The 72,089-nt window shown below is 40.8% G+C and overlaps 1 protein-coding gene across 3 annotated transcripts; it reads right to left on the minus strand.

Annotated features, from left to right (window-relative positions):
* Positions 1-8,150: 8,150 nt before the first annotated feature.
* Positions 8,151-55,597, minus strand: BTC (betacellulin). Of its 3 annotated transcripts, XM_037035503.1 has the most exons (6): positions 55,016-55,594; positions 30,561-30,659; positions 21,324-21,441; positions 13,195-13,341; positions 11,156-11,251; positions 8,151-9,748 (listed from the first exon to the last, which is right to left on the minus strand). In XM_037035503.1, exons 1-5 carry the CDS (start codon positions 55,071-55,073, stop codon positions 11,158-11,160), a joined length of 516 nt encoding a protein of 171 aa, XP_036891398.1. In that variant the 5' UTR covers positions 55,074-55,594; the 3' UTR covers positions 8,151-9,748; positions 11,156-11,157. The 3 variants fall into 3 exon arrangements, with proteins under 3 accessions (XP_036891398.1, XP_036891400.1, XP_036891399.1); XM_037035505.1 differs by lacking the exon at positions 30,561-30,659 and having other exon boundaries at positions 55,016-55,597; XM_037035504.1 differs by lacking the exon at positions 8,151-9,748 and having other exon boundaries at positions 11,162-11,283; positions 55,016-55,597.
* Positions 55,598-72,089: the final 16,492 nt, after the last annotated feature.

A 72,089-nucleotide genomic window follows, 5' to 3' on the forward strand; every position in this document is an offset into this window, starting at 1 on the left:
ATCTTAACTTAGAAGTCCCATCGGCAGGCTGAAACTCAGCGCATGCATGGTGGAACCTGCCTCGTCTCCCTAAGGTCAGCTCCCCTCTCACCCGGCTCTTGCTGTCACGACCATGGCATTTCTGTGTTCTAGTCTTTTTTGCTCACAGAATCAAAGGTACCTATGTCTCTTCCCTTCCTCATTTATTTCCACCAATACCAGCTAGTTTTTCTTTGAAGTGGATCTAGGGTTTACTCCTGTCTCTCCAATCCGCCGTGTATGTTAGTATTGCACAGGAAGGCAGTGCAAGTCAGGAGACAGCTTCTCCTCACGACCTCAGGCTCTGGGCCCTTAGTCCATGGCCCGTAGTCTTGGTGATTCCTTTTAACGGTGTGATCTCATGGTGTTTGTCCCTGCTCAGGGCTCTTCTTTTCTTGACCTGGACTTATCTTGAACTCCAGGTGTACATTCCCCCCAGTTGCTTGCTGAATCCTCTGCAAAAGGAGGCTGAGGCTTGATCAGGAAAGAGAAACTGGATCCCAGAAAGCAGGGAGGGCCAGGGTACTTGAAGGGAGAACAGTGTGAGGGAGGAAGTAGAGGGAAGAGGCTTAGGGCCTAGGAGTCCCACTGAGGGCCTGAGATGATCCTGATGGGGTCCAAATTTCTCCTTACCTGTTCTTAACTTGAACACTTTAGGAACAACCCCTGAAACGTTTCCAGAGATGAAATGGGTATGCTACGGAAGTGTCTGGTAAAGATTCACTTTTAGGAAAAGTAGGAGAGGCAGCATCTGAACCAGGAAGAAATTATTATACCCTTTTTTCCTGGCCACAGCCTGACCCGATGGGCTACATCTTCAAGGTGGGCTACTGCGGTTACTAGAAGAATCTCTACAGAGACAGTGATTCAGTGGGAAAAGGGTTAGTTTGACGTCAGCTTGAGCCTTGGAATGTCTTGCAAGTACTCGCCTATCACATCCTTCTCATTCTTCCAGGCCTAGATAAATGCCACCTCTTCTGAGAAGTCCTCTGCAATCCCTTCGATCCCTAGTCCATACTAACAAGGCATTGTTTGTACATGTAAACGCTCATCTTCTTTACTAAACAACAAGTTGGGGGGGGGCATGGACTAAGTCTAATTTAGTCTGTAATCCTCAGTTCTTGGCACTATGCTATGCATGTAGTAAAGACCGAATGTGCGTTGGGTGAATGAATGAACTTACGATACTTTTTATTACAACTATTGTTACAACTATATGTCGTTTTTCTTACTTGAAATAATTCACTGTCTTCTATTTTTCTCTTTACCTCCTGTACTTTAAACACTATTGTGTGCTGCTCATTGTCAGATTTTGGAAATACTTAGTAGGTTGAATGTGGAATCTGAAGGTAGTTTACAAAAATGATGAGTTGATTTCAAACACGAAGCTGAAGTCCCATGAGGTGATAAATCACAAGAAAGGTGCTGCTTGTGTAGTGTAATTTTCAGAATATTGAGGTTTTTGATATTGACATCCTCCCATGATTTTAAAAAATATACTATTTTTTAGTTAATGAAGGTAAACATGTGCCTAGTCCATTCCTGAATCATGACAAACTGTAGGTTGGTAGGATTTATGTTAACAAAATTCCCTTGAATTTAAGAGACTCAAGTAATGAGTAGTTAATTTTGGTTATCAGAAAAATATTTTTTAAATGATATCAATTTGTATAAAACTTTATTACTTGTAAAAGCTTCAGGAAGAACCAAACTGTTACCTCTTCATATCCTTTGTGGTTGGAAAATTATTTGGGTCTCGCCAAATTAAATAATGTCCAATAAGAGCATGATATTAAGTTAGTGTGCACGCCATATTGCTCACTCAATATATGTTTTATTTAATGTCTTATTCTCCTATTTTCAGATATTTGAACTTAAGAAAAAACAGCTAAGCCTGTTAAATTAGGCTGAAAGATTGAATTATAAAAACAATTAAACAGAACACTAATCAACTGGTTCCTACGAAATCCTGTTACTTTTTAAAAACCTTTTAAAACGTTTCAAAGCTTTGGCAACCATACAGTCTTAGCTGTCATTTATTTAGCCGATTGGCAGAATCCAGAACAACACATTTCCATTTCCTTCCATTTGGAAAGTGGATAATTTCAGTGCCCTTTTATTTCGAAGCCTGAAATACCAAAGTTAAGAAGCACATGACAATGATTTACTAGTGATTTAAAAACCTAAGCTTCCTGAGCTTAAGGTTTTTCATCGAGTAAATGGGTGTGATAATTCTTACTGCCCAAGCACGTTGTGCATAACAAATAGGAGAGGTTACTCCTGATTCCTGGCCAAAGCTATTTTTAACACAACCAATGATGTTGAGGCTACAAGTGAAGTCAGGCTCCACCTCCCAAAATAGCTACTTTATCTCAACATAATTTAAAACTGACTAGGCCTTTATTCATTTTTGATAGCAATGTAATAACTCTTTCTTAATTTTCTCATTGGATACTTTCAAGGGGGCAGCTTGGAAGGGAGAAAGAACGAATATAGGGAGAGAAATGAGGCAGTTTTATTGGGCCTGTCACTGTGTGGGAATTCATCACCTAACCTTGGCTGTTCAGGCAAGAGTAGGAAGACATTCTTTCCACGGAGATCATGAATGTTTGAAAACACAGTGATGTTTCACTGTATTTGTGCAGTGACTTAGCTCAGAATAGAATTCCTTGTTTTCAGTTAAGACTTATTAGTCTTATTAGCACTATCACCATCATCATCACTCTTATCATGGATCATACTAATAAAAACTAACACTAATTGAAACCTTATGCAGAGAGTGTGCTTCAAGCATTCCAGGTGCTGTAATTACCTCACCTAATCCACCCAGCCCACACTATTTAGTATTTATTTCCACCTTGTTGGTGAGAACAGGAGAGGGTTCAGTAACTTGCCCAGGGCCTCACAATAAATGACAGACCTGGGACCGAAGCCCAGACCTGTGTGAATAAAGATTCTGTGCCCATTTAGCCTGTGCACTGTAATAGCTCAGTGGCAAGTTCCTCCCATCCCCACGCCATCTACAGAATGATCAGGAGCCCTGGTTTGGTTGAGAGTTCAGATACTGCCGGGCATCTAAAGTCAGGAAGCCATGGGGTGGTGGCAAGTACCCCAGACTAGATTAACGTTAGGAATAAAGCCAGCCAGCAAACAAAACACACTGTGTAAGTAATTTTTTTAGAATTGCTAGTTCCAGTTCATTGAGTAAACAAATGCTCCTAGGTTGTTAAAATATATACTGGAAANGCCTCACAGTAAATGACAGACCTGGGACCGAAGCCCAGACCTGTGTGAATAAAGATTCTGTGCCCATTTAGCCTGTGCATTGTAATAGCTCAGTGGCAAGTTCCTCCCATCCCCATGCCATCTACAGAATGATCAGGAGCACTGGTTTGGTTGAGAGTTCAGATACTGCCGAGCGTCTAAAGTCAGGAAGCCATGGGGTGGTGGCAAGTACCCCAGACTAGATTAACGTTAGGAATAAAGCCAGCCAGCAAACAAAACACACTGTGTAAGTAATTTTTTTAGAATTGCTAGTTCCAGTTCATTGAGTAAACAAATGCTCCTAGGTTGTTAAAATATATACTGGAAACAGTTTTATTAAAAATTGACATGTTGTAATATTTTAAAAAAGGTTTTACAGAGCAAATGTGATAAAAACTCTCTCACTTCTTACTAAAAGTGAGCATCTGACAAAGTGTTGTCTAGTTTGGATTGCAGTTTCAAAACATTTTATTATTCTGCGTACATCTGCTAAGAATAACTACATGTGTTACAAAAAGCAACCTTAAGAAGTTCTGTGTTTATGAAGAATTTTGTTTGACTTCTTTTATTTATTTTTATTTTTTATCTTCATCTGGAGATATATTTATTGATTTGAGAGAAAGAGAGAATGAGAGAGAGAGAAACATCCATGTGAGAAAAATTGATTGGTTGCCTCCCATATGTGCACTGCCTGGGGATGGAACCCTCAGCCGAGGGATGTGCCCTGGTGGGGAATCAAACTCACCTTTTGGGGGGTACAAAACAGTGCTCCAGCCCACTGAGCAATCTGACTTCTGACTTCTTTCAAATACACTGAAGAAAAACAAAGAAAATACCTCTTGAAGAGAGGTACCTCTTGAAGTATCTCTGATGTACATTTATTATTTTTTGTAACTTAAACTTGTAAGAATAAAAATACATGGAGGAAACAAAGCTTTAAAAAACATATTTACTCTGGCTGGTGTGGCTCAGTGGATTGAGCGCGGGCCTGTGAACCAGAGGATCACAGTTCGATTCCCGGTTGGGGCACATGCCTGTGTTGCAGGCCAGTCCCCAGCAGGGGAAGCAGTTCCTGGCAGGGGGCGCACAAGAGGCAACCATACATTGATATTTCTCTCCCTCTCCCCTTCCCCTCTAAAGATAAATAAATAAAATCTTTAAAAAACATATTTTATTAACATTTCTTATACTTGTGCTGACAGTAAGTGTAAAATACACATACCCAGATATCTATATTTTGAAATTGTCAATAGCAGAAACATTCCTAACAATTTATCTCTTTGACATAATTGCTGAAGTTGTTTGGGGGGGTATATAGTTTATTTAGCTGTTAATATAGAATTTCAGACTGCTTCAACCACCGATGGCTGACAGGTCCTGGGGAAGAGTGAGTTCGTAGACCTGCTAACTGGATGGCATTATAAGACACACATTCCCAGGAACATTAGCAAACAGGAACACTAGCAGACAGGCAAGAATAGCCTACTGCACGTTATGTTCTGGCATTGACTAACACTCAGCTGCCAAAGCTGATCACATGGACCAGGTTCCTTTGCAGAAAAATGCTTTGAAGCTTGAAAGATTTGCTGAAGAAGAACAGATGCCCAAATGCAATACCCATTTACAGCAAGAAGGAAAAAATGTACAAACCAAGATTTTTACCCCAAAGAAACACAGTTAGTCTTTTTTGCTCTTGAGAGTCATTACTAAAATACCCGCATGTAAATTATTTGGGGGCCAGGGAAACCTGCTTCTCCCACCACATACTGAGTTCTCCTGTGAGTGCCCACATGGAGTCCCACTCTCCAAGACAGCGGGATGGGTCCCAAGTCGGGTGACAAAGTCCTCTGGGGAGCATGACTTCTTGGACAAGCCTGGCTTAAATTCCATGCTACGAAAAATTATATCCACTAGAACATGAGCTGCGTGAGGTGACAGATTTTGTTTTGCCTTTTTTCCTTTTTTTATCTCTCTTTTTTATTGTTGTTCAAGTACAGGTGTCTCTACTCCCCCCCCCCCACTCCCCACCCCAGCCATCTCAACCTCTTACCCTTGATCCTACCACCCTTTGGCTTTGTCCGTGTGTCCTTTATATGTATTCCATGACAACCCTTCCCCCATTTCCTCTGTTATCACCTCCCACCTCCTTTCTGGTTACTGTCAGTTTATCCTTTTTTTCAATGTCTCTGGTTATGTTTTGTTTGCTTTTTTTTATTAGGTTCCACTTATAGGTGAGATCATATGGTATTTGTCTTTTACTGCCTGGCTTATTTCACTTAGAATAATGCTATCCAGATCCATCCATGCTGTTGTAAAGGGTAGGAGTTCCTTCCTTCTTTCTGCTGTGTAGTATTTCACTGTGTGAATGTACCATAGTTTTTTGATCCATTCATTTACTGATACTTAGGTTGTTTCCAACACTTGGCTATTGTAAATTGTGCTGCTATGAACATTGGGGTACATTAATTCTTTTGGATTGGTGTTTCAGGGTTCTTAGGGTATAATCCCAACAGTGGAATTGCTGGGTAAAAAGGCAGTTCCATCTTTAGTTTTCTTAGAAAATTCCGTACTGTTTTCCACAGTGGCAGCACCAGTCTGCATTCTCACCAACAGTGCATAAGGGTTTCCTTTTCTCCACAATCTTGCCAGCACTTGTTTTTTGTTGCTTTGTTTGTGATGGCCATTCTGACTAGTGTGAAGTGGTATCTGACTATGGCTTTAATTTGCATCTCTCTGATGTCTAGTGAGGCTGAGCATCCTTTCGTATGTGTCTGACCCTCTGTATGTCCTCCTTGGAGAAGTGTCTGTTCAAGTCCTTTGCCCATTTTTAATTGGATTGTTTGTCTTCCTGGAGCAGAGTCATAAGAGTTCTTAATGTATTTTGGAGATCAGACCCTTGAGGTGACAGATTTTTTTAACCATTTTGTTCACTGAAGTAACTTTGGCATGTAAGGTACTTGGCACTTAGTAGGTTCTTAATAAATAAATATTTTTGAATAAATTCATATCAAAGTATAAGCAGAATATACTCTAAAAAAGTTTTCTTTAATGTAATAGCTAGATCTTAAAGCCATGGGCACTGAAATATGTCCTGGACTTCCTTCACAGAATATTGCACAATCTGGGGTCTTATCAAAGTTATCTGACCCAGGACATTTTACTCCACTATCTATGTGACTTGCCTATGTCATGAGCAGTGACATGAAGCGGAAACTGCGAAAGGCCCAATAATCCACTTCAACAAAGAAATAAATAGCACTTCCCCATCTCGGCCCATCACTTAAAGATGTAGTAACATCATTGGAACCAGGAGCTGCTCACGTCCCAGTTGTCATGCCCATATCCATTACCTTGTCATGCCCAGGGTATTCTAGAACCGCATGTGAGACCTTGATTTCCTCTGTCCTTTTATTTCCTTGTAATAACATTGCTGGTCCCTCCCTGGTAAAATTTAAGAGAAATTCTGTAGAATTTGACAAGGATCCAAGAAATATCTGCCCTCACCCAGGATTTGGAGCAGAGACCTTTACATCCCAGAGCCGGTCCAGTTCAGATGTACTTTCCTTCAGGAGCCTTCCCTGTTTCTTCCAAACTCACTTGGCGTAGTCATTCTCCTCTTTGATCCCATCATACCTTCGGCCTCTTTTAGGGCAACAAGTTGAATGGAAGTGATCAGCGAGTAGCTGCTCCTCCCACTAAACTGTAAGCTTGCTAAGGGACCATGTCTTACTCCTCCTCAGCAATGTTATTGGGGGAAACACATTGCCTGCAGTACAACAGTGCTTGCTGAGCTCCCTGCTCCCTCTCCGTGCCCTCCTGTAGCGGTCATCTTTGACGGCTCTATGTGAAGACAGAGTATATGGAATGCCCCTCTGACACAGTTGAAGGCACTGTGTTAATTATCGGACATTCTCTTTAACAGAGGATGTTACATCTGCCTTAAGAAACTGTTGTCCACAATCTCATGATGCACTGAAATTAGGATCTTCATTCCAGGTTACAGAAACCCAAATAGAACTAGCTTAAGCCAAGTGAGGAATCTATTATAAAGATAGCATGTCTCCAAGAGACCACAGACAGAACAGAATGAGGCTAAACTTTGAGAATACATGGACTAGGGACTAGACTGTTGGGAAACTTGAGTCTCATCTCTGTTCTCTCTGATCAACTTTCTTTGCTTTTCTGATCCATGTAAAGAAAAATCTGACTCCCCTTAGCTTCAAAATGCAGTTTTATTGTACTCCAAGGACCCAGAAGAGACTAACTTCAGTTCGAGTTCCCCATCCTCCCAGGAATGACTCTAGTCGGCCCATGTGCATCAAGTGCTCGCCTTAGACCAGCCAAATGCATCTGGAAGTAGGGCTTAAAATGTGGCCAGCTTGTTGGGCAGACAATCCCATAAGTGTGTCCACCACACTTTCAACTTCTTTAGTTTCTAAGAAAAACATGTGGTCAGAATGGACTATTTCAAATGTATTAATGGTGGTCTCTATAACATATAAAGTTTTTCAAAGCACTAGTATTCAAATTTATTTCTCTTAATGCATGGCACCAATAGAAAATTTACAAGTATATATGTGTTCACTTTGTTTTAAAAATAAATTTATTTTATTATTTGATAATATTGACAGCTTATATATCCAGGGACATTTAATATATGCAAAACAATTATAAATACAGGTTGAAAAGATATGAAAGTCCTTATAATTCTTTATTGACATCAGACCTAGCAACTTTCAAAAGATAACATTAACAGTTCAGAGTCAAAACAAAATTCTCCAGTCTGAAATGACTTGAGAGATTCCACTGGTCAACCAACATGTTCAGGAAAGAGGAAACATTTACACTTTATTGTTTTTAAATGCTCAAACAAGCATTTGTGAGCATTCTTAGTGTCAAAGAAAGGGCATGAAATCAGCCCATAAGGAACCTTAAAAATAAAACATTCACAACATGAAGCAGTTGTATATAATCCTGTTGTAAGGATGGTTATTCAGTAAGGAGAAAAAACAGATATAGTACATTATCTGTTGTTTGACTTAGCTCTCATTGATATTGGAGCTCTGTCTGTGTAACACAGAGGCACAGCCTCAGTCTCATGTAAAACATGATGTGGGATAGAAGGTGATACACAGCTTCACCTTTTGTCTGAATTCTCCACTTCACTTTGTACATGAAGTCTACACTTAAAGGAAAATTTACAGAGATTCTGGAAAAGAAGCTGCTTGGCTGACAGGTGCAACAGCCAACGTACAAGAATTTGGGGACATCTTCCATCTGTTTTTGTAAAAGATCCACCCAGGCAATGTAGAAAGTTCCATATTCTAAATAGAGATTTTGCTTATTCAGTTTTTAAAAAGTCCTTCTTAAGTATACTAAGGAGTTAAAGGAGCGTTTGGCAAGATGGTCTCAAGTAACAGATGTAGAGACCTGATTTCATTGCAACAATTTTCACCCGAGAGTAAATACAGTTACTACTTATTGGAAGAACAGAAGTGAGGACGTGGTTATACCAGTCTCTGCCTGGGCTCTGCTGTGCTCTCATTGACCTTTATCCTGGTATCAACAGCATCTTCCAGTGATGCTGTCAGTACTTTAGTGAGCCTGAGTACTGCGGCTTAAAGACTGCCAGGCATTTCCTCTCCATACCTCTATTCATTACTTTGTCTAGGGGGCAAAACTCTGTTTGCTTTACTAAGATAAGAATTTATTCATGCCTCTGAGCATTTATAAGGGAGCAAAGAAACATAATACAAGTCAGTGATACAGAAAGCATGGTGGTTAACAGTAATGTATGCTCAGGACTCTGCATTCTCAGCTTCTGCAGGAAAATGATGGCAGCATCTCAGTCACAGCAACACCTAGTTCAGTGGAAAGTGTTGAGTTGATGTTAGTGAGTGAGGCTGCAGCAAGTCTGATGAACGAAAACGATGGTTCCGAGCACATACGTCGAATTGGGTAAACTTGGTTTCAGGTTCAGCTCTACCAATTCCTAACTCTGCAAATCCGTATGAAATTATTTCACTTCTTTGGGTCTGTTTCCATAGATGGGAAGTGAGGATCATAATAGATATCTCAGAAGTTCTTGAAAGGATTAAAGGAAATAATATATTTCAAACTCTCAGCACATGGTGTTGTATGAATGGGAGCTGTGTTGTTAACACAGTTTCTGAGATCTAAACTCCTTCCTACTTTTCCTTTTTGTTTAGTGATCCTCGTGACAAAACTTAAGTGGAAGTTTATAAATATATCTTGTATTAACTGGGTACTTTCCCCCAATTACTAAACAATAATACAATTTATTATTATTATAAGAACAATAGTAAACAGCACGATCTATCACAAACATAAATACATGACTTAAAATTCATTTTGTTAGCTTGTTTCCTGAGATACATTCTGTCCATTTTCAATTGAACAAGGCATTTTGTATCTTGCCACCAGCCTGAAGGCACCTTCATAGACTCTAGGAAAAAGAATAAAAGAGCAAGCTATTTAAAAGAAATGTACTACATATCCCCTAAAAAATCTGGAGCCAGTGTTTCTGTTTCCAATTCATTAGCGTAGGAGAACATTGTAATTTCCTGTGAAGCATTTACTATGCCCCATTAATCATCTGGGAGTTTCTGGGAGAGAAGATTCTTTGTAAAGCTGGGAGAGCTATGGAAAGTCACTGCCTCTCTCTGGTCAAATGTGAACGAGGAAGCATGTAGCCCAGATTACTATTGGCCTAACAGGAACTAGTCAAGGTTGAAGCCACCTCTTCAGACAGTGAGCAGATAGAGAGAACTCATGTTTTCCTGTGTGGAGGCCTCTGAGTTAACCAAACATGAAGACTACCTTTGCTTTGGATTGCCAGTTCACCTGCACCAAACACTTCCTTCATTTCAAATCAGTTTGGTTGTGTTTGATGCTATTACAGCCAACTTGACCATGGCTGGGTGTGCTCGCCGTGTTCACTTTGCTCCCTTGCAGCCCTTCTGTGCCCTACTGTGCCCTCCTTGGGTTTACTCTACAGACTACATTACAAGGGCTCCCTTGCATTCCTGGTTCTTGTTGGGTTTAGCCAGTGGGAGGCACCTGCTGAAGACCTGAAGGGAGAAAGAGAGAAAGTTTGGGGTATTTTCTCCATATCTTGCCTCCCTCTTTGTTCAGGCTCCAGCAGTAGTTACTTCCTTCCACAGCAACAGCTCCTGCCTGGTGAGCCCTCTAGCAGCCCACCTCTCAGTGCCGAGGGAACACAACTCCAGGCCTTGAGGGCATGGGAGGGGTGGAGCCTCCTGCCATGGTTGGGCTCCAGGAGCCTCTGTGTTCCTGTGGGTTTCCCCAACCCTACCCCTACTACCCCTATGCCCACCCCAGTCCCTCCATTGAAATCTGTTTGTTGGATTATCCCAGAGGATCTGTGATTCCTGCTGGGACATTAAATGATACAACATTTAACAACTGTAGGACAGTGTTTGGCGTATGGTAACTGCTTGATAAATGAAACTATTACTCTAACATTACTATTGTTATTTCCTTTCAATGGAGATGACTGAACTAAAATACCTGCTCTTTGTGCCCAAAAATGAGGAAGAAAAATATAAAATAACTATACAACCATGCAAATTTAGAAAACTGACTGATCTTGTACATTAAAGAAAGTATACAGAAGGCTTCTCTCCCACATGCATGCACTTCTGTGATAACATGCCAAAGAAATACATGGGAAAATTTTTATTTGAATGCAGAGTCTATGAAAAAAATCTATTTATTTTTAGATGTTTTTAAACATAAGCTCCAATCAATGATTTACTAGATGTAATTGAACCTCATTTCCCCAGAAATGTCACCCAAATAGTTTCCCATCTAACAAGTTTATCATACTCACCATTAAGCAATACTAGTCTCTTGAATATCTTCATTTACAGGATTTATATCTTTACCAAGATTTGTTATATCTTCTTTCTTTTTCCTTCGAAGAGGACTTGGAAAATGGTGTTAGAAATTAGCATGGGCCTGTTAGTTCATGTGAAGACAAAATTAATCATCAAGAGAGCAGCCTATGACTTTATTTCTAGACTGTTCAGAGTGCATAGGTTCCTTTTTTCTTCAATGTTCGAGATTTTCCATTAAACCATCTCTTTCCCCAGGCTGTTGATAGCTATAGTAAACAACAGTGGGATAGAGCACAGCTATATATATAAATAGAAAGAATATGGTACCAGAGTGTTGATGGAGCTTGGTTAGTACAAGAACATTTTTCAGAACAAGTCATTAAAAAAAACTGATAGGGCATCATCTAATGTGTAAACACAGTACAGTGCACATTGGAAATAGGCATAAGAAAACCAAGAGCACTTCTGGATATATTAGTTAAACTGCCAGATTCATTACAAAAGTTGGCCTGTAGTCCCATTTTCTTAAATCAAATTCAATACCTCCATGTTCATTGCAGTGTTATTTACAATAGCCAAGATTTGGAAGCAGCTGAAGTGCCTATCAAATGAGGGAATAAAACAACTATGGGACATTTACGCAACAGAACATACTCGGCTGTAAAAAAGGAGATACTTTTACCCTTTGCAACAGCATGGATGGACCTGGAGAACATTATGCCAAGTGAGATAAGCCAGTCAGAGAAAGACAGATATGATTTCACTCATCTGTGGAATCTAATGAACAAACTGAACCAACTGGGAAAACAGACACAGACTTATAGATGGAGAGCAGGCTGACAGCTCTAGGCAGGAAGCGAGCAGGTAGAGGAATCGAGCGAAAAAAGAAAAGAACTCAGGGACATAAACAACAGTGTGGTGATTGCGGGGGAGATGGGGTGGGCCAAGGGGGAAGAGGGAATAAATAGTAGTGGAAAAATACAATAAAAATGAACTATTAAAACTTTAAAAAAATCGATGTCATAAAATGGGCCATTTCCCACTCTGTCCAACAGCTGCCCTGCTCTAAACCTGTCAGTATCAAAACTCCCTTTTGCCATTAAGAAGGTAAAATCAAAAAATAGCTTTCAATTTTATAGCTGGAAGGAATCCTGCACATGATCTGGTTTCATCTTCTCCTTTTACAGAAATAAAACTAAAAGTTTAAGATGTTAAGAAATTTCTCCAAGGTCTCAAAGATACTCAACAGCAAGGACAAACATCAGCGCCTCCCAGGACCTCTGCTTGAACTTCCCCTTCCTGAAGGTTGGGAAGAAGGGAGCCGTGAGAGGCCTTTTTGGTCTGTGCCGTGGACCAGGAGAAGCTGCAGCTGTTCCGAGGGCACTGGCTTCTCCAGACAGGAAGATAGCTCCTGAAGGCTTTTCAGCCGAGTACCAGGGAGTCTGGCAAACAATTCGATGGGTTTCCAAAAGTACCTTAAGTTTTGTACCAGGCCACTCTCTCTCAAACAAAAGCAAAATGCTTCTTGAGTCCAAAAATTGTGGTATATAGTGACGAGTAACAGGAAAGAACAAGGGTGTAATTATCGTTTGTAAATTCAATTCATTATTTGGATGTGGCCCAGAAAAAAATTGTGTTTGTGTGTTCCCACCCTTCAAAATTAATTTGTCATGGTATAGCTTGAGAAAACCAAGTCTTATTTAGCCTGCTAATAAATTCACATAAAATATGATTAACTTTAGGACTAAATAATTGTTTTCCTTAAATTAGGAGATTTATACAAATTTCATTTTAAATTCTAATAATTGTGCTCAGTAAGATGACAAATATCATGCATCATGTGTTTTGTCATAAATAAATCCTTTAATATAAATAATGGCAAACCTGGGAAAGGGAGTTAATATTTAAATTTAAAAAAAGAAAAAAGAAAAGTTAGGAATAGGAGAGGAAAGGAAAGGAGAAAGAAAAGAACAGGTCAGCAGGATACCTACCATTTCTCAGGTTTACTTAGAATTAAACGGCAAACACTCACTGGCAGCACGTGCAGACACCAACCACCAGGATGATCAACGTCACCATAACCGCTGTCAGAGAAATCACCAAAATGTGTCCTGTGTCTCCTCGTAGGTAAAAAAAGTCAACTCTCTCACATCTTTCCCCAGCGTAGCCCTCATCGCAGCTGTAAAAGAACACGGCACAGCGAAAAATACGACTTTTAGGAATCTCTACTTCTTTTTAGAATAAACTGTTTTCATTAGTTGTAATTTATAAAGAGTACAATTGCTTTTAAAATGTTAAATAGCTGTATGTTATTGCGTTCATGAGTAATTCCTCTTTCTTTGGTGAAAATGTTATCACTTAACACTGTTAACAATATGTCTACTATAAATAAATAGGGATGTTGACAATTTTCTATAATTAGTTTGAAATTTTAGATTCTGAGCATTCAAGATCCCCAGAATTTCCCATTTCATCATAGAGCATATAAATAGTTTCAAGGCACCCAAGTTCTCTTAGTATAATTTATTTAAAAATTATACTGTTTTATATGATCAAACGTGGTAATGTGCATGAAAGTCCATAGACATCTGCCTATATATAGAAGTTTTGTCAGCATTATTCAACACGATCTCTCTCTCTCTCTCTCTCTCTCTGTGACTTGCATCCGTCAGTTCTAGTCCCACTGCTTGCAGGTGTCACAAGCAGGTCATGCTCTCCTGTTACTCTTCTAGTCGCCACCTCCCCAACTACATCCCCCCGAACACTGGTTTCTGGTTCCTTTATCTGATCCTCCAAGGTCGCATTGTTGGATCTGGACACCATTCCCTCTACTCTCTTCTAAATGGTCTCCCTGTGTCCATGATCCGATAAAGTGCAGTGACTAGAAGTCAACAAATGTCCCCACGAAGCTTTCCCTTTCCTCCTTTTCTCAACTCTCTGCCCATACAGTCTTAGAATTCACTTCAACTCAACTGATGCCCCAGGTCTGAGGTGACAGTTAAGGGTCTTTCTGACCAGTTAAGTCTTGTGTGAGCAATACTCAAGAAGCTCAAGGCTCAGTGACTTGGGGACTACCCACACTATTCTCTGAAGAAGTGTGTCATGTGCTTACAAGGAATGTAAGAAGTTTGAGGACATTTGAAGCCGAAAGTATTATTATAACATCAGTTAAAAGTATTTTTTGTTTTTTTCAAACTCATTAAAAACACAAAGATATTGGTCATATTATATACTGTATTTTGCTGTGCATTAACGTGCTTTTGTGTAATGTGTGCCCATGTTTTTGGCCCAGGCTTTCAGGAAAAAAAACTTTCCTTTTTAATTTTTTAATTCAATTATTTATTTATTTATATTTAGAAACAAGACTGGTTAACATGTTCCAGGGTATTCTTTTGCATACAGATATTATTATTGCTTTCTAGAGTTCAATAATTAACTTTTAATGCTTAAGCATAAATAAAAGAATTTAAAACACTGATAGATATGGAATTAGCACTACCCATGTATAATGTGCATCCTTATTTTTCCCTCATAAATTTGGGCAGAAAAGTGCACATTATACAAAGCAAAATATGGTGAGTCTGAAAAGGAAGAAATTGAGTTTCTTTTTAAAAAGATATTTTTAACTTTTATTACATTAATACAAGTTTTACATTCAGATATCCCTGACTTCTTTAAAAAGATAACTTCTGTGCAATCTTTGCTTTGTTTTGTTTTGTTTTACTTTTTGTTTTGTAAGAAAAGATTAGCTGCCAGGCTGTTCCCCACTGTATGTTTGACAAGGGCCAGAACAGTGAGTTCCCACAAAGCCTGCATTCACAAATAAGGAGATCCCTTGATGCCAATATTGCAGCTGATACAATGCTACAAAAAATAAACAAAATGAAACTAAAAACAAGCTCGGTCTCAACCATGGTTGAAAGGTGAGGTTTGATGCAGGCGCTGTAGAAAAGGCACCTAACGCCACCTACTGCCAAAGGGCCCCGGGATCTGTGATAGACAACTCTGCCTGCGAGGGAGCTAGGTATCATCACTGCAAGGTTAAAATAAGGGGAAAAGACTGAGAAGTATTTCAGAATATTAAAAACCTCTTGCACATGGGCCTGGCACCGGGGGAAAATCACTTTTAATAGCATATGCAGGATGAAGTTTTCTAGAGTCTTCTTTTTAAGGCCATAACTAAAATCTTATAGTGTTTTCCAATTGGCTTAAATGTTCCTCTAACAAGTTTACTAAATATGGCATTTTTAAACAATAATTTCGCCCATTGAATACACAGGAATTACTTGATGCTCTTTTAGAATGTTTTTCTAACTGTAAACTCTGGGTTCTGTGGCTTAATCACACTCTAACTCCATTTCCCAGTGAGCAGTACTTCCTGCAAGTTACAACCCATGAGCCGTGCTGGAGGGTGAAGTCTTACCAGTGACAGTGGCTCTCATGTTATTTTATTCTCATCAGACCTGTAATAACCTATGTGCTGATGGTTATTTCAATGGGAGAGAATGAGGCAAGGGTACAAGTTCCTAGTAGATGTTTACTAAATGCTGAATAAATGAGTTATTATAATGAAAATCAATCAAATAAAATCTAAAATAAATTTTAAAGATGCTCATTACCCTTATGGACTTTGCGAAATCAGACTTGGGATCACTGTTCTGAAATAATCAACAGACACTTTTCCAGGAGATTTATAAGTATTAATTCAATTGATTCTTAAAACAACCTTTGAGGCAGGTCTAATTATGAATCCATTTTACAGATGGAGAAGCTGAGTTATACAAATTGAGTGAGTGGGGCTGGGACTGAAATGCAGGAAGTTAACTCCCAAGTTCATGCCTCAGCCTACATCTATTACCGCTTAAGTAAAGTGTGCTGCATAAATAAATAAAAATCTTGTCTCTGGAATCAAATCACCTGCATTCCAAGAGAATACAGAAGAAGCTGATAGAGGATTAAAGGTACTTGAAACACACTCTGGTATTTGTCTAAAAACAAGAATCCACAAACTCCTGTGATTCCACACAAAAGGAGATACTTCCGGTCCCCACATAGAGCATCACCACAAGCAGGGCGGTTTTGCCTGAATCCACGCTGCTCCAAGTCACCTAGAAGATCAGGACTACCAGGTTCAATATCTCCCCCTCATCTCTCAATACAATTTACAGAACATTTACTCTGTGCTTGGTACCATAATAAGCAATTTTGCATAACATGTTTATTTTGAATATTTTTCAATACTTCAGAAGAAGATGTTATCAGTCCATTTTATACATGATAAAACTGAGGCTTGGGTCCAGCCAAGATGGAGGTATAGGTAGATACACTTTGCCTCCTCACACAACCAAAAGAAGAACAACAACCAATTCAAAAATGAAAACAACCAGAACTGCCAGAAAATCAAACTGTATGGATGTCTGACAACCAGGGAGTTAAAGAAGAAACATTCGTCCATACTGGTAGGAGGGGAGGAGATAGGCAGCCAGGGGCAGAGAGGACTGAGGCAAGGTGGTGGCTGGCTGACTAGGTGGTCCCACATTTGTGTGAGGATAAGTCAGGAAGAATAACTGGGGACTGAGATACACCATGAATCCCAGGGTTCCAGTGCTGGGAAATTAGGCTTCAAAATCCCTGGTTGTAAAAACCTGTGGAGGTTGCAGTGGTAGGAGAAATTCTCAGTCTCACATGAGGGTCCATTCGAAGGACCCACAGGGTCCTAAACTGTACACAAGCACACTCACCAGGGAATCAGCACTAGGAAGGTGCAATTTGTGTGTGGGTAGTGGGGGAAGTGGCTGAAAGTGGGGTGACAGCCAGGCAAGCAGCATTGTTCTCTCTCTGACCCCTCCCCCGCACACAGTGCTACAACACAGAGAAGTAGGTTGCCTCACCCTGGGGAATACCTAAGGCTCCACCTCTTACAACAGAGCAGGTGCACTGAGATAAAGAAATATAGTTCGAATGAAAGAACAGATCAAAGCTCCAGGAAAACAACTGAGCAATGGAGAATTAGCCAACCTATCATATTCAGAGTTCAAAACACTGGTAATCAGGATGCTCACAGAAATAATTGAGTACAGATGCAAAATAAAGAAAAAAAATAAAAACTATACAAAGTGAAATAAAGGAAAATATACAGGGAACCAAGAGTGAAGCGAAGAAAACTGGGACTCAAATCAATGATTTGGAACAGAAGAAAGAAATAAACATTTGACTGGAACAAAATGAAGAAACAAGAATTTTAAAAAATGAGAAGAGGCTTAGGAACCATTGGGACAACTTTGAACTTTGAATGTTCCAACATCTGAATCATAGGGGTGCCAGAAGGAAAAGAGGAAGAGCAAGAAATTAAAAACTTATTTGAAAAAATAACCCCAACCTGGTGAAGAAAATAGACTTCCAGGCAGTCTGGGAAGTTCAGAGAGTCCCAAAGAAGTTGGACCTAAGGAGGAATATACCAAGACACATCATAATTAAATTACCCAAGATTAAAGATAAGGAGAGACTCTTAAAAGCAGCAAGAGAAAAGGAGACAATTACCTACAAAGGAGTACCTACTACCAACTGATTTCTCAAAAGAAACCTTGTAGACAAGAAGGGGCTGGAAAGAAGTATTCAAAGTCATGAAGGGCAAGGACCTACATCCAAGATTACTCTATCCAACAAAGCTTTCATTTAGATTGGAAGGGCAGATAAAGTGCTTTCCAGATAAGGTAAAGTTAAAGGAGTTCACCATCACCAAGCCCTTATTATATGAAATGTTAAAGGGACTTATCTAAGAAAAAAGATCAAAGCTATGAACAGTAAAATGACAACAAATTCACAACAATCAACAACTGAACCTAAAATCAACAACAACAAAAAATTAAGCAAACAACTATAAGAGGAACAGAATCACAGAAATGGAGATTACATGGAGGATTATCAGTGGGGAGCGGGAAAGGGAAGAATGGGAGGAAAAATGCAGGGATTTAAAGTATAATTGGTAGGCATAAAATAGACAGGGGGAGGTTAAGAATAGTATTCGAAGCGGAAAAGCCAAAAAAATTATATGTATGACCCATGGACACAGACTAAGGAGGGGATGATGGATGGAAGGGGGGTACAGTGTGGAGGGGGATAAAGGGGGAAATGGGACAAATGTAATAGCATAATCAATAAAATATACTTTTTGAAAAGCTGAGGTTCAGGAAGAGTAACTGACTCATTGTTAACATTGGCCATTATTGGTGGAAACAAAATCCTAACTTAGATCTGACTCCAAAATCTGTGTACTGACCCCTGTGCTTTTCCACTTCCCATTGATTCTATGTTATTTCACCACTGTGATGGTGTTCCTGGTTAAGGCCTTGATTTTGACACTCAGCATAGTATTGGGTGAACCATGGTAGAGAGAGAGTCATTTATGCACCAGTCATTTCTTGAGAACCTGTAGACTCTAGTGCAGGGTATTTGGCACTGGAGCACAGAAACGTGTGAGCCCTGAGCCCTGTCCCCTAGGTGCTCACTATCACAGAATGGACATTTAAAGAAACCAACATTTATGCTTCAGGAGGAAAGAGTTTGCATAGAAGCAGGACTGGGTGGCAGAGGAAGGACATTGGGCTCACACCTGAATGTGTGTCTGAGAAGAGGAAGGTTACTGTGGGTATCCAGGAAAAGCCGATGTTGAGTTGCCTGTAACACATCAGTCAGAATGCGCTTTGCATACCATCAGCAGAGCTTGTGCCATATGCCATGCAATGGAATGTAGAATTTCAGAGAAACATCTGACTCTGTGATGGCGATGTGGTTAGAAAGTTCAGCCAGGAGCAGGGCAGGTTTGGAGACCAAGGAAATGAGTTTTCACCTCAGACGGAAGGGACAGGTGAGTATTGATCTTAGGGGAGTAGATCACACACTGTGGTGATCATTTCAGAGGGCGGCAACATTAAAGACCAATAAATGTGCAGACACAGGAGCTAGTTAGAGAAATGGGCTTGGGTTAGGGGCATTTATATTTTAAAACTCACTGTATTCTCCCAGACCTGTGAGCAATTATATGAAATTTAAAAAAACAAATCAACTCTATCTTTCCCAATGCACAAAGACACAGTTTTTCTTATTTCCTTCCATTAGCAATTCTTATTTCCCTCTAAGTATTATCCTTTATATTTATTTTTAAATTACATTTAAATATAATTAAATTTTGAAGAATCCATGACTCAAACATTCCACTAAATTAGGGATTGAAAGTACTATTCTGAGATACTTGTTTTTAAAAAATGTGTGCTGAGGAAATGCAGAGAATATAAACATTCTATGAATTTTAGGTAAAAATTATACATAAAAATCATCTTGCTCTTCTATGAGGTAAGGTCTCAGAGCACTTGAGAGGGACATTTCTTTAGAAGAAAATGAATATTTACATTATGAAAAAGCCTTAGTTTTGCTTGAGTAAAATTAAACTTGGACTCTTTTTTTAAACAATTTTATTTATTTATTTTCAGAGAGTAGAAGGGAAGGAAAAAGAAAGGGAAAGAAACATTAGTGTGTGGTTTTCTCATGCATGCCCCTCACTGGGGACTTGGCCTACCACCCAGGCATGTGCCTTGACTGGGAATTGAACTGGTGACCTCCTGGTTCACAGGCTGGCACTCAATCCACTAAGCTATACCTGCCAGGGCTAAACTTAGACTCTTAATCTACTAATATTTTAAAAGAAATATTTTCTTCCAATTTCATGCAAAACTCCATTTATAAACAAGGCTGATGTCCTTGCACTTTATTGACACCTGCAAAAATAACTTTTAATTTGGCATACATTCCTTCATATTTGCGTGAATTACAAACCACATTACAAATGGCAGAAAAATTCATTTCCATGCAAAACACAATTCAAAAAACAATTCAAAACTTATTTGAAAAGACATTGAAGGAAAACATCCCCAACCTGGTGAAGGAAATACTCTTCCAGGGAGTCCGGGAAGCTCAGAGAGTCCCAAAGAAGTTGGACCCAAGGAGAAACATGCCAAGACACCTCATAATTAAATTACCCAAGATTGAAGCTATTTATCATGGGAGATAAGCAGCTTTTAGATGCATCCTCGAGTGTGGCCAGTGTGATAACCACTATACCGCAGAAACAAGACGGGTTTAGAGTAAGGACTTACATGATGTGGAAAGAAAGCGCCTGTGTAAGGGTTGTATGCATAGACTGAGAGGCATCAGCAACTGGAGAGGAACATGTGGGAGGGGTTAAATGCCATGGAGGCCTGCCACTCAGACCCCTGAATGCGAAGTCCAGAGTGCTAACCATTACACCATGAGGCCACAGAAACAACCCAGGTGCTCACCGATAGATGAGTGGATAAAATTGCTGTTTTACATTTACACAATGGAGCCTTAGTTACTGGACCATAAAAGAAGAATGAAATCTTATTATTTTCAACAGCATGGATGGACCTAGAGGGTGTTATGCTAAATGAAATAAGTCAGTCAGAGAAAGACAAGTACCATATGGTTTTACTTGTGTGTAGACTCTAAAGAACAATATAAATGAACTAACAAAACAGAAAGAGACTCACAGATACAGAGAAAAGACTGATGATTGCCAGAAGGAAAGAATTGAGGGGCTGGGGGAAATAGATGAGGGATTAAGAATGACAAATTGGTAGTTACAAACTAGTCATGGGAATATAAAGTACAGCATAAGAAATGTAGTCAATAATATTGTAATAACCATGTATGGTGCAAGATGGTGACTTGATAGTGGGGGACCACTTTGTAAAGTATGTGATTGTCTAACTACTATGCTGTACACCAGGAACTAATAAAAAATAATACTAAATGTAAATGTAACTGAATAAAAAATAATAAAACTCTATATAGAAAGAAAAAAATAAAAGCATTCTTAACACTGGACAGAAACAGTCTTGCTTGGCTAGGGTAGCAGAGGACCCAGCCCTGCCTGCAAGTCCATCTGGACACTTTGATGTGCATCAGTTTCTTCATAACCGGCTGGCTAAGGTGCCCTGAAACAAGTCACAAGTCGCCGGGGCAGGACCAGGGGAACCGTGTCCTGACAGGTGGCTTGATGAGCACCCACTTTCCTGTCCTGCTGAGCCCCAGGCCAGCACCATGCTGCTCCCCTTTGCCCACGGGCTCAGGGCCTCCACTTACAGGCAGGAGGGTCTTTGCAGGGCCCCCACGAAGCGGCATCTCCCATTGATGCAGTAATGATCGTATTTCTTGGGACACGGAGAGAAGTAGTCATTCCACTTTGATTGTGTGGTGGTAGCTGAAAAGTAATAAAAAGCTCAATAAATCAACCCACTTTAAACACACATTTGTAAGTAGTATTATATTCTTATCTTTATTGCCTGGCTTTTTGTAGAATGTACTACAGTCTCTCATTTCTCCTTCTCTCTGCACTGGGATAAAAATCATTTTTGTGGCCCTAAAATAGCTCTAGGGATTGGGTAGTAGGGAGTATCATGGGAACATCTCATGTTTCAATTAGATTTATGTCCAACCTACAGCTCAGAAATGTTGGTGTTGTGTGAAAGCTAGAGCAGAGTTGTGATGAGGGAGAAGGTTTTTCTTTCCATGAAGGTAATTAGAGCCGCAGAGCGGATGGCACTGAAGAGAGAAGCACACTTTTCCCTTTCCTTTCATTCTCTTTTAAAAATTGTTTTAACTTAAATAGTTAACATAGCACTTGCTGAGTGCCAGGTGCTGCTCTGTAAACTTTATATATATTAGCTCATTTAATGCGCATGACAACCTTATGACATCATCACCATTCTAACATCTTGTTTACAGAAGAGCAAAGCAGAACCCATCGAGGCTAAGGCACCTTCCAGAACCACACAGCTAGTGTGGGGCAGGCATGGGACTCTCACTTGGCCCTTCTGCCCCAGAGTCCATGCTCTTGTCCCCTCCAAGCTGGCACTCCATCACCCAGCTGTCCAGCAGGTAGCTGTCACCTGCTCTCAGCCTGAGGCTGAGGCACGCTTCCTGAATGGCAGACCCTCCCTCACACTTGGCCCCCAGAAGGTCTCTCACTCCCTGAAGGAGAAAAATTCTGAAAACTCTATACCTAGGGTTTCAATCCTGCAATGCACTGACTCTCTTGTCTAACCTTTCAGGACAGTGGCCACCTAATTTTTAGCTGGGGACAGCAACAAGTTACAATTTCCTTGCCACAGAAAGTGTCAATAAACAAGGATTGTCCAGAGGAACAGTGCAGAAGCTCTAAGCAGCTGTCCCCTGCTTTGGTTCCCAACAGACAGGGGAGCCACCTGTGCCCACGGGAAACAGCTGAGCAGCAGCACCAGGCCCAGGCGGACTTGCCCCCTTCGTGTCACCACCAGCAGCTCACAGGACACACACACCTGTGGAGCCAGAAAGACCGCAGTGTGCACTTCAGGAGGGCATTCCACACTGGGTGTGGTGTGGCACCTGGCACCCCCTGACATCAAGCAATCCTTTGATTGATGCCAATGACCACTAAACGTCTTCCTTCGTGTTATGTAATGAGTACACATAATTGCTCAGGGCCACCAGAGAGAGGGATTGCAAAGAGCTGGGCATGATCTGCACACAGCACGTGCCTGTGATGCCAGCTCACAGCCTTCAGGGTGGCAGAATGTTGCTGAGCAACTGGCTGACCTGGTTTTGCTTGGTGACTTAATCACCAGCCGTGCTCACTGCTGGTCCGTGCCAGATATTTCTGCATGCGTGTCGATCAATGGGACTCCTGTTGAAACTGCGGCCGGAAATAACCACAAATTACCTCAAAGGCAAGATCAGTGTGTTTTGGCAAATAAATTGATCAGTCGACTTTCATTTGTCAAGTACTTTCTATCTCTAGAGCCCTGTGTTAGGCATTGGAAAACATCAAAGAAATAAAAGATCTCTGATCTCTCTAAATCAGCAAAATAGAATAAATTCAAGAAAATAATGACCAAGTAACCAGTAAAAACAACCATAGTAATTGCATGAACAGTTGTGGTCCCCTGCAAACACTGGAAGGAACACTGGATTAGGAGGAAAGACGTGAGTGTTTCATCTTCAGCCCTTTCATTAGCCAAATGGGTCTGGCAATGTGAATGAAGCTGCCTAAGCCCCAGGTTCCTCATCTGTAAACTGAAGATGCTAACATGGACCTAAACAGGCTGTTACTAAAGATTCTAACATGGACCTAAATGGGCTGTTGGAAGGCTCATAAAAGGGAAAAATGCATGTGGAAATTCCCAGTGGTATGCCTGGACTATAAAGTTCTCCATAAATGAGTTGAGTTGATTCTAGAATCTTGAAAATCTTGGCAATTTTAAGAAAGTTCTTATATCAGTAGAAATGTGCTTATTTAGTTAAGAAAATTTTCTGGAAAATAAAATTATTATTATTATTATTATTATTATTATTATTATTATTTGTAGAGATGGGCAAGCAGGTAAGGTATGGGGAATCTCAGCTCAGGCTCAGGAAGATTCGAGGGGCAGACTTCATGGCAACAGTGGAAGAGCCATGAAGGGGAGCCGCCAAGGAGGCTGTGAATGGAAGTTAGAGACCTCGATTTGTCAGTGAGCTGAAGGGTTTACACTGAAATTTAAGGTAGGAGACAGTTGAAGAAGGTTCTTGTGGATTAAATTTAATGGTACATGTAAAAGCTGAACTGCGAAGCATTTTATGAATGTATTAGCTAGGAGAGAGCAGACTGGATCAGAGAAGGAAGATGCTGGGCCAAGGAGAAAAACAACGCCCCCCCACCCCTCCCGCCGAGCCTTGCGGACACAGGTGATGTGCGCTTGGCGGGGGTGGGGGTGGGCAGGGCAAAGAGAAGCATTGAAAAAGAAGCAGGACTTGATGACAGATCCACCGTGCTCCTGAAAGATCTTTCCTACTCTGCAAAACATACCTGACTTTAGGTAGAAGCTGTGTGTCTCTTGACCTTGATCAATACCTTTAGTTGCCATGCCCTCTTAAATATGGTCAGTGTTCTCATAAATGCCAAGTGGACCATGATCCCCCAAACCACCTAAGAGCAGCTGCTGGCAGCAGTGATTGTTCAGCCTCAGTTCGCCCAGCAACACACACCTGTGCCAGGAAAATGGCTGCAGGGCTGTTTGGGTAATTCACAGGACTCTTTGTCAAATAAGCATGATCTTAAATAGTGGCAGCAGTATTTTGATTTTAAAACACTTGTATACCACCAAACAGAAAAAACCCAGTGATTTCTCTATGGAACTTTAAAACCTGAAAGAAAAATAAATCACATATACTGCCCCCACAAAAGCCAGAGACATCCTCTCTCCTGGAAATTAAAGGCTTGTCAGTACTGACTTTAATACTGATAAGGTGCGAAAGGCATCTAAAATTCCAGTTGCTTTCATCTAAAGTTCGCGAAGGTCATATTATTTGGAAGTTAAACAGGTGCAAAATCTAACATTTTCTGCCTTTCCTAGGATTTGATGAGGCAAGGTGGGACTGGGAGGACGACAAAATTATACTATTCCATTCCAGGAAGGTGTCCCAAGAGGGAGGAAAAGTTAATCCTGTGATACAATAAGATTAGGTCCATGTATTGGGATATCTGTTAAAAATTGCATGGTGTCGTTTTGAAAATGTCAAAGGCCTAAACCAAAAGACTCCCCTGATTCTGGGGGTGGTGGAATTAACTGGTATTTTGTCCTCCCGCCTTCCTCTTTTCCAGTCCATGTGACCCAAACTGAAACATTCCTTTGGGAGTGAGCCCCTCCCACAAAACTGCCCTGGAAAACTGCATCCACTGGTAGGCCAGGTCGCCGCGGTCTCAGAGGTGGGTGGGCACCACGGGCAATGTACCTCAATCTCTTCATGATGCACCATATTCCAAAGATTCTATAAAGCCAATTAAATGAGAAACCGTGGGGTGGCTACAGGTCAGTGTATGTCGAAATCTGATTCTAAGAGTGAGCAAGAGGGATCAGAAGTGAGAACAACTTTCGTTGATCATAGGGGCAGATGGACAAGAAGAGGATCTTCTTTAGGTGATGTGGACGGTTAGGTGAGAGGGGATGGACTCCCCCCCTCGAGCCACAGTCAGTTGGACACCACATCACTTTGTTTAAGTATGGATTTCCCTCGAGTTGATAGATACTGTGATTAAGCAGCATTGGTCCCTGGTCTTGCTGTACGTGATTCTTATTCTCAAGGCAAAACAGGCTTCGTGATGTCTTGGTGATGAGAACTCTTTAGATTTGAAACATTGGATCTATTTTTCATAAAACCTCAACTTACTTATTCTAATCATGCTCATTATAAATTTCCTTAACAACTTTGTGAATTATTAATAATATCAACAACTATTCTGAAAACAACTTTAAGGGTAATGACCGTTATTTTTGCAATGCTCTTTTGTAAATGTCTTTACACTGTTTAAACCTCATGGTATGTCTGACCCCTAGTTAGATGCAAGGTCCAGGAGAAGTACCACCATTGAGCGTGGTCGGTGGGGCCCGTGAACATCTTGCACAAGATGGACAGCAACTTGAACATTTCACCCAAAATGTTGTATGGTGTGTTTGAGTGTGATATTGTTGTTACAGAATTACATGCTTATGATTTTGTCATAAAAGATACTTATGTAAAAAAAGTGAGTATTTTTTGTGCCAGACCCTAAACACAGTTAAATCTCTGTGTGAGAGACTTGGAAGTGTGGGTTCAGTGTTGAGATAGATGCCCCACAAGTATTAACAAGGAGAGAGAGGAAGAGAAGCAAATGCCCATACATTCCTCTTCCCCTGCAGACACCTGCCTGACAAAGGACGCCCTGGTGCACAGAGGGGTAGAAGTGGCCCCAGCAGACTTTGGAGAGAAGTTTCTCCCGTGTCTGCGCAGCAGTGCCCAAGGCTTCAGTCTTCTGCCCTTGGCTTCCAGGCATCTTCCCAACAGGGTTTCCTCATGTTACAGCACTTTTAAGCCAACAGGTGAAGAAGAAAGTTTTGAATTTCTAAAGTTACTTTTCCTTCTATTCTTGCAATCTATCTCCTTGAGACAAGGGAATGTAAATTCACGATGCCCTTGAAGAAGTTCAGATTTGACACTTATTGTCATTGAGGACTCCCATTCATCTCACACCCAATGTCATTTCCTACAGAAATGTGAAAGGGTTGGCTACTCCAGGATAAGAAAAATAGATCTCACCGAGGTCCTTGTTGCCCCTCCTGGCTTCCAGAATGTGCTCCTCCAGGGGACTAATCAGACCCCATCAGCTTGTCTTTTAACCTGAGGGCTGTGCCAACCATTTCTGAACTGATTAGAATGACTGTCACTTAGAGCTGCCCTGTCTCATTCTGTATCTTTCAAGAAAAAAATAATCCAGTGTTGAAATGTGAGTGTATTTGAATAATTTAAAATTATTCATAGCTCTGAAGCAAATGAAAAGAAGACTGGGCAGGAGGAAAACTTGTATTTCTTTCTGTTTTTGGAGAGCGCACACTATGGAATTGTTCGGCCTGTGATGCCCTCTTTGCTCATTCTCCTCTGCTGGTTCTTTCTCAGCAACCCCAACCTCTAAATTTTGCAGTGTGTTGGGGCTCAATGCTGTGTTATCTTTTCTCCTCCTTCCACTCCCTCCCTCAGTGTTTCTTGGCTTGAAACACCTTTAGGGTAATAATTCCCAAATTCATGATTTCATTCCAGATCTTTTTTCTCAGTGCCAACTGTCAAACCAATAAATCCACTTGGACATCTAACTGGCATTTCAACTTAACACATCCAAAATGGAACACCTCATTTCCCCCCTCAAATCAGGTGTTTGCTCATCTCAGTAGCTATTTACATTTTCTTTATAATTCAGGCCAAAATGTTGGGATTATGTTGACTTCGTTTTTTTTTTTTTGCTGTATGTCCAGTTCATTGGAAAATTCTATTAGTTGTATTCAAAGTATGCAGAATTGCCCCTCCCAATCCACTACCCTAGTTTAAGCCCAACAGCCCCTCTAGGCTGGGAGTAGTCCATGGGACCACACATTGATGTTTCTCTCCCTGTCTTTCTCCCTCCCTTCCCACAAAAATAACCTCTAAGCAGTCTCCCTGCTTTTGCTCCTTTAACTGTCTAGTGTGAATACACAGAACCCAGGTGGATGCTATTAAAACTTACTGAGAGTCAAAGTTGAAGGCTCTAACCTCCTCACCAAGGCTCTGGGGTATACTACGCATTACCTCTCTTTCCCACATCCTCTCCAATGTCATCTTTGACCACTGCATTCACTGCTGCATCCTCAGTCCCTGTATCAGAGCCTGCTGCAGAACAGGCGCTTGTAAGTATTGGTGGAATGCATATGTTCCTCACTCAAAATAGAAAGTGACAGACTAAAAATGGAATGCTTAAACTCTGGGGCTATTTGAAGATAAAAGTATACAATTATTTAAAAACAGGAAAAATTCCTAAAGATTATCTGATTCATGTCTTCACTTTATAGGTTAAAAACTGAGTCTTTGAAAACTTAAGTTACTTACCCAAGGTCACGCGGTCAGACAATAGAGAAAATCTGATCTTGTTCCACATTAATTTCTTTCTCAAGAAGCTTTCGTCCTTATCCGGACCTTACTTTCAGGCAATTGTTTTTGAAGATTTCCCACATGATTCTAGCACTTAGCATGATGACTAAGAACACACGTTTCCAAAGCCAGAATCTCTGGATTCTTGTTTCCTGAGGGGGATTAATGGTTTGGCACCTCCCAGATACTTTGGGGATATTGATTTTAAGCTGATAATTAAGGGAACAAAGACTCAGAACAAACATTTGACCCTCCCCCTTTATTGCCTAAAAGGAATTTCAATAGAGGAAATGCTCCAGGAAGAGAGATATAAATCATTATGGATGATCAGAGTTTTACAGGAACTAGTGTGTGATAGAGGGAGGAACCTTGTCAGCAAGGCCTGTTCGATCAAAGTCCTCTCAGTGTCTCACTGTGAAAGATTGCCCAGCAAGCATTTATTTACCAAATATTTGCTTTTCTACACCCATGTGAATTTCTTTCCTGCCCTTTGAAGTCCCAAACCTGAACATTTTCCTTCTCCTTAGGTCCAGAACTGCCCAACTGCCCGATGTGTCGCTGAGTCTGGCATTCTTATGGCACTCATGCATGGACATACGTAGGAAGTTTGGCTATTTCCTCATGTTAATCTTTCTCATGTAAATTTGATTATTAGCCCAGACAGAAGAATTTAGAAAGGTGGGGGGGAAATTAATTTTTTGACCCCTACACAGTCTACTCTGCTTCCTGTGTGACTTTCAGCTAAAAATCTTCTGCACAGTAAAGAAAGAATTGACAGACTAGAAAAGGCAACTTATAGCTGTTATGGAAAACAGTATGCAGTTTCTTCAGAAAATTAAAAATACATCAAACACATGATTCAGCAATCCCAGTTATGGATAGTCATCTGAAAGAATTACAATCAGTATCTCAAAGTGATATCTATACTCCCATATTTATTGCAGGATTATTCACAAAGGCCAAGATGCAAAAACAACTTAAATACCCATCAACGGATGAATGGATAAAGAAAATATGTTATGTCAGTACAATGGGATATTATTCAGTACTTTAAAAAGAAGGAAATCCTTCAATATGCAACAACATGAGTAGACCTGGAGAACAGTACGCTTAGTGAAATAAGCCCGTCAGAGAAGGACAAATATTACATGATTCCACTTATTTACGGTATCTAAATAACCATATCTGTGGAAGCAGAAAGTAGAACCGTGGTTGCCAGGGGACTGAGGGATGGGAAAATGTGGAATTTTTGTTCAGTGGGTAGAAAATTTTAGTTACACAAGATAAATAATCTAGTTAATAATAGTGTATTGTACATGTAAAATTTTGTTAAGGGATAGGTCTCCTGTTAAATGTTTTTATTGCAGTGAAAAATTAGAAAACAAGCCCTGGCTGGCACAGCTCAGTGAATCGAGCACTGGCTGCAAACCACGGGGTTGCCAGTTCAATTCCCAGTTGGGGCACATGCCTAGATTGTGGGCCAGGTCCCCGGTGGGGGCGACATGAGAGGCAACCACACACTGATGTTTCTCTCCCTCTCTTTCTCCCTCCCTTCCCATATCTCTAAACCTAAGTAAAATCATTTTAAAAATTAGGAAACACATTTAGGATATGATGTGGCAGATTGTTACTACTTTCAATATTCAAATTATGGAGTAATCTCCTAAAGGAAATGTAAGAATGGCATCCTTTAAACCATTTGAAGCCTGACTGAAGAAAAGCACAGAAACACATAAAGTTGGCCTTGTTCTTCTCCCTACATAGATGACAAGACCCACACAAGCATGAGCTAAGACACGGGTGGACTCCGCAGCACACGGATACTCTCCAGACCGCCCACTAATAAGGGGGAAGAGGCAGATCAAGCTGGAATTGATGACTCACATCAGGACGACTTGCTCAGCATGTTCCTGGCCCAATTACAACTTCACCAGGGTGTTAGGAAAGGCGCAATTGCCACCAAGTCCCCACACTCCCAGCCTGGCAAAGTTTCCAGGGAACATAGGAGGGTCTTCTCCACTCCACCCTGTATTTGGAATTGGCCCGTGTTCTGTCTTAAATCAAAAACAACTCGTGTAGAAGACCAGACCACACAATCTATAAAGGATAGACAGAACCTTAGACCAGAGGTCAGCAAACTATGGCCCAATGGCCAAATCTCGCCCACAGCCTGTTTCTCTAAATAAAGTTTTATTGAAACACATCCAAGGCCACTTGTTTGCCTAGTGTCTATGGCTGCTCTGACAGTGAAGCAGCAGAGTTGATCAGCTGCAGCAAAACTCACGGTCCACAAAGCCTAGGATAATTATTATCTGGCTCTTTACAGGCTAAACCCTTCTTTAGACTCATAATTTTGAGAATAGTAATTCAAGAATCTCCAAGGCAAAATATGTAAAAATTATTGCCTTCTCCCCTTTTTTTTAAGTTATGGAAGAGGGAAAAATAGTTTTCATAGAACATGCCCACTTTGTATGCAGCTAGCCTACATTAGCACATGTTCCAGCCTGGGGCACGCATCTGTGACACCAATGTAGCGTGACGATTACGAATGACAGCACTGGAATCAGAAAGAGCTGAGCGTGAATCCTGGATTTGCTCTTTCCCAGCTGTGTCACCTTTGGCATGTCACTTAATCTTTCTAGGCTGCACCTTGAAATAAAGTAAAAAATATTGTCCAGCTCATTGGGAGGAAACAAATGAATTACTGCATGTAAAGCATTTAGCACTGTACCTGCTACATTTGTATGTGCTCAAAAAAACTACTTAGTTTTATTATTACTATATTATCAAAAAATTAAACTCAGGGAAACAGCTTTCCAAGACCGAAGAGGAAGCTGATGAAACAGAAACACGTCACGTGTTCAGCATTACCTGCACAGTTTTCTCCAGCACCTCCACAGAGAAGGCCATCGTTTTCAGGACTTCTGGTTGAATTCCCATCTGCCACAACACCGTGGAGGATCACTAGACCTTCAAGTTCAAAACAGAACCAAAACGAACATGAAAACTTGAAAATCTCCTCAATGTGAAATACTCTATCGAAGTTCTGACCCATTTATACAAATCTCAAGGCTATGGCTTCCATTTCCAGTTCATCTCCCCACCGTGAGGGAGGTGTGCACAGGCCAGTCCATCTCATTCTTTAAGCTTGGTGTTGAAGTCAGAATTTTCAAGCCATCATAACTATGCACCTTAAATGAGAAAACTTGACCATAACTTGTGAGGGAAGCTTATCATACAAACAGAAAGTGGAGTTCTCAGCCTCTGGATGGATACATTAAAATTTCCAGGGAGTATGGCTGATGAACCCATAGAGCAACATATTTTCTCCATTCCACACAGACCCAATATTTCTCCAGTATGAACTATTTAGTGTCCTTCCTCCTGGAAAGTGACCTATGTATTCAATTCATAGGAATTATTTTAAAACTTCAGGTTCCTCTGTGACTTATCTTTGTCTCTGAGAAAGACAGGCCTCACAGAAAGGTATGGGGGACAAAGAAATCCTGTACATGATTGAATCAGCTTAAAACACAATGTGTGTTTTTTACATGAACCTGATCCAAACAAACTAACTGTAAACAATCACTTATTAGTTAACCAATGAAATTTGACATTGACTGAACATTAGATATATTAAGAAATTGTTACAGTTTAAAGTGTGACAATGATATTGTAGTTTAGGTTAAAAAAGAGTCCATATCTTTTAGACACTTATACTCAAATATTTATTAATAAAATTAGTGTGTCTGAGATTTGCTTTAAAATAATCCCAAAAGGAAAGGGAGTGCAAGGCAATGAAGCAACATTATACGTAACACAAGACTGGCCACAAATTGGTAACTGTTGAAGCTGGGCGGTGGGCATATCAAGATTCACTATGCTGTTCTCTCTACTTTTATATATATGGGTAAATGTCTATAAAAAGAAATTGTGGGTCAACTTCTGGTCAAGACGGTGTAGAGGTAAATGCAGTACTTGCATTGTTCTACAACCACATCAAAAATACAACTAAACTACAGAATAACCATCATTCAGTAAGTACCATGTAAAATCTAGCTGAACAGATGTCCTACAACTAAGGGTATAAAGAAGCCACACTGAGACTGGTAGGAGGGGCAGAGACACAGAACCAGCTGGTCTCACATGCATGTGTGGTGTATACCAACTGGGAGTGATATCTCAGCTATGGAGGTCTCCCCAGAGGAGTGAGGGGTCCCAGCCCTATACCATATCCCCCAGCCCGGGGGTTCTAGTACTGGGAAAAGTAGTCTTTATAACTCCTAGCTGTAAAAACCAGTGGACATCGAGTCTGAGCCAATGCATGGACTTACTCGGACTCACTGACTCGGAGTTCCAGTGCTGGGGCGGTAACTCAAATGGTACCAGGGACATAGGGGGAGGAACTGATGTATTTGGCATCAGGCCAAAAATTAAAGGGCTAGTTTTATCCCAAACAGAAGTGCTGGCAGAAGGCATTGCTGCTTTTGTGAGCCATTCCCTCACATAGAGCTGTTAGGGGTTGTATCTGAGTCTCCATTAACCTGACTATCATGGTGTTCCCTGCCCTAGTGATTCCCTGAGACCTAACCCCAACAACTGTTGGGCCCACCCAAGCTGTTTCCAGTGGCTTTTCCATACAAATGGCCTATCTGGCTCACGCTCCAGACTTCTCTAAACCCTCTCAAACAAACAGCATCTGGCCTCAGTATGCCCTGTACCACTTGATAAGTGGTCCCAGGCCTGGCACTGTAGCACCTAGATTTGGCGCCTTCTGGGCAGCTCCAAGCCCAGCGAAAATAGCAGCCATCTTCAGATCACTTGAAGCTCACGCTGGGTGAACCCAGGTAGAACACAGGCAGCAGCTGACCTTGGCTTGTACCTCTTGGGTGACCTCAGAGCTAGCATGCTCAGTAGACAAGTTCAGACCAAGTTGGAACACCACCCAACCACCTCCACAAGCAACACACCCAAGAGGCAGACTCAGTGGGCACCAGAGTCCCACTGAAGTAAGTCTTGCTGCCTGGGGTAAGCCCCTGTATAGCCGATCCTCCACAATGGTCACAGCCAGTCCTTGCAGCTGATCAGCCTGGGGGTAAATCTCTCCCATTGATGTACCAACATTAATTAAGGCCCAACTACAATAGGAGTATGTATACAGCCCACACAGTGGTGACGGGCACACCTGGAGTGCTCAGATTAAGTGAACAGGGAGGCTGTGCCATTAGACCCTACAGGACTTCTATTACATGAGGTACTCTACTAAGCCTGGGAGATGTAGCAGCTCTTTCTAATACACAGAAACAGATGCACAGAGGCTGCCAAAATGAGGACACAAGGAAACATGGTCCAAATGAAAGCATAGAACAAAACTCCAGAAAAAGAACTAGACAAAGCAGAGACAAGCAATCTACTAGATTCAGAGTTAAAAACACTGGTTATAAGGATGTCAATGAACTTAGGAGAAAAGTAGATGGACTCAAAGAGGCCCACACTAAGACACACCATAATTAAAACACCAAATGTTAGAGACAAAGAGAGAATCTTAAAAGCAGCAAGGGAGAGACTGTTAGTTATCTACAAGGGAGCTGTTGTAAGACTGTCAGTTGATTTCTCAACAGAAAATTTGCAGGCCAGAGGGATTGGCAAGAACTATTCAAAGTGATGAAAAACAAGAACCTACAATTAAGATTATTCTACCTAGCAAAGCTATCATTTAGAATCAAAGGACAGATAAAGAGCTTCCCAGACAAGAAAAAGCTAAAGGAGTTGATCACCACCAAACCAGTATTACATGAAATGTTAAAAAGTCTTCTTCTAGCAAAAGAAGAAGAAAAGAAAAAAAGAAGATAAAAATATGAACAATAAAATGGCAATAAATATATGTCTACCTACAATTGAACCTGAAAAACAAAACAAAAAGCGTAGCACAAACAGACTCATAGATACAATACAGAGAACATTTTGTGGGGTTGGATGAAAAAAGTGAAGGAATTAAGAAGCACAACTTGTTACTAATAGAATAGTCAAGAGGTTGTAAACTAGAATATAGGGAATATAGTCAATAATGTTCTAATAAGTATGTACGTCAGATGCGTATAAGGTTATTAGGGCAATCACTCTGTAAGTTATACAATGTCTAATCACTGGAGTGTACACCTGAAATTAATATAATAATGTATGTTCACTCTAATTAAAAAATGATTTAAATAAAGAGGTTGAATTAGACGGGGGCCTGGGAGGGTGGAGATAAAATGGCTTGGGAGTTGGTCCTGAGGTCCTGAGCTGTTTTGCCATGTTGCAGTCATGTGCATTGGTAGGCTTCATGACTTCTCAGTTTTGTCATTGGCAAAGTGAAGATAATTATTTTCTCTTCTTTAGAACATTGTTGTGAGGATTCAACAAGGTAAGCATACAAAGCACTTAACAGTGCTGGCATGTAATCAATTCTCAATTAAATTGCTCATTAGTATGTAACTGGCAGTATAGAACAACTTGCTTACTTGTCAGGTTGATGTTTATACATCTAACCAATGGTTTAACTGCCTGTGTCCTCTGATTCAGTTCAGTTCAACAAGCATCCATGAACATCCAGAAACACATGGGTCATTAGGACATGCTCTACCCTCACACTGCCCCAAAGTTACTAAGGCAGGTAATTAGCCAACCAATTAACCATAATACAAGTGATAGTATTGCACCAGAGAACAATAGTATCTGGTCAGTTCAAAGACCACTAGAGTTTCCAAAAGAAATCTTTCAAAAGAGAGATTCTTTTTCATTTATCAAGTTAGAAACAATTCTTTATTTTTTTGAAAGGTGGTAACTAGCATTGGAAACAGTAAAGAGAAATGGAGACTGAAATCCACTGGTGGTGAGTAAATTCACACTTCCTTTTAGAGGAAAACTTAGCATTCTGTGTGCTAAAAGCAAAAAAATGCAAAAAACATATAAGTGCTTACTCTAGTAATATTTGGGCTAGTAATTTTTCCTAAGAAAATAATTCAAGATACATAAAAAGATTTAGCTACAAAAATTCTCTACATGAAATGGGTTTTAAAAAATAGGAATTACCTAAATATCTAACCACAGAGAATTGATTATACATATGGAATTACTATTTCCATGCATTAAAATGCTATTCAGCCATAAAAATAATTTCCAAACACTAGTAGAACATTTCAGTATATTCCTAAGTAAAAGACTCAGGTGCTAGAACAGAAATGTGCTGTGGTCTGCGTGTGTGAGTGATAAGGGTCAAAAGACCCATATACGTATTCCAAATTTTCCCTATTTGCACTTTCTAATTTTGCTACTAGCATGTTTTCTGTGTTGCAACAAGAAAAAAGGGAGTGACTGTTTTTTCTTTAAAGCACAGTTTGGCCACCAAATTTCTGAATTTTTCATGTTGTTTATCCCAACACCTAGCCACCTCTTTTCACACTTGGAGACACCAGAAACAATCATGTCAGGCTTCTCAAGCACAGGAGTTCCATGATACTCATCTTTGTAATTATGGTGTCTAACATAGAACACAATGGATAGTCAACCAATGTTGAAAGAATGAATAAATTAATCTATAAATAAACAAAGCCTTCAAATTGAAAAATTCCCCTATAAATTTCTAGTAAAACATTTTAACCAATTTCTTTGCTATTATAAAACAGGTTTAATTCATTCAAAAAATCTCACACATGGGCTTTCTTCATGGGCAGAATCAGGTGGCCTTAATTCTGCAGTTCATTTGTTCTGATGGTGGGATTAGAAAACAAGCAAACCCTAAATCTCATAAAGATTCAACAGCTGCAAACTGGGGATGACAATACCTTCTCAAGGTTATTGCAAATATTGAAATAACATTAGAAAAGGCACATGATTTGGCACGCGGCATGCAATTGTTAGTTTATTCATCCTCTTTCCACTACTGTTTATAATATAATCCATCACTCTCCACTTCTGCATAACGGAGGGTGTTCTGATTCCATTGAAATACTTCCCTGGGCCTCTGAACCTTCTGGTAGGCTGGAGCTTGTGCCTTTGCTCTGTTCTGCTAAAGCTCACCCCACAGGCTAGCATTAGCTGACAAAGGTACACGCCTGGGGAGAACCCCGGAAGGGACCCATGGGGAAGAGACATTCAAGGGCAAGCCAGACCCCAAGCACTATCCCTCCTACGCCCACCCAACTACATTCGTGGCATAACCTGGTGGCCATGAACCAAATCCAGCCTAAAGAATCATTTTCTTGGTCTGCAGTTTAAAAAAATTGAATAAAGGCAATTCATATTAAACATGGATTTTTCTGCTTCCATTGGAAAAAACAGAAGGTCTGGTGACATAGGTCTGAAATACCTTCATGATAAAACTGGATGGAACTAACTAGCAGGTGATACCGTTTGATGCCACAGACCCCCTCAGGCTTGCCACAGCACATTTCTGTTCTGGCACCCGATTCTTTTACTTAGGAATATACCGAAATGTTCTACTAGTGTTTGGAAATTATTTTTATGGCTGAATAGCATTTTAATGCATGAAAATGCTATTAAAATGACCACAATGCTATTTAAATGACCACAATGCTATTAGAACGACCACAATCATTCTCTGTAACTGCCTAGACCCTAACAGGCNGGCAATTCATATTAAACATGGATTTTTCTGCTTCCATTGGAAAAAACAGAAGGTCTGGTGACATAGGTCTGAAATACCTTCCTGATAAAACTGGATGGAACTAACTAGCCGGTGACACCGTTTGATGCCACAGACCCCCTCAGGCTTGCCACAGCACATTTCTGTTCTGGCACCCGATTCTTTTACTTAGGAATATACTGAAATGTTCTACTAGTGTTTGGAAATTATTTTTATGGCTGAATAGCATTTTAATGCATGAAAATGCTATTAAAATGACCACAATGCTATTTAGATGACCACAATGCTATTAGAACGACCACAATCATTCTCTGTAACTGCCTAGACCCTAACAGGCATTTAACAGGCATTTCAACTTGTAATCTGTATGAAACGACTCAGAAATCAGACACATGCTCACAAGACCATCTAGTCAATACTGAAAGCTGCTTCAGAGAAAAAGGATACTCTCGTTCCATCTATAATTCAATAAATATATTAAGCACTATGTGTTTGACACTGGAACAAGACACCGAAGGTTTAAGGATAACAGATATTACCACTAACCTCAAGAAATTCCCATGCTGGCAAAGAAGAGAGACACACAAATCTTTAAAGTATCGAGTAATAAGCACAGCAACAGAGGAAATACAGGAGTAACTCAAGATGGAGAATGAACTCTGCCTAGCAGCAAAGGCGTCATGGAGATAAGGTGAGGGAGTTTTTAATGAGGAATAAATAATTACTTCAAACATCAATTAATCACTTCTAGAAAATAAAAACTGTGTAAGCAAAATGACATAATCATAGTATATTATTAGTTTCAACAGTAGACAATCTTTTTACATGGTAATAATAATGTGAATACTGACAATTCAACAAAAAAACTGTCATAAAATCAGGGCCAGTAATTTGCCCACACACACCACATGGGGAAACTAGTTGTGATTAATCAGAGTCTGTGATTAATCAGACTCCTTACTGCTTTGATTATCACCCCTATAGTAATTGTACTCGAGTTATGAGAGGACAGAAACCTAACAGGGAAAGTCTAAACTCAGCAAGTCAAGAAATAGCATTACAAGTAAATTATCTAGTAAGACAGAGGTGAATACAGAGTAGACATCTAAAAGTTGAAAAAACGGCTCCTGCTGGGGATATAAAGGGGCAGGAAAGTACGGTGCAACGCTATGCTATTTGCTGTTACAAACTTTTTAGTACTGTATGATTTTAAAAAATCTATGTATGTTTACTACACTATTAATAATAAAGTTACTTTTTAAGAAAGGGGTCCAGTTGTAATGACCAGGACACGCCACACAAAAGGGACAGCTTGTGAAAGGACCTGGTAGAAACGGCAGAAGGCACCCAGCTTGTCGGGGTGGGGGGGGCGGCCTTGCAGTGGAAGGGGGGCTGGAGAGCAGGAGGAAACAACGGCTGGAGAGCCAGATTGAATTGTTCGAATTCTGTTATGCTGCTAAAATGGGTCATGGAAAAGTTTTAAGTGAGAAACAACATAATCATCTAACCACTTTTTTTTTTTAGTTGGAAAAGGTTACTTTACTAGCAAACAGGTGACTCAGACACACTGAACTCAAGGTGGTGGAGGAGGCACAGGGTACGGAGAAGAAGAAATGAGTGTGAGAGAGCACCACAGAGTGAAGTATACAAGACATGGTGACCAGCAGGATGGGGTGGGAGGTGAAGAAAAGGGGACACAGATGACTCCGGGGTCTGCAGCTTCAGTGACTGGCTGGATTGTGGAACCACTCACAGATACAAGGTATTCAAAACGACAAACAGGTTGGAGGTTGCTATAGACTATGGTTTTTGTTGAAACTTGAATCTCAATGTGACAGGTGTTAGGAGACGGGGCCTTTGGGGGTGATTAGGTCATGAGGGTGGAGCCTTTGTGAAGTGGCCTTGTAATACAGACCCTGAGAAATCCTTTGTCTCCTCCACCATGTGAGCAGAGAGAAGGTATTTGTCTATAAATCAAGAAGCAGGTCCTTTCCAGACACTGAATCTGCCAGGGCCTTCATTTGGAAATTCACAGCCTCCAGAACTGTGACAAATAAATGTTTGTTGTTTGACCAGTCTATGGTATTTTGTTATAGCAGCCAAAAGTGGCTAAGACAGGAATAGAGGATAACATTCAGCTTTGGACACTCTGAGACTTGAAATGACTGTGACTTATGTAGGATATATTATCAAGGGTGTCCAGCCAATAGCCCATGGGCAACATGTAGCCCAGGATGGCTATGAATGTAGCCCAACACCAAATCATAAATTTATTTAACACTTTTTTTTTCACTCATCAGTTTTTGTTAGTGTTTCTGTATTTAATGTGTGGCCCAAGACAACTCTTCTTCCAGTGTGGCCTGGAGATGCCAGAAGGTTGGACACCCAGAACTCTAGAGGGGAGTCAAAGTTACAGGTTCTACATTGGATGGGAAATAAACTGGAATTTCATGCCATGGAAGCCAGTCCCTCAGATGGAACCGTTTGGAAAAAAGAAAGAAGATTAGGACAGAATCTTAGAGAACACCAATACGATAGAAAGAGGGGCAGAAAGAGAAATGTCCTCAAGGGACTGAGGGGGAGTAGCCACAGAGCTTTTCTACAAGAATTTGATCAACAGTGTAAAAAAACTGAAAAGGAATTAAAGATAAGAACTGAAACACATTCTTTGGATTTGTGACCCAAAAACACTAGTACTGTGTTGCTAGAAAAATATCAGTGGCACGAAGAGGATGCAGATAATTGCAGGTTATGCTTCAGAGATGTTGAAATTAAAAAAAAAGGAGTGATAGATAAGTCAATATGCACAGGAAAAAGAAAGTTATTTTGTAGTGAAAGTTGCGTTGGCATTATTAAGTAAGTTAGCACTGCAAAATATCTATAGTTGAGTTAATAACTGAGACAGCTACTAAGTGACTAATGGGTGGGGTGTGTCCACAGTGTGGACTGGCTGGACAGAGGGATGGCTGGCTTCCCCAGGCAGGACAAAGCAGGAAGGCACAAGATGTTACCATGCTATTTCCAGTAACAAGCAATTTAAAATTGCTTGAATTTATAAATTATCTATTTCTAGAATCTTCAATTCCATATTTTTGGACTGCAGTTGACTGCAGGTAACTAAAAGCACATAAAACCAAACTTTGGATATGGGGTCCACTGTAAAGTTCTTTGGAGTCAAAGTTAGCAATTCTGCCAAATATAAATTTATTTTGAGTGAATGAAAAGTCTTTAGAGAATAAGAGCTTAAACTTACTTTATACTCTGTATATCTCACCTCATTATTTAAGGAAATCCAAGTTCTGGCTTAAAATGAATGGGAGACATCCAATGGGTTTCTCAGCTTTCACACTGCTGGTATTTTGGGCTAATTCTCTGTTGCAGGAGGCTGTGCATCGTAGGGTGATTGGTAGTATCCCTGACTTCCACCCTCTAGATGCTGGTAGTATCGCTCCACCGCCCCTCTCTTTACTCCTAAATTGTTGCAACCCAAAATGTCTCCAGACGTTTCCAAGTGCCCCTGGGAGAAAAATTTTTGTGATTGGGAATCATTGTAATTCTCTCCAAACTGCTTCAGTATTTTTAATTCGATATATAGCTTTAATTTTGATTCTGCTGCTTTAAGTCAATTGCACATTTCCAAAGTCTCACATTTTGACATCTTAAAAATTTATTAGGGAAAGTGTCATTATATTATGAAAAGATCATCAGACTCATTTTTAATTCACTAAGTGGTTTGAGTTAATTAATGAACTACCCTAACCTTTTCCTAAAAAAGAAAAAAAGTAGAATAACAAGTTTCCTGCCAATCCCACAATCTAATTAATGAAAATCAAATTTAAAAATATTGTAAAATTATTTGTAAAGGAACATACATTATTACAATAATAATTATCTTCATCAGAGAAAGCATGGATTGTATTTTAGAGAAAATATGGTATTTAGATGTGGAAAACACAAGACTTTCATTCAGGAGAGCCACTCATTTTATATTTCAGAATTAGTAAGGACATTAGAGGCATTAAGACCTGTTACCCACAAAATCTCAATTCCCCTAAAATCATCTCTTGGGAGAACGAATCAATCCTATCTTTAAAATTTCAGTACAGAGATTTCGCTCTCTTCTAAGACATCTAATTTCAGTGAGACCATTCATCCATTCTTTCAATCACAGCCATTTTTGTGCATTCAAGAATTTATTAAGCACCTATTTCTTAAGCTCTACAAATGCATGTTGATGTTGAGCTGGTTTTGCCTTTCTGTAATTTTACTCTGCTCATTATAATCACCTGTAATAAGTTTAATATCTTGTTTTGCATGAGCGATTCTCATATATTTGAAGCTCATTATCAACTTTTCCTGAAAGAATTTCTCTTCTTTAGGGTAATGTCTTGGCTCCTTCAACTGTATTTTACCTGACATCATCAAGACCTTTGTAAGCCTTGTCACAGTTCCCTAAATGCAAGGTCAGAATTACTGACACTGTACACGGTCTGTCAAAGACAGAATAAGGTGGGGGCTCTTAGTCCTCCCATTTGGGGCACCAAGTTTCTGATAATGCAGCCCCAGAGAATCTGCTTTTGCTAGTTGTCTCATTAAATACTGGGGGTTTATTTATCTTATATTAAAATGAAGTTACTATTTTTTGTACTGCTGGAAAGCAGTGTATTGATAGTGTATTTGTTCTGGTTTGCGTCATTTTTATTTTTTACCTAAAAAAAGATTTTGCACTTAGCTCTTTGAAAAGTTATTGTGTTAGACTTCACCTATCATTGAAATTATTTCACAATTTCTTGTTTTCTTATTCTCCCATTCAGTCATACCTCCCTGCTTCACATGACCTGAAAAATTTCTCAGATGCATTAAAAAAACCAAAATAATGTTACAGTAGCTTATTTACTAAGTGACTGAAAATTGAGCCACTATTTCTAGGACTATTTATTTTACTTTAATTTTTAATTTTAATAGTTAATTTTAGTGTACTTTTTCCATTACTATTTATCTCCCCATACTCTCTTCTTCCTCCACCCACCCACCCCCACCCTCGCCAGGCCCACACTGTTGTCCGTGTCCATGAGTTCTTTTCTTTTTTGCTCCACCCAGATCTGTCAGCTTGTTCACTATCTATGAGTCTGTCTCTAGTTTGCTTATTAGTTTTTAAATATCAACTCTACTCATAAAATTACAAACAAAAAGAAAAAAACGTCTCCTTCAGTGAGTCAAAGCTCCATTTACTTCATGTCCTTTGAGGTTCTCAAGTTAAAAATTACAGAATCTATTAAAAGTGTTATCCCCATCAGCCAGCATGGGGAATGAAGTCATTGGGAACAATACAGGCATTGAAAGGGACACAGTATGACAAGGAGCATGATCCACTGTCTCAAAGTCATTGCTAATGCTGAGGTAAGTCGTACACCAGCTGGGTCAACTATTTAAAAAGATCAAATGTGACCAACCTAAACAGCCTTGCACGTTGTGTTTGCCTCATTTCTGAGCTGAATTTTCCATTTTTAGAGCCAAGTGTATTTTATGCAGGGTGGGACAAAAGTAGGTTTACAGTTCATAAGAAAAATAATATAATAATAAAAAATGATGATATAAGAATAAGCTGTGTTTTATGTACTCACAATTATAAACCTACTTTTATCCAACCCTGTATTTTTAAAATGAATACATCATTATCATAGTGTCCACTAATCCATATTCTGATGATTTATGGCATCTTTTTAGATATCCCGGTGTCTACTTGTGTCTAACAGGCCCAGTGACTTCCTGTCACATCATATTAATCTTATTTTAGGCTTTGAACCTCACTCCATCCCCCATCAGAAAATCTAACTGTAGATCCAAGACGAATTTGTCTATCTTTGAATATAAGCAGAAGTTGGAAGAGTATTTTATAGTCAAATGAACTTTAATTTATCTTAGAGGGAAGATGTATAGATTAGTGGTACAAAGATAGGTTTGGAGACAAATGAAATGAATTTGAATCCTGGATGTGGCTTTTAATCACTAGTTTTGTGATTATGATTAAGTTATTCGACAACAAGCTGCAGAGGTCCCATCTGTAAACGGAAGCTCACAATATATAACTTACATGGTAAAGATTTAGCTGTGTGCTTAAAGAAATGAAAAAATGAATTATGAATTATCAACTTTGGTGATGTTCGGCACAAGGTAGTCACTCAACAAAATAGCAGCTAGGAGAGACCTGAATAATAAAAAGCAACTCTAATTACTCCAATAAAACAGATTTCCACTCTCATAAATGGCTAATGATAAAATTTCTACATTAACGGTGTGACTTGACTTGTGTATAAAACATGTTTATGAAATAAACTATAAAAGATAAATACACATACGTATGTAATCTATAGTGGGCAGTGTGTTTCTACGTATGTACTTAGTGTGGCAAAACTATTTGTATCTAAACTGGTCTTCCCACATGCTGTTTCTTTGCAGTGTTTTTTTAAAAAAGATTTGAAGTGAGTGAGCCTCAACTGATTAATAGTGACATGGTGTCTTCTACGTGTATGGTTCTTTGTATTCCCAGCACGGTTCTGCCCGTGACTCAGCGTACTGTCTATGTCAGATGAGATCACTGATTCAGTTGGTTGGGTAAGTGATTCAGGGATCCAAATATAGCAGATAAAGCCAGATCTTAGATGGAACTATTGAAAAACCAAGTGGATTATCAATCATACACTCTGATTTGGGGAAAATAGAGCTTTTAAAGTTTAAATCAACATTTACAATAAAAACAGTAAGCATCTGGGGAAATTTCCCATTACATCTTTATTGTCAAGAATAAAAACTGACCCCTGAATATGCATACCATACACAGAGCATTTTCCAAGTCCAAAAAGATCACATCTAACATGCAGTTGACAAAATACCAGGGCGCAGAAATGATGTTTAGCATTGGGCTTGCTGAGACAGTGTGAAATAGGTAAAATTTGACACTGGTGTTCTCCATTTTTTTCTGTTATCTTTTGTTGTTGTTTTTACCCTCCTCTACTTTAACATTCCCTCCAAATAGAGCATAATTATTTAATATATTTCCCTTTCTAATTGTACTTGACTTTAAAGCAGACCTGCAAAGGGGAGAAATTACTTACTTGAAAAGAAATACACTAAAATCAAATACCACAACCTGGGTTTCCTGGAAAGCAGAGCCCAAGATACAGATTAAAGGTTATCACTTATTTTGGAGTTACAAGCTCTGGGCTGTAAGAATGAGGAAAGAGGAAATGAAGTAAAAAGAAGGAGACAGAGCAATGCAATGGGAGTGCCCATCATGCTGCATACAGCTCCAAAGTGAGCCACAGAGACAGAAATTTGCTCAGATGGCATGTTCACTCATACAGGGGCTCTGTAATGCATTCAAAAAAGAACTGTGCCCTGAGTGAGTCCACATACAAGGAATGAAGGAGGAATTTGTCTGTTGCAATCACTTTCATTGTCCATTTCCTACTGGACAAAATGTCCCTTGCTGGGTGCTCATTCTTGTTGCTCAGTGAGTGAGAAACCAGAATTCATGTCCTGAGACATGATGTTGTATCCAAGTCCCAAAAGAGGTGACTTGGTATGGGCAGGGGACTGAGCAGGAGACAACGGAAGTAGTGGAAAGGGTCTTAAGAGGTGCACAACATTCGTGTTCCAACATAGTGAGGATTTGGGACATCGGCACATCTCATGGAGAGCCATGTTCCAGGTCAAGGAGGGATTTGGAGGAGAAATCACAGGCCCCAGAGAACTGCCTATTCAGTAAAATTGAGAGACAGGCCTCTGGATGTTCAGGGTCAGGAAGGGAGGCAGAGACAAGGGCAGAGAAACAAGAAGAGGATTTTCAGAAATAGTTCTGAAATGTTTTTTGAATAGTTCATGTCCATTCAAAATTAGAAAAGTAGAATATGAGCTACTTTCTCCTCTGATGTAAAATTCTATTTAAAATAGTAGAATCAACACTTGCTGCTTAAGAAAGGCTAAGAATGATGGATAACACTTTTTCTTAACTCACAAAAATACTCTATGATCATATTTTTAAAGCCCAACGAGGGAAATAATTTAACAGTCTGTCAGATATAAACTAACTCATATGTCTGAAAACTGTTAGCACCACAATAACGCACCTGCCAGTAAGTCAACCTCTTTTGTTTTCACCGCGATTGTTACTAAACCTGTGACAACAGTGACTAAATTGAATGAGACCTCATAATAACCTAGAGCCAGTTTGTTAGAAATCATCAGGTGTCAAAATTTGACTTTTTGATTCCTATTCCTTTATGATAAGACCAGATCAGACAGCCAGACGTTGTCATAGTGTAAATGACAAGCTTGAGGGCCCAGTGATTTCCGCAGGAGTCCAAATGGAAGAGGCAAAAAGAACTAAGCAAAAGAGTAGTTTGCTTGGGAGGGTTCTCCAAGTGCAAATGAGGAGGAACAGTGGAGTTGGCCTTTGGATCTAGCAATAACATAGCCTGTGACCCACGAGGAAACAGTCACCAGACTTTAATAACAGTAAAGAAAAGACCATAGGGTTTGGGGTAGCTGCTTAACTAACCTTAAAAAATAAAAAAATAAAATACAGATTTTAGGTCCATAAACTGAGTTAGGATAAGCCAACCCAACTTAATGTTAATCTATTATTATTTTTGTTGATAAAACCATCTGTAGAGAACAGATATAAGCACACAAACAGATGAACAAATAACTGTTAGGTAGTATATCTTAAGTGCTAGGTATACAGAAAAAGTAAATTCTATAGGAATTCCCAAAAGAGGCAATGTGTTAGAGGGAATCATAGGGGAAAGTTTCACAGAAGCTGGTAAACGACACAGGAACAAAGGTAATGCCATAGAAATGAGCTTGGCATGCGTGGGAGACAATGACTAAGGCTGTCCCGCTGCAGTAAAAAAATTGTACAAAGGAGAACTGAGAAACAAGGGCCTTCTGGACATGTACAGTGAGGATGTGAATAATTCAACTGATTTCCTTGTGTGACCTTTGAACGTAAGACTTGTTAAGAAATGGCCACACCACATTTTTCCAGTTGGAGCTTTGCAATGTGTGTTCACCACATCCTGAGAGACAGATTCCCAGTTAAGGCTGTGACTAGTCTAGAAAACCATTCATTAAGTATTTAATTGTGGTGAATGCTATTGAATAAAAATTAGTAACAAAGAATGGGGCATGTTTTCTTAGTTATGTTTTTGCAAAGGCAAATGAGAAGTATAGCTTATTATTCTTGTGTGTAGTTTTATCTCAAATCTAAACCACACTTCCAGTCACTCTTTTTACCCTCCACTACGAGTAGTCATTTGTTTAAGAAAAATTAGAGGATTTTCTCACAGTTGTTTCCTATCAATAGATGGCAAGGTTAGAAATGTGTCTTCTGAAATATTTGAAATTTTGTTAATATAATTTATCAGTTATAGTTATGCTGGGGATTTTTCCCTTCACAATTGGATCCCAATTAATAATTATTATCATAATATTTAGTAATATATAGAGAATGTTGAGATTTTAAGGCAAAAACTGAACCTGGAGCACAGGATTGGTACTGTACCCCAAGATGAGAGGCTCATGAGAAGGCATGGTCACTGAATTTAGTTTTGAGGGGGAAACCTTGAGTAATTTTTAAAAGATCCTTCACCTTTGATTTCTCAGGCCTCGAAGAGCCCTAGCTTTCTATTTCTTCCCAGAGAAATCTGCTGATAATTTCTTAGTTTGAAATTCTACCTACCAACCTCTAGAGCATTCCTGAAGTGCAGTAACATCGTCCTGATTTCTTAGAGACATGAGAGTCCTTGGTAGTCATTCAGTTCACCTCCTATCTCACTGAGGAATCTCCTCTGTACAACTTCCTGTAAGTGCCATTCATACCACACACGTGCCAGACACTGGAAGCTTGGCACATCCCAAATCAGTGGATTTCACTTTTTTAAAAAAGATTTTACTTATTTATATTTAGAGCGGAAAGGAAGGAGGGAGAGAAATACCAATGTATGGTTGCCTCTCGTGTGTCCCCTGCTGGGAACTGGCCTGCAACCCAGGCATGTGCCCTGACTGGGAATGGAACTATGATACTCTGGTTCACAGGCCCATGCTCAATCCACTGAGCTACACCAGCCAGGGCAAATTTCACCTTTTTAAGGCTCTACTTGGAAGGAAATCCCTTGTACATTAATATGACATCTGCCTTCCTGGAATGAATTAATCCATGTTGTGTCCTCAGAATTAAATAGGGAATAACTTTGTTGAGACAACTTTTTAACTATTTGAAGTTGGCTCTCATAAACCAAACTTTCTCTTTGCTACTCTCCACTCTAGCTTCTACCCTCTCAGCCCTATGTGTGTGTGTCTGTGTGTTTGTCCTCTTCAGTCACCACCAATCACTTGTGTCTCATCTTTTAAGATCCCCAGTAGTTTCCTCATAGCTCATTCATCAGTGGTTTTCCTGAGCCTCAGCCTCCTCTGTCTCCACAGTATTTGATATAGTTGACCTTCCCATCTCTTACATTTACAATCCACCTCCACTCTTGGATTCCTGAATTGTCCTTCCCTTTCTTTTCACTCAACTCTGCCAGCTCTTTTTCTGACTTCCACACCATAAATATGGGTTCCACCAGCACTCTACTCTCAGTCCTTTGTTCATTTTCTTATTGTGTTAAAATAAGTATAACATAAAATTTACTGTCTTAACCATTTTTAAATGCATGGTTCAGTAGTATCATTCGTACTGTTGTTTAACCATCACTACCATTCATCTCCAGAACCTTCTTCATCTTGCAAAACTAAATCTCTAGACCCACTAAACAAGAACTCCCAAATCTCTCCTCTCCTGGCCCCTGGCAACCAACTTTCTACTTTCTGTCTCTATGATTTTTATTTTGTCTCCTTTTTATATAATGCTATTCAATCTCACAAAGTATCTGAACAAATATTTACTGAAGATTTATTGTGTGGTAGGCATTGTGTTAGATCCTGAAATTATAATGAGCTAAATTATTCATTTATATTTTCAGCCCTATTTTCTAACTAGGTGATTGTCCAAATAGGCTAGTCATTAGCATCTTCTATAGAGGCTTTTAAAAATAATAATAATAATATGCTGTATTTTGAACGGCAGGTTTTCCCCACTATCTAAAAGTAGAACATTTTAATAAAAACTTTTGTAAGCAGAAATGGCATAGAGTGAAGAAGCAATGACCTTAGAACACATCTTGCTCATGGATACACAGAATAAATCGAGACGAAGCACAGGTGCTCACAGACACAGTAAAGAGCTATGGGGGCTTGAAGCTAAGATGTTGCATGTAGTTCCAGGGCGAGAAGCTTGGTGGCACTCTCACTGCTTCTGCCACTGTAAGGGCTGGCTGCAAAACACTAAATGCTATTTTCGCTTTTCACCTTTTTCACAAAAGGAAAAAACCTTTGAATTTCTCTCACTTATCAAAAACATGTACTAATGTATATCTTTTGTAAACATGAGGTAGTATAAAGTGAACTTTTGAAAAATGAAGGCTACCTGTAATTTTAGATTTACCGGAAGGTACTAAGTGGAGAGCACTCCTGTACACCCTCACCCACTTTTGCTTCCTCTGATGCATCATCTTGAATTATCCATGTATATTTATCAAAACTAAGAATCAACATTGATGCATTACTAGTGACTAAACTCAAGGCTTTATTCTTATGTTTAGTTTTCTTTATTCTTGTGTTTTCTTCTTATTTTCACCAATTTTCCATCAACGTCATTTTCCCGTGTCAAGATTCTTAGTGTCCTCTGGTCTGTGAAAGGTGCTCAGTCTTTCTTTACTTTTTATGACTTTATTAATCATTTTAATGAGTACTGGTCAGATATGTTGTAGAGTAGCTGTCAATTTTAGGTTTGTCAACCAGGGTGTTGGGTTTTTAGGGTGAATCCTACAAAGAAGTGTACCTCTCATCACGTCATATGAGGAGTATGTGATGACTACATGGTATCATTGGTGATGTTAACCCTGACCACTTGTTTAAGATACTGCTTGTCAGATTTTTGCACTTTAAAGTTATTATTTTTCCCTTTTTATGCTTTATTCTTTGAAAGCAAGTAACTTAGTCCAGCCTACATTCAAAGAGGGCGAGGAATTAAGCTCCACATTCTGAAGAGGAAGTTTCTATGTGTATGATTTGCAATTATTCTGTAAGAAAATTTTTTCTTCTCCTGGAAAGTCTTTATACAGTTGTATTTATAGGAATATATTTATCAGACTTTTGTAGGCCTGGGGAGAGGCCTGATGACATGCTTCTTATATTCTTTGGGAGAACAGTCAGGTTTGGGTTCCACTTCTGCTCTATTTGATGTCAGCTTTTATACATACTTCCAAATGTTCGTAGACATTTGATGTTTCCAAAATAGTGCACATCCCCACAGGGGGAAAATGACTGCTCTAATTTACATATGTATCATAAATTCTTTGTTTCTCTCAGGTTAGCAATCCCAGGGACAGCTTTACTTCTTCCTTCTCCTTTCTTACCTACACAGGACTTGTCATTATATCCTGTTGACGTTATTTCTTTCTCTCCATTGCCTGGTCCAGACTTGCTGGGCTAGTTAACAGCAGCTTTCTCTTTACTTGCCTCCTATTATATTAATCTCTCTTTTTCTTATCTACTCTGTACACTAAAACCAATATTTAAACTACTACTGCTCTGTATTATTCCCCTATTGAAAATACCACAATAGCTCCCCATTATTCATTAGTATTTCATGCCCAAAAGAGAAGCCCTCTGACATGACATTATTAAGTTAAGTACAGCTAAATGAATAAATAAACCCATGATTTTCCAAAGAGGAAAATACCATTCTAGTAACTCAACCTGTTATACAACCGAATCAAGCACCAAATAAAGCTGAACACAAACATTGTTCAACCTTTTGTCACTGTTTTAGAATCAAAGCTCCTAATCTATAGGTCAGGTGAATAATATACTACACATCCTCAAAAAATGTAATGAATGCAAGTATTTCATGGCTGTTTGACTGAGCCTTGCTGATAAACAAAGTAGGTCATTACCTGGTTGATGTGAATTTAGATTAAATACCCTGTTTCTTTTCAACCATATAAAAATTATTTTCTTATTTCTTTGGATTCTAGTAATTAGAATTCATTTGAGCTACAAGATTTCTTTTTCAAGATACAAATAAGCCTGGGAAAGTTTGCAGTCATTAGCAGCACATATCCATTTCAAAAAGACTGCTTCCCTCTTAAAATTCCCTCTTGGGAGTTGAGTACTCCCAACTACACTGACCAACTGGACTGCAGATTCTTTGTGGATCCAGGGGTTTGTCAGAGCAATTTTGGAAGTGTATGATGACCATGGCTTAAACCTAAATTGCATGCATCCTGGATTCTCGCTTGTCTGGACCTTCCTGGGAAGTCACTGATCCTAATGGAAATGTTTACAAGCATGGTTCATGGCTCAGAGAGGGGTGACCTGGGGTACAGCTTAGTTCCTGTCTCTCTGTCCTCTGGCCCAGGCTCCTAGTGACATTCATGTCTATGTCCTGACATGAGCTGATTACAATGAAAGGGTGAGAAAGAAAACAAGATGAGGTTTTCTCATGAGGCTGTCTACAGACTTAAGGAGCACAGGAGCCCTGGGGAAAGTGGTCTCCACTGAGAAGAGGCATGCCAGAGGTCTGAGCAGCTGGGACGAACGTAAGGACTCCAGTCTTTGGCACCTTCAGTTTTGGCACAGTTGTTGGCAGGCCAAACACCAGCAGGGTACCACAAAGTATGCCTGCAGTATTGGGGTCTTCCAGAAATTTGGGGGCATTTACACACAGCAAGACAGAATAGACAAATGGCAAAAACTGGTTTGCAACAATTGTCAATATGCAAACCAGTGAAACCCGAGGTTTTAGAAGCGGCAGGGGGCGGGGGGCAGCCAAAAAACTCCAACATTCTTTTAAGTACACAGTACAGCTGAAGAGGCAAATCCTAAAATCTTCCAGTGTTTGGGGCTTCAGTTGCTTTGCTTGAACGATGGGAATTTTACCTGCTGCCACTTCCTGCTTCATAACTCCAGAGCTAGATATTATATCACGGAAACATTCGTGCTTTCCGTAGAACTCAAAACCAACTTGCAAATATTAATGTTTTAGATTTCAATAAGGAGAATATATTTTGACCTTAAAACTCACTCATTTTTTGAAAAGAAACACTTTTCCCTTTTTCACTTGTTATAATTGTAGCATTGTCGTATAGCAAGTAGATGAGAAGGAGAAACTATAAACAGAATTACAGAGATGATCCGATTTCTTTAAGAAGAAAAACTCACCTTAAAGGAATTCATTGTCTTCCCCCTGTCCCCCGCCACCCCGCCCACCCCGCCAGGACCAAGACTCCTGATTCTCTGCCTGAAGGTAACGTTCACGTGGAACAAAGATCCCACTACAAAAGTAGATAGATGTTAAATACTACGGTAAAAAGATTTTCTTTTAAATTTCCCAGTGGAAATGCTGGTTAAAGACCAGTACAATGTGAAGTTGGTAAGAACTGTTGTGTCATCTGAAGCAATCCCTTCGTTTTACAAATGAGAAAAACAAAGCCCAGAAACCTCTAACTTGCAGACATGTCACAGTCGGAATGAACAGCAGGGTTGGAACCAGGCCTTAGGTCCGCGCAGTGCCGCTTCCCGAGGTACTTTTCACCCTCACACACACACGCATACACACGCACGCACGCATGCCAGTGCATCACACAGCGCATCTCTCACATTTCTTTGAAAAAGGAAAATAAGGTGTGACTTAAAGTAGGAATGAGACTTAAAAGTAAAGTGTACGTGAAAGAGAGAGGACCACTTTATGGAAACACTGATACCAACAAATTATATCCTTTGTCATTTTGCAAAGAATGGAACTTTGGGGGATTCTAAAGACTGAATTCGATTCCCTGAGTCTAACATTCTGCAGCGCAGCTGGGCGTTTAGGCAGCCCTGAGTGTACAACAGCACTAGATTAGAGGGTTTTTTTTGTTTTTCATTTCTGCTTTTTGACAGGTTTTGAGGAGAAACACAGCGCTGTGTGGCAGTACAGGCGGAAGGATACCCATTTGCCTGCCATAATCATTTCTACGATAACATTTCGGCTGGCCCAGCTCCCTACGTTACGCTCTAATTAGCTCAGGCCTGGATCACGGCCGGGAGACCACCAGGTCTCCCCACTCCCACACTGCTCCCCAGGGACGGACTGGTCTCCTTAAATCTTTGTTTGCGTCATATCACTCCCATACCCAAGATGTATGATGGTGTGTGTTTAACTGTTTATTGATTCCTGTCCAAATATTTTAATGGAGCTTTTTTTGGCTCTTCATAATCTGTCTGCCTCTCATAAATTCCACTTTCTGGCAGGCAGGCTGACTGTCTGATTTCCATCACCGGCCCTTCACTAAATGCCATCTCCCTTGTCTATCGTTAGCCTCTTTTCCCTACTCTTTCCAGTCCTACCGAAGCTTCGAGGCACCCATGCGCATCCTCCAAGCAGCAGGTCTGCACCACCCCACTTCTCACTGTTGAAGCTTTGGTAGGAGGCAGCTCTCCCTTCCCTGGTTTCGTGAATTTTTGCCTCACTGTTAGTCTTGTATTCCCAATTTCAGGGTAACTTCTTTTAGGGAAGAAATCACGTCTTAGAAGTTATGTCAGGAATTTCTTGAGCCCTCATCCCACCCCCATTCCCAGATACTCTAGCATCTTGCTGACTGTAGCAGAGTCTCAGTAAATACTTTGAGTGTTGGACAGTCTGGATGAGGTGTAAGGAGAAAATGCCACCTTCGTCCAGTGCTGATAAGGCGTCAGTACTGGTTCTGAGATGAACTCTCAGGCCCATTGCTCTTCTTGAGGCTCCACATCATCGCCTCACCACCAAACTGCCCCTGACTTCCTCCTCCTCTGCAGGATTTGTTAAACCAGCCCCTTCTCTCCAGCCTTGGCCGGAAGTCTGATCCACTTCCAACCAAGGTCACGACACCTTTTTAGCCACCTCTCTTTCACCAAGAACACAGCCAAATGAAAGTTTCCATTTACTTTTCACGTCATTTCCCTCCATAAGAGAAATCCCAGGCCTTCTTAGCCTTGAGCTGCAGACACTCCAGTTGTGAAGACTCTCCTCCTCTCACATTAATGCCCCATGCCTAGGTGTCCCTACACCTCACCCCAGCGAAGCTGCAAAATATTGCTAGTTCTCCTTCCCTCCACCCCCTCAAAATGACCAGGATGTTGATGGGATGCCTTGAGGTGGTAGGGTTTTCCTGCTGCCTTACCACACCAGAGAGGGAAGCGACCCTGGCTTCCAGCTGCAGAAACCTCCCCCAGCACTTGAAGCTCCAGCTCTCTCTCTCTCTCTCTCTCTCTCTCCCAGCACTGACTCCCAGCCTCTAGCGGGTTCCAGGCTTCCTGCAACTTCTCTTCCCACCAGACACTCTCCCCTCACACCAGTGACCACTCCCAGTGGTCCTTAACTTGATAACCCAGATTAAACCTCAAAGCTAAGACAAGTTTTGCCTCCTGTAATTTCTCCTGTAATAAAGAATATCAAGGGGGGACCCCCCCAAAACCCAGAATCATCTTCTGGAAGACAGGCCTCTTGTCAATACAGGCTTCCCCCGCTAGGTGAGTGTTCCAGAAATCCATCTGAATCAGTATGCCAGCTGGCATTGTTGTGAGAGGTTGCGATCTGGGTTCAGTGAATTTTTTTTGAGGACTCTGTGAATGCGTTTTCCCATTTCATGATGTGCACCTGCCCGCATGATGCTGAGCGCTCAGCAGTTTTTGATCAAAATGGCGTGACCCCATGCCCCCGCCACCCTATTCACCTGATCTCGCGCCATGCAACTTTTTTTTGTTGTTTCTCTGGATGAAAAAAGTCCTCAAAGGGAAAAGTTTTGCCGATGTGGAAGAGGTAAAACAAAAAAACAGCAGAAGCACTAAAAGGCACCAGAATCAACAATTTCAAAAATGGTTTTGAGCAGTGGGAAAAAATCTTGATTGGTATATTGCATCAAATGGAGAGGACTTTGAAGGTGACTGAAATTCAAACGTGTAAGAATAAATACACAATTTTTAGAAATAAACCCAAGGTTTTGGATTCCCCCTTGTACAGTCACATGCCACCTAAGGAGTTTCGGTCAATAGACTAAATGTAGGACAATGCCCCGTACAACTATAGTGGAGCCGAAAAATTCCTGTCACCCAGTGTCTTTGTAGCCATCATAATGTCATAGAGTAACACATTACTCATGTGTTTGTGGTGATGTTGGTATAAACAAACCTAATGCCCTGCCAGTTTTGTAAAAGTATAGCACATACAGACAACTTGATAATAATAATGATAATGATGATAATGAGTGACTGTTACTAGTTTATGTATTACCTATACTACATTTAAAAAAAGATTGTATTTATTTATTTTTTTAGAGAGAGGAAAGGAAGGGAGAAAGAAAGGGAGAGAAACATCAATGCGTGGTTGTCTCTCACACGCCCCCTTCTGGGGGCCTGGCCCACAGCCCAGGCCTGTGCTCTGACTGGGAATTGAACTGGTCACTCTTTGGTTTACAGGCCAGTGCTCAATCCACTGAGCCACACCAGCCAGGGCCTATACTGCACTTTTTATCATTATTTTTGAGTCTGCTCTTTCTATTCATTAAAAAAAGCTTGCTGTAACATAGTATGCTTTGTTACACTGGCAGAAACCTCACACATCTTATGTTCATCAAGTGTCTTGATTGCATGATTTCCCCTTGTGCTTGATTTAATTTGGCATTGTGTACAGTAACATGTCATACAGGCTTTGCGCCTAGGTGTACCATATAGCCCAGTGTGTAGTAAGCTATACCATCTAGGTTTGCGTGAGTGCACTCTGTGACATTCACGTGATGACCAAATCCACCAACAACTATTTCTGAGAATTCACATCCTGATCTAAGCAGCACTTGACTGTATTCCAAGTAAAGGATCTATGTATTTCATTGGTAATGACCTAGTGAAGCACGTCATCTCTCTTTCCTTTGCTTCCTTATCAGCAACAGGAGGTTCAGGTCTCAGAAGTTGTCTTTCTCCCCTTGCTCCTCCCAATTGCTCCAGCAAGAAATAGGTGTAATAATTCACTCCCAAGCCATGGCCAGTTCTACTTTCAAGTCCTCCCTCTCCTACCTCTGGCAAAGAGCCCTCCACCTAGCCCTCACTCCCAACCCGCACTGTAAGCCAAGGAATTCCTTTTCCAACTCTGCTCGGGATATCTCTCTCGTCCAGTCTCCGGTGCTCCTTCTTAGATAGCTTTCCCTCCCACCAGTTCTCACTCACAGCATGGCGACCCCACTGGGCCCCAAGGCTTTAAGGCACCCCACACGGGGACCCCGGTCCTCCTCTGTGCGCTTACAATCCGTGGCACCAGCAGCTGGGCCTGGGATCGCTTCCGCCCTTGGACCGCCCCGTGCGCCCGAAGACAGTCTTGACAGGTGCCCAACTGCCGGACCCTTAACTTCGCCCTTTCCCAGCGGTCCAAGTTCTCGGACCTGCCCCTTTCAGCTCCAGCGCGCCTTCGGGTCCAGATGCCAGCGCGGATCAGAGTTCCCTCTGCCTGTGACTCCACCCAAGACTTTCCTCCTGGGTCTCCGGAGAGCCCAGCGCAGCCACTTACCCAGGGCCAGAAGCCGTGGCAGGGAGTTGGCGCTGCTGCCCCGGGCGGTGCGGTCCATCAAACCCGAGCTGCGGGGCCGGGCAGGCCCTAGACCAGACGCCCGCCTCCTCCTGTGCGGCTTTACCAGGCCACGGGCGTCCGAGGGGGTGCCTGGAAACGAATCCCGGAGCCAGAAGGAAACGAAACTACTCTTCAGGCTGGAACCCTGGCTACAGGGCAGGCAAACACCCAGGGCGGCGGCCACAGCTCCCTAAGTGTCGCCGGGAGGAGGGAGTCTCCTATTTATTCTGCTGCTTTGCACACACCCCACCAGCGAGGCGAGGGACGTCTTGGTGGTAGTCTCCAGGTAGTTCCCACCCAAATTAACCCACACCCACACTCCAGTTCGTATTGGGGCTGCCCTCGGGCCAGCTCAGCCACTCCACCTGCTGGGTCGCACCTGACTGTTCCAGTCCCTCCGCTTTGGGGAGTAAACAGGGAGGCAGCGGGAAAGAATTCACTGAAGGGGTGGCAGCTGTGCCCGGCCGGGCCTGCAGGCAGCCTGGTGACAAGCTTGCTCTGAACTCCAGGAACCCGCAGAGGCAGAATCAGAGACCCGAAAGTCCTTAGGAATTCTAACTTCCTTTATTTCAGCCAATTACCGGTCTCTTAGAGGGATCAGATCCAAGAAGCACTGTGGTTAACCGCAGGCATTTGACAATTTGCAAGCGTTTCTTTTACATATCATTTGTTGGGTAACTGGGAGTTCGGACTCGCCAAGAACTACTTCTTAGAAATTTAATTTTAATTTATCCATTTACTCATTTATTCATTGTATTTTTAGTGATTTATTCAACTCATTTATTGGATCTGTAAAAACAAGGAGAGCGCTTTTTGCCTGTGTCTATTTTACCACATCTCTCTTATGCAGAAGTGGAATCTGATTCAAGAATTTTCTGGAACAGAAAGGCATCCTCAGAGCTTTAAAAGACAGAAATCAGCATTCAGTGTTATGTTGGGGTTCAGAAAACCCAAGGCTGTGGGATAGACTGTTACTGCACCCAGATGAAAAGAGGAGGAGCCCAAGAAGCCCAGGATTTGGTACCACCTCCCTCCCTCTTCCTTTTTGGTGCTCTCTCCTTCCCTGAGGATCAGGGCCTAGTTAAGGCCTCTTTCACTCTGAGATGCCACCCTAACCAGCAACAGTCCTGCTGTCCTCCCAACAGAACGTTACTATTTTATTTTTTCCATTGGTGCTAATAAAAGGAAAAGCACACCTAAGCAAAATATACTAAATCTTTGTTCAGTGTTGGGAAGTGCCACGACTCGGTGTAAGCCTTCATCATTCATGCGATTCAAATGGTAAATGAACTTTTCAGGCCACTAGATTATGAAATAGTATAATTTAATATACTAAGTAGCCAGATAAATCAATAACCTTCCCTAGGGGCTTTATTTACTATCAGAAATAAAATAAGGACCCTGGAGAACATGCCTTCCAAATTTCCTGACACCAGAGGTTCAATCTCATTAAGATCCAGCAACTTCCTTGTCCCTCCCTCCCTTTTCTCCTCCTTCTCTTCTTCCTCTCCCTCCTCCTTTTCTCCCCCCAACCCCTCTCTCTTCATTTACTCACGGGGAAGGTAAATCTGGTATCCAACCATTAGCTTTGGAAGAGAAGAAGGCAAGAATTGACCTTCCTGGGGCCTCATTCTTGTGACAAAGTGTGTCTCAATGCTTTAAATTGCAAATCGAGCTGTTGCTAAGAGAGGAATGGGTAGGAGCTGCACTGGAGTCACAAGCTAGAATTTGTGTCCCCAACCTAGGGATGGTTAGAATGGTGTCTCGCCCATTCCAGCTTTAGGCAGGTAAAACCAGCCCTGCCAAATGAAGTAGGACGCTTAAGCGAATTCCTTTGGCGGGCCTGTGAGCATCAATTTTTCCTCCTCCCACAGAAAGCAGACTTGAGAAGGAACACTCCCCTTCCCACCCCTCTGGACAGGACAATATAAGCTTGTGGTTATTTGTGGGGCATGATACAGACAGACACGTGTAGGGGTAGAAAGGAAGATTTTGAATGTGTTCATTCTGGGTCAGCCTGTGTTCTCCAAATGATCACTTTAAGGTATTTGGTAGTATAGAAAGACATCCTCCTGGTAAGTTACATTATTTAATTCAATAAAGGTGGGTGCATGCAAAGAAATATGAATGATGAAGGGCTTTTAAAATGTTTTTATAGTAAAGACAAACATTACACATTATAAATTATTAAAAATTGGTATTACAGCGTGTGTAGAGAACTTTCAAATATTCTATTTGAAACTGTTGAATTAGTGTCTAAGGAAATCCAGTGGAAAAAATCACTTGTCAAAAGCTATATTCAAGGGATTTTGTCTTATCATCTAGTGTTTCTGGGGAAAAAGATTATTGCTGTTTTTTTCTTACAATATTTTACCTTTTTTTTCAGTGTTTTATGGATCCATTCTTTTGTATGTATGCGTCAATCTGTTTGGCTTGCTCTCTCTTTTCAATTGGCAACTCAATGTAAATTTAGTAAATCTCAGATGTATTTTTCCTATAATGTTATATCTACTAGTTTCAGCTCACCATTATCATATTTTCTTTTGACTGTATTCATACATTATCAAAAAGTTAATTTCTGATTTAAACAAACAAATCTGCGCTTCTGTGGCGGCCCTCGTTGTAGACTAAGTAGGAAGGCACCTAAGTGGGCAACTTCAATGCTGCAATATGACAAGGCCCTAAACGCCGCTACCTAACGCACCTGCCGCAGTGGCCCATCCTACATGGCCCCAGGCTCCCATCAATGCAGACAGTCCTCTGGGTGGGACAACAGAGGTAGAATATTATGTAAAATTGGTTTTGGAGTTAGTTCAAACTACTGCTGTGTCACAAAATGTCTGGATCACAAATTATTCACTTCTCTAAGCCTCAGTTTTATTACCTATAAAATGTTACAGGAATGATTTGCATAGCTTTCATGATTCTCAATGGTATATACCTCTAAGACAAAAATCTTACATATTAGAAATTATTCAGTGTTTTATAGTTGTTATAGTATAACCTATAACAAGGGAGATTAGGTATAGGTTGTTGCCATGGAGACTACACAGCCTAGAGAGGATGCTGGACCAAGGTAATGGAGATGAAGAGACAGCTCTGCATATATTTTAAAATAAACCCAATTGATTTTTCTGATTAATTGGTTGTGAGTAAAAAAAAAAAGTTAGGATAACCTCAAATATTTTGGCCCAAATAACAAAAAGAATGTAGGTATGATTTACTGATAGGAGGAAAAACCTGAATTGAGGGAGGAAATGAGGTGTTCCATTTTGGATGTGTTAAGTCGAAATGCCAGTTAGACATCCAAGTGAAGATGTTAGTTGGACAGTTGACATTGACAAAAGAGATCTGGGGTGGAAACATAAATTTGGGAATTGTTCCTGTAAAGGTGTTTCAAGCCAAGAAACACTGAGGAAGGGAGTAGAAGGAGGAGAAAAGATAACACAGCATTGAGCCCCAACACACTGCAAAATTTAGAGGTTGGGGTTGCTGAGAAAGAACCAGCAGAGGAGAACGAGCAAAGAGGGCATCACAGGCCGAACAATTCCATAGGGTGCGCTCTCCAAAAACAGAAAGAAATACAAGTTTTCCTCCTGCCCAGTCTTCTTTTCATTTGCCTCACAACTATGAATAATTTTAAATTATTCAAATACACTCACATTTCAACACTGGATTATTTTTTTCTTGAAAGATACAGAATGAGACAGGGCAGCTCTAAGTGACAGTCATACTAATCAGTTCAGAAACGGTTGGCACAGCCCTCAGGTTAAAAGACAAGCTGATGGGGTCTGATTAGTTCCCTGGAGGAGCACATTCTGGAAGCCAGGAGGGGCAACAAGCACCTCGGTGAGATTTATTTTTCCTATCCTGGAGTAACCAACCCTTTCACATTCTGTAGGAAATGACATTGGATGTGAGATGAATGGGAGTCCTCAATGACAATAAGTGTCAAATCTGAACTTCTTCAAGGGCATCATGAACTTACATTCCCTTGTCTCGGGGAGATAGATTGCAAGAATAGAAGGAAAAGTAACTTTAGAAATTCAAAACTTTCTTCTTCACCTGTTGGCTTAAAAGTGCTGTAACATGAGGAAACCCTGTTGGGAAGATGCCTGGAAGCCAAGGGCAGAAGACTGAAGCCTTGGGCACTGCTGCGCAGACACGGGAGAAACTTCTCTCCAAAGTCTGCTGGGGCCACTTCTACCCCTCTGTGCACCAGGGCGTCCTTTGTCAGGCAGGTGTCTGCAGGGGAAGAGGAATGTATGGGCATTTGCTTCTCTTCCTCTCTCTCCTTGTTAATACTTGTGGGGCATCTATCTCAACACTGAACCCACACTTCCAAGTCTCTCACACAGAGATTTAACTGTGTTTAGGGTCTGGCACAAAAAATACTCACTTTTTTTACATAAGTATCTTTTATGACAAAATCATAAGCATGTAATTCTGTAACATAACAATATCACACTCAAACACACCATACAACATTTTGGGTGAAATGTTCAAGTTGCTGTCCATCTTGTGCAAGATGTTCACGGGCCCCACCGACCACGCTCAATGGTGGTACTTCTCCTGGACCTTGCATCTAACTAGGGGTCAGACATACCATGAGGTTTAAACAGTGTAAAGACATTTACAAAAGAGCATTGCAAAAATAACGGTCATTACCCTTAAAGTTGTTTTCAGAATAGTTGTTGATATTATTAATATAATTCACAAAGTTGTTAAGGAAATTTATAATGAGCATGATTAGAATAAGTAAGTTGAGGTTTTATGAAAAATAGATCCAATGTTTCAAATCTAAAGAGTTCTCATCACCAAGACATCACGAAGCCTGTTTTGCCTTGAGAATAAGAATCACGTACAGCAAGACCAGGGACCAATGCTGCTTAATCACAGTATCTATCAACTCGAGGGAAATCCATACTTAAACAAAGTGATGTGGTGTCCAACTGACTGTGGCTCGAGGGGGGGAGTCCATCCCCTCTCACCTAACCGTCCACATCACCTAAAGAAGATCCTCTTCTTGTCCATCTGCCCCTATGATCAACGAAAGTTGTTCTCACTTCTGATCCCTCTTGCTCACTCTTAGAATCAGATTTCGACATACACTGACCTGTAGCCACCCCACGGTTTCCACTTAATGGGCTTTAGAATCTTTGGAATATGGTGCATCATGAAGAGATTGAGGTACATTGCCCGTGGTGCCCACCCACCTCTGAGACTGTGGCGACCTGGCCTACCAGTGGATGCAGTTTTCCAGGGCAGTTTTGTGGGAGGGGCTCACTCCCAAAGGAATGTTTCGGTTTGGGTCACATGGTCTGGAAAAGAGGAAGGCGGGAGGACAAAATACCAGTTAATTCCATCACCCCCAGAATCAGGGGAGTCTTTTGGTTTAGGCCTTTGACATTTTCAAAACGACACCATACAATTTTCAACAGATATCCCAATACATGGACCTAATCTTATTGTATCACAGGATTAACTTTTCCTCCCTCTTGGGACACCTTCCTGGAATGGAATAGTATGATTTTGCCATCCTTCCAGTCCCACCTTGCGTCACCAAATCCTAAGAAAGGCAGAAGATAGTAGATTTCGCAATTGTTTAACTTTCTTTTTTTTTTACACTGGACATAAATTATTTATTTACTTTATGGGAAATCATTTATTTTCAAATAATTTACCATCTCCTGTTTTTTAAAATCATCTTTATTGTCATTCTATTACAGTTGTCTCATCCCCCCCCTTTGCCTTCTTCCATCCCTCCCACCTCCACTCCCACTCCCACAGTCAATTCCTACACGACTTTTCGTCCATGGGTCATTAATGCATGTTCTTTGTCTAGTCCCTTCCCCTTCATTCCACCATTTGAACTAGTGTGAACTTTACGAACTTTGAATGAAAGCAACTGGAATTTCAGATGCATTCCCGAAGGGGCAATGCTGATAAGCTATTAATTTCCAGGGGACAGAAATGGAGAATCTCTCTGGCTTTTAGTGGGATAGTATGTGTGATTTATCTTTCTTTCACGTTTTAAAGTTCTGTAGAGAGATCACTGGACGTTTTCTGCCTGGTGGTATGGAAGTGTTTTTAAATCCAAATACTGCTCAGCATAGTTAAGGGCACGTTTATTTGGCAAAGAATGGAGCCATGTGAGGTCCCAAAACAGGGCCAAGCATTTTCCTGGCACAGGTGTGTGTTGCCTGGCAAACTGAGATTGAACAATCACCGCAGCCAGGCCTGGCTGGTTCAGGCTGCTTTTGGAGTCCTGCTTTGTGGGTGTTTATGGAAGGCTGACTACGTTTAAGGGAGCACAGCTTATATTTAAGTCAGGTGTGCTTTGCAAAGTAGGAAAGACCTTTCAGGAGCACAGTGGATCTGTCATCGAGTCTTATTTCTTCTTCAACGGTTCTCCTTGCCCTGCCCCCTCTCCCAGGCACACATCACGTGCGTCTTCAAGGCTCAGGGGAGGACCCCAGTTTTCTCCTTGACCCTGCATCTTCCTTCTCTGATCCAGTCTGCTCTCTCCTAGCTAATGCATTCATAAAATGCTTCCCAGTTCAGCACTTACATGTACCATTAAATTTAATGGGCAAGGACCTTCGTCAACTGTCTCCTGCCTTAAATTTCAGTGTAAACCCTTCAGCTCACTGACAAATCGAGGTCTCTAACTTCCATTCACAGCCTCCTTGGCGGCTCCCCTTCATGGCTCTTCCATTGTTGCCATGAAGTCTGCCCCTCGCATACAGTTTGTATATACCTGAACCTGAGCTTTTGATCTTGACATTTTTCATACCTCAATTGTTTCCTGATTTACTCCTAAATTTTAAAAAAATCTGCATTTTCCAGAAAATTTTCCTTCGTTAAATAAGCACCTTTGCACTGATACAAGAATTTTCGGGCCCTGGCTGGCGTAGCTCAGTGGATTGAGCGCGGGCCTGCGAACCAGATGATCATGGTTCGATTCCCAGTCAGGGCACATGGTTGGGTTGCAGGCCGGTTCCTTGCAGGCTAACTACCAGCAGGGGACGCATAAAGGCAACCATACATTGATGTCTCTCTCCCTCTCTCCTTCCCCTGTAAAGATAAATAAATAAATAAAATCTTAAGAAAAAAAAAAGAATTTTCTTAGCATTGCCAAGGTTTTCAAGATTCTGGAATCAGCTCCTTTACTGAGGACTGTGTTGCCCAGGCACTGCACTGGAATCCCACAGGTATTTTCTCTTTGAACCTCTGAACAAGGGAAATGTTATCATCTTCAGTTTGCAGATGAGGAAATGAGACTCGGGCAGCTTCATTTTCCTTCCCTGACATTTGTGGGTAAAGAAAGGCAGAGCTGAAAATTTAGCACTAATTTCCTTACTCCCAATCCAGTGTTCTTTCCAGTGTTTCCAGAGGCCACAACTGTTTATCCAGTTGCTGTGGTTGTTTTGCTTGCTGGTTGCTCATTATTGTCTTGAATTTGTTTTACTGTACCAATTTAAAGAGAGATAGAATATCCTTTATTTCTTTGAGGTTTTCCAATGCCTAACACAGGGCTCTAGAGATAGAAAGTACTTGACAAATGAAAGTCGACTTATCAATTTATTTGCCAAAACACACTGATCTTGCCTTTGAGGTAATTTGTGGTTATTTCCGGCCGCAGTTTCAACAGGAGTCCCATTGATCGGCACGCATGCAGAAATATCTGGCACGGACCAGCAGTGAGCACGGCTGGTGATTAAGTCACCAAGCAAAACCAGGTCAGCCAGTTGCTCAGCAACATTCTGCCACCCTGAAGGCTGTGAGCTGGCATCACGGGCACGTGCTGTGTGCAGATCATGCCCAGCTCTTTGCAATCCCTCTCTCTGGTGGCCCTGAGCAATTATGTGTACTCATTACATAACACGAAGGAAGACGTTTAGTGGTCATTGGCATCAATCAAAGGATTGCTTGATGTCAGGGGGTGCCAGGTGCCACACCACACCCAGTGTGGAATGCCCTCCTGAAGTGCACACTGCGGTCTTTCTGGCTCCACAGGTGTGTGTGTCCTGCGAGCTGCTGGTGGTGACACGAAGGGGGCAAGTCCGCCTGGGCCTGGTGCTGCTGCTCAGCTGTTTCCCGTGGGCACGGGTGGCTCCCCTGTCTGTTGGGAACCAACGCAGGGAACAGCTGCTTAGAGCTTCTGCACTGTTCCTCTGGACAATCCTTATTTATTGACGCTTTCTGTGGCAAGGACAATCCTTGTTTATTAACACTTTCTGTCCCCAGCTAAAAATTAAGTGGCCACTGTCCTGAAAGGTTAGACAAGAGAGTCGGTGCATTGCAGGATTGAAACCCTAAGTACAGAGTTTTCAGAATTTTTCTCCTTCAGGGAGTGAGAGACCTTCTGGGGGCCAAATGCGAGGGAGGGTCTGCCATTCAGGAAGCGTGCCTCAGCCTCAGGCTGAGAGCAGGTGACAGCTACCTGCTGGACAGCTGGGTGATGGAGTGCCAGCGTGGAGGGGACAAGAGCATGGACTCTGGGGCAGAAGGGCCAAGTGAGAGTCCCATGCCTGCCCCACACTAGCTGTGTGGTTCTGGAAGGTGCCTTAGCCTCGGTGGGTTCTGCTTTGCTCTTCTGTAAATAAGACGTTAGAATGGTGATGATGTCATAAGGCTGTCATGCGCATTAAATGAGTTAATATATATAAAGTTTACAGAGCAGCACCTGGCACTCAGTAAGTGCTATGTAAGTGTGTGGGTTAAACAAAAAAAGCAAGAAAGAAAACGTTGCTGTCCTTTTAAGACCTGCAGCCTGTGGCACTGAAAATCCTCACAGAGAGCAGACCACGCTCTTCTTCCTGTGACGCTTTACCCTGTAACAGCACCAGCATTTCTGAGAGTAGGTTGGACACAAATCCAATTAAAATGTGAAATGTTCTCATGATAATCCCCATTACTGGTCTCTAGAGCTGTCTTGGGACCACAAAAGGGTGCCTTTTATCCTAGTATAGAGGGAAGGAAAAGCAGAGATGAGAGTATATTCTGCAGAAATCCTGGCAGTAAAGTTAGGAATATGATTCTACTTGCAAATGTGTAGTTAAAGTGAGATAATTTATTAAGCTTTTCTCATTTTTAAGCTACCACCGCAGTGATTACTACTCTTGATGCCTCAAGAGATGCGAGTTTTACTGTGTCAGTGGGAGATGCCACTTCGTGGGGGCCCTGCAAACACCTTCCGGCCTGTAAGTGGAGCCCCTGAGCCCGTGGGCAAAGGGGAGCAGCATGGTGCCGGCCTTGGGCTCTGCAGGACTGAAAAGTGGGAGCCAATCAAGCCACCAGCGGTTCACGATTCCCCTGGTCCCGCCCCAGTGACTTGTTTGGGGCCCCTTCGAAGGCTGATTATGGAGAAACTGACCCATGACAGAGTGTCCAGATTTGCTTGTAGTCAGGGCTGCGTCCTCGGCTGCCCTAGTCAAGCAAGACTGTTTCTGTCCAGTGTTAATGCTTTTAATAGGTCAATTCATCTCTCATGTGTTTCTATGGAAACAGATTCTTCTTGTGTTAGTTTATGGTTTGTGATTAATTTAAATATGATGGTGTTTCTGTCATGTTAAAAGTTACTTTTGCAGACCTGGGTGGTGTGGCTTAGTGGATTGAGTGCCAGCTTGCAAACCAGATGGTCATCGGTCCAATTCCCAGTCAGGGCACATGCCTAGGTTAAAGGTCAGGTCCCCAGTTGCAGGTACGTGAGAGGCAACCACACATTATGTTTCTTTCCCTCTCTTTCTGCCTTCCTTCTCCTCTCTAAAAATAAATAAAATCTTTAAAAAATAGTTACTTTTGCAGGTGTCAATAAAGTACAAGGAAATGAATCCTATTTATAAAGAGATTTGCAAAGCGTATTCAGTGGGACAGGGAATTGGAAAAAAGTTCTCTTTCCCTCTGTTAGTAGGTTAAAAGTCCAAGTCTAATTTCACTCAGGCACCAGTAATATTTCTGCATAATTTAAATGTTCATTTTCATCTAAAGAGATGTCTCTCTAAAATGCTCTGAGACCTTACCTCATAGAAGAGCAAGATGGTTTTTTAAGCATAATTTTGAACTAAAATTCACAGAATGTCTACATTCTGTGTAGGTCCCCTAGTAAATTTTTTCCCTCATAAGTATCTCAGAGCAGTGATTCCAAACTCTAGTTCAGTGGAAAGTTCAAGAGTCATAGATGTCTTCAACATTTACTCATATTTAGATTTAATTTAATCAACACAGTTGCGTGGATAATTCTTATAGGGGAATAAGCTTTTTTTAGTGCAGGGAAATAAGAAAAATGTGCCTGTGAGTGTGTGTGTTGGGAAAGATAAAGCTAATGTTTTTAAAAAATTAATTGTTTACTGGAGTGTATAATGAGTTTTAAAATATAAATGCCCCTAACCCAAGCCCATTTCTCTGACTGGCTCCTGTGTTTGTACATTTATTGGTCTTTAATGTTGCCACCCTCTGAAATGATCACCACAGTGTGTGATCTACTCCCCTAAGATCAATACTCACCTGTCCCTTCCGTCTGAGGTGAAAACTCATTTCCTTGGTCTCCAAACCTGCCCTGCTCCTGGCTGAACTTTCTAACCACATCGCCATCACAGAGTCAGATGTTTCTCTGAAATTCTACATTCCATTGCATGGCATATGGCACAAGCTCTGCTGATGGTATGCAAAGCGCATTCTGACTGATGTGTTACAGGCAACTCAACATCGGCTTTTCCTGGATACCCACAGTAACCTTCCTCTTCTCAGACACACATTCAGGTGTGAGCCATTGTCCTTTCTCTGCCATCCAGTCCCAGTTCTGTGGAAACTCTCTCCTCCGGAAGCATAAATGTTGGTTTCTTTAAAAGTCCCTTCTGTGATGGTGAGCACCAAGAGGATGGGACTCATGGCTCATTCATTTTTGTGCTCCAGTGCCAAACACCCTGCCTAGAGTTTACAGGTTTTCAAGAAATGACTGGGCTATAAATGGCCAAGTTTCTCTCATGGTCCATCTAGTACTATGCTGAGTGTCAAAACCAAAGCCTTAACCTGAGCCAGGACCACCATCTTTGTGGTGAAATGACACAAAATCAATAAGAAGTGGAAAAGCACAGGGTTCAGGACACAGATTTTGGATTCAGACCTAAGTAAAGATTTTTTTCCACCAATAATAAGCAATGTTAACAATGAGCCAGTTATCCTTCCTGAGCTTCAGTTTTATCATCTATAAAATGGGCTCCCTCTGAAGTATTGAAAATTTAGCAAAATAACACATCATACAAAATTGCTTATTATGGTACTAAGCACAGAGTAAATGTTCTGTAAATCATACCATGAGATGAGGGGGAGATATTGAACCTGGTAGTGCTGACCTTCTAGGTGACTTGGAGCAGCATGGACCCAGGCAAAACCGTACTGCTTGTGGTGACCGTGCTATTGTGGGAACCAGAAATATCTCCTTTTGCTTGGAATCACAGGAGTTTGTGGATTCTTGTTTTCAGACAAATACCACAGTGTGTTTCAAGTAACTTTAATACTCCATTAACCTCTTCTGTTTTTTTTTTGGAATGTGGGTGATTTGGTTCCAGAGACGTGATTTTTATTTATTTATGCTACACACCTCACTTAAGCAGTATTAGATGTAGGCTGAGGCATGAACTTGGGAGCGAACTTCCTGCATTTGAGTCCCAGCCCCACTCACTCAATTTCTCTATAGCTCAGTTTCTGCATCTGTAGAATGGATTAATAATTGGACCTACCTCAAAGGTTAAGAATCACTTGAATGAATACTTATAAATCTCCTGGAAAATTGTCTGTTGATTATTTCAGAACAGTGATCCCAAATCTGACTTTGCAGAGTCCATAAGGGTCATGAGTATCTTTAAAATTTATTTTAGATTTTATTTGATCGATGCTTATGAAATAAAAATTTATTTATTCAGTATTTAATAAGCATTTACCAGGAACTGGTACCCTTTGCTTCATTCTCTCCCACTGAAATAATTATTACCATATTATTGATTTAATGAGGATAAAATAACACGAGAGCCACTGTGACTGGTAAGACTTCACCCTCCAGCACGGCTCATGGGTTGTAATTTGCAGGAAGTACTGTTCACTGGGAAATTCAACTAAAGTGTGGTTAAGCCACAGAACCCAGAGTTTACAGTTAGAAAAACATTCTAAAGGAGCATCAAGTAATTGCTGTGTATTCAATGGGCAAAATTATTGTTTAAAAATGCCATATTTAGTAAACTTGTTAGAGAAATATTTAAGCTAATTGGAAGAGACTGTATCTGTAAGATTTTAATTATGACCTTGTAAAAAAAGCTCATTATAAAATCTTTATCCTGCATATGCAATCAACAAGGTGATTTCCCCCCCAGCTCCAGTACTATGGGCAAAATATTTCATATATTCCAAGATATTTGTAAGCTATATTTCTGTTGTTTTAATTTTGCAGAGAATATAACTAACTCTCTTACAGGAAACAGTTTTCTCTCCTGCAGCTGGGGGCCTGTGGCAGTAGGTGGCATTAGGTGTCTTCCTCTGTGCCTGCACTGAGCCTCACCTTTCAACTCGTGGTTGTGGCTGAGCTTGCTTTTTGTTTGGTTGTTTGCTTTTGTAGCAGTGTTTCTGCTATGATATTGGCAACACAGGATCTCTTTATTTGTGAAATATAAACTTTGTGGAAGTAAACTGTCTTGGCTCTTGTAAAACATCAACTATAGAACAGCCTGGCCATTGATCTCTTAAAAAGAAAGTAAAAACAAATCAAAACAAAATAAAATAAATAGGTTGCATAGAAATCTTTTCAAGAAGTAGCATTTATTTATTTATTTAAAATACATTCTTTTCTTTTATTGATTCTGAAGACAGGGTAAGGGAGAGAGAAAGAAGAGAAGAGAGAAACATTGATGTGAGAGAGAGACATGTATAGTTGCCTCTTGCACATGCTGGGACTAGGACGAACCTGAAATCCAAGCCTGTGCCCTGACCAGGAACTGACTGGTGACCTTTCACTTTGTGGGACAAGTGAAGCCAAACTGAGACATCTGGGTCAGGGCAGAATTCATTTTTTTCACATTTAAGTAATGATCTGTATGACGAATACTCCTTTGTGTTTTCAATGAATCTGAGGAGAAAAAGGAGAAAATATTTTCTAATTCAAAGACACTGCTATCACTACATGTAATTTTGGTTTTAAATGTCCTCACACTTGTTCTCTACTTTTAACTGTCTGACACACTTCAGAGAATAGTAAAAAGATTGTCCCCAAATCCCTGGCCTCCCTGAGCTTACTGAATTTGCTCAGATACGCCTTGGCTTGGTCAAATACGCCCTACACTGTAATCTCAGACTTGGGGCACCAGCTGAGTTGAGATGGATCCTGAGACTGTGTGGATAGTTGAGGAAATGAGTCAGCTACCCTGGGAAACCTTGGTGAGTCCCGGTCACTGAACCTTATGAGGGCCATGGAGAGAGGGAAGCCATTTAGAAGAGTAGAGGGAATGCGGCTATCCACTCTTCGAGGATCGGACAAAGGGACCAGGGAGAATAAGGTCTCAATTATTCCCTGTGGAGGAATGTAGTTGGGGAGGTGGTGACTAGAAGAGTAACAGGAGAGCATGACCTGATGTGTGACACCTGCAAGCAGTGGGACTAGAACTGATGGATGCAAGTCACAGAGAGAGAGAGAGAGAGAGAGAGAGAGAAGTATTTCTAAATGAATCTTGTTGAATAACAATTGGGAAGCTTTCTACATACAGGTGGATGTCCATGAACTTTCATGCACAATATCATGTTAGATTATACAAAGCAGGACATAGTTTTAAAATACATTATAATAAGAGAATTTAGCACACAGCAATATTTTCACAGATAAGTCCCCTACAGCAAGGGATATAAAGAAAAGAATAAACAAATGGTACTTCATCAAATTAAAACTGTCTACATAGCTAAAGAAAATATCAGCAAAATGAAAAGGGAACCAATCATATGGGAAAATATATTTGTCAGTGGTACCTGGGACAAGGGTGTGACCTCCAATATATATAATAAACTCACATGACTCCACTCCAGGAAGACAAAAAACCCATTTAAAAAATGAGCAAACGTTGAACAGATGTTTCTCCAAGGGATACATACAGAGGGCCCAGACACATGTGAAAGTATGCTCAGCATCACTAGCCATCAGAAAGATGCAAATTAAAACCACAATGAGATACCACTCCACACTGGTCAGAATGGCCGTCATAAACAAATCAACCACAAGGGCTGGCAAGGTTGTAGAGAAAGAGAACACTAGTGTATTGTCAGTGGGAATGCAGACTGGTGTAGCCACTGTGGAAAACAGTATGGAATTTCCTCAGAAAACTAAAAAAGGAACTTCCTTTTGCCCCACAATTCCACTACTGGGATCATACCCTAAGAATCCCGAAACACCAACCCCAAAGAACCTCTGCAGCCCAATGTACATAGCAGTGCAATTTATAAGAGCCAAGAGCTGGAAATAGCCTAAGTAAATGTGTGGATCAAAAAAACTGTAGTACTTTTACACAATGGAATATTATGAAGCAGAACAGAAGAAGGAACTCATACCTTTCACTAGAGTGTGAATGGAACTGGAGAGCATTATTCTAAGTGAAATGAGCCAGGTAGTAAAAGACAAATACCATATTATCTCACCTACAAATGGAACCTAATCAACAAAACAAACAAGCAAGCAAAATATAACCAGAGGCATGGAAACAAAGAACAAACTGACAGTGGCCAGAGGGGAGGTGGGAGGTGATAATGGAGGAAAGAAGGGGAAGGGTCAAGTCGAGGAACATGTGTAAAGGACACATGGACAAAGACAACAGTAGGAGAGGACTGAATGTGGGAGGTGGGAGTGGGTAGGCCAGGGGAAAGTCATGGGGGGGGAAATGGAGACAAAAGTAATTGAACAACAATTTAAAAATTAAACACAAAAGAGAGAGCAGGAACTTGGGCGCACTGAAACTGTTCATATTGCTGTATGATGAAACGGGAAACCCTAGGGTTTTGAATTCCTTGTCACACAGGTATTTAAGTGATTGGGAATGTTGTGGAGGAAATTTTATCATCTCCTTTAAAAACTCAGAATCTAAAATTTCAAACTAAAGTTTAGTAAATTGTCAACATCCTGGTATATTCATATTAAACACATTGTTGATAATGTTCCAGTGGTGATAGGTTTTTCAGAAAAGCAAAGAAAGAGAAATTGCTCATGAACACAGTGGTGTACAGCTTAATTTTTTCAAAGGAACTGTCTTTTATTAATTTTGAGTAATGAAACTGTCATTAGTTTCTTTTAAAAAAATACTAGTGATCCCTAAAAGTCCTGCACTTTTCACTTTGTTGTGTTCTTGTTCCATTTTTATGGTTGTGATGAGGGCTACACTGGGGAAAGATGTGAGGGAGTTGATTTTTTTACCAATAGGGAGACACAGGACACATTTTGGTGATTTCTCTGACAGCGGTTATGGTGACACTGATTGTCCTGGTGGTTGGTGTCTGCACGTGCTGCCAGTGAGTGTTTGCTGTTTAATTCTAAGTAAACCTGAGAAATGGTAGGTATCCTGCTGACCCTTTCTTTTCTTCTTTTTCACTTTGCTTTCAAGAAAACACTTTTCTAGGATTGCAATCATTTATACTGAAGTATTTATTTATATTACAATTTATGGTCCATGATATTTTTCATTTTACTGAGCAGAATTATTATAATTTAAAATTAAATTTGTATACATCTCCGAGTTTAAGGAAAACAATTATTTGGTCCCAAAGTCAGTCATATCTTATGTGACTTCGTTAGGCTAAATAAGACATATTTCCTCAATCCATGTCATGGCACAGGAACTCTGAAAAATAGAAACAAATTTTTTTTTCTTGAAAAAGTTAAAATAATAAATTTAATTCACAAAGGGTGATCATAGGCTTGTCCTTGAAATAAAATGAAATTTATATTTCATTAAATTACCATTACCTTGGGAAATGAAAAAATACCTTGCTTTTTCTCTGGGACAGAGTGACTTGGTACAACACTCAAGGTAGGTTTTGTTTTTGTTTTTGTTTCTGGGTTTTTTTGAAGCCCATTGAATTATTTCGGACCACCACTGCCAGGCAGAATGCTAGATGGGCATTTTCTTCAAGAGCTGTCTTCCGGTGTTGAGAAACTAGTCCAGTCACCCACTCTGTTCCACGAAATTCAGTATGTCTGGTCTGTGGGACTGATCGGAAGAGGGTGTCTTCCAGCTCCTTTTTTCACAGCCTTCGTGGACGAAAACCAGAGCTCCTGGGAGGCTTTAATGGTTGTCCCAGCTCTGCTGTTGAGTATCTTTGAGACCCTGGGCAATTTTTTTAACATCTTAAACCTTTACTTTTATTTTCTGTAAAATTAGAGGATTAAACCTGTGGAGAGCCAAGCTGGATAATGTGTGCCACGGGACTTGGAAGCAGGCCTTGGGTTCAGCACAGCTGCCCCAGGCCACGGAAGACTGTCTGATAGAGGGTTGTAAGGAAAGAATGACTTGGCTGCTTGCTATATCACTGTACCGAGAAGGAGCAGCAAATGTTCTTAAAAAATAAAATGTACCTAGCCTTGTGGTTTGTCTTTCACATGCTCTGCTTCAAAGATGCTCAATATGTATAGCCTGACTTCACCAATAAACAGTTCCCTCCTCTGCGTCGCAGAGAAGGGACTCCACCTGACCCGCTTTGACTCTGTCTCTTTACTTCTCAATCCCTCCATCGCCTTCCCTCCAGACCCGACCCATAGAGCTGGGCCAGTTGTGGCAAAACCAGAAGGAATCTGTAGGAGTCCTTCTAGCTGTAATATTGAAAGATATGTTTTGTATTTTGCCTCCTTTATGGCAAAAAAATAATCAGTTTTTATAATTCCATCCAGGCTTGGAGCAGAGGTTCAGTCGGGCAGACCTGGGAAATGGCCTGTCTTATTACATCAATTTTGAATTATACTCCAAGAAACTGAACTGCCATCCATAACTGA

This window comes from Sturnira hondurensis, unplaced genomic scaffold (assembly GCF_014824575.4).
Source record: "Sturnira hondurensis isolate 20B ecotype Veracruz unplaced genomic scaffold, ASM1482457v3 Scaffold0022374, whole genome shotgun sequence".
In the NCBI taxonomy this organism is placed as follows: domain Eukaryota; kingdom Metazoa; phylum Chordata; class Mammalia; order Chiroptera; family Phyllostomidae; genus Sturnira; species Sturnira hondurensis.

Coding starts and splice junctions, on each gene's coding strand:
- BTC (XM_037035503.1), bottom strand. CDS start 55,073: ATGGACCGCACCGCCCGGGGCAGCAGCGCCAACTCCCTGCCACGGCTT. Junction 30,660..55,015: donor GCCACGGCTTCTGGCCCTGG/GTAAGTGGCTGC, acceptor TTGAACTTGAAG/GTCTAGTGATCCTCCACGGT. Junction 11,252..13,194: donor GGTGTCTGCACGTGCTGCCA/GTGAGTGTTTGC, acceptor CCATTTTCCAAG/TCCTCTTCGAAGGAAAAAGA.